Source organism: Schistosoma haematobium, chromosome 1 (genome assembly GCF_000699445.3).
Source record: "Schistosoma haematobium chromosome 1, whole genome shotgun sequence".
In the NCBI taxonomy this organism is placed as follows: domain Eukaryota; kingdom Metazoa; phylum Platyhelminthes; class Trematoda; order Strigeidida; family Schistosomatidae; genus Schistosoma; species Schistosoma haematobium.
The window spans coordinates 82,151,763-82,204,270 of NC_067196.1; the positions used below are offsets into that span (position 1 = coordinate 82,151,763).

Below are 52,508 nucleotides of genomic sequence, written 5' to 3' on the forward strand. Positions count from 1 at the left end.
CACACCATGACAAAGACATACGGTAGATATATTATTGATGTTAATGTCTCCACAAACACCCTTCCCGTCAATTATTCCTTTTTATCGTTATACCACATAGGGCGTTTAATTTTAGTCTTTCCTGTTGATATTTAGTCATTTGTGAACATAGACATTACCAATAAAATCCATATTACGGGAGGAAGTCGTTGTTACCACTTCCCACCACTAACTGTGCTGACATTTTCATTACTGCACATTGTCTTCATCCGCAAGTATCCTGAACGACTGTGCGTGTCTTGATTCTTTCCATCTAGTTGATGGTTTGTTTGTGGGATATATTAAAATTAATATTATGTACGCCAATACAAAACAAAATTCCTGATCACCAAATATCTGCCTTCAGTACTTGTGAAATATATAATCTCAGTCTACCACTATTTAGCTAAACGAATACTTGTAGTTAAGCATTATCAAACTGCGTCCTAAATTAAGGATGTAAGATGAAACCAACAGCAGTATCATGCCATAGAGTTGATAGCTAATGTCACTTCTTGAGAGCAGGCAATAAGTCATCATCCATTGGACAGACAAGCATAAGGAAATACCATAATAACCTGAGAAGTCGTTGAACCTGCGTGGCAGTATGTTTTGCTCACTTATGTAGTGGGAATGATGTTATACACATACAGTACCGAACGGATCACTACCCATGTATATTTGTATATCGATAGGTGTGTAATGAAAGTGCCGCATAAAGTACAAGGTGAATAGGTCACTAGTGTTCACTATATTCAAACGAGCTAGTTCCCGGTAGACAAATCATTCATTGCTCTGAAGTCTTTTAGAACAGTAAAATCATGTCTGGGATTTCAGGTTCCTGATTTTCAGCGATGTCGGAACAAAATAAATACTACTAAAAACTAGCTGGACTGCTAGCAACCACTTCTCATTGTTCCTATATCCAGATAATTGGTCGGAGTACAAATTTAAAAGTTCTCAGAGATTTACTCCCTTACAGTTCAGTCGTAACGTTTTCCAGTCAGATATTACTTTCCATGACCAATTGAACAATCAAAGATCATTTATGAAATAGATAAAAAAATAGGTACTGTTAAAACATTTGATAAGATTCCATTCAAGCTCAGTTCTTTTTACATAAGCTAACATATGAAAAAAATGTGTGAGAGCCATTAAGATATCATGTTTCAGTCTTAGATAGGATCAGCAACTTCCCCCACTAACGAATAGTGATCACGCTGTATTTTAAGTTTCGGGCACACGGTAAAAAAAATATATATTCAACCATGTCCCAATACCTGGAGAGCTAATATTCTGGCAACCAGACATTTTGATATCTCGAGTGACTGGTCAGTCAATGAGGAAGGATCGATGGGAGACAAATGGAACCAGTTAAAGGCTACATTCGAGTCCGTGACATCACCGTTTATCCCATGGTCAACACACAGTCTCTCACATTGCCCTCCATGGATTAATGAGGGGATCCGAAAGTTGTTGAAACGTAGGAAACAGTTCTGGGAATTATACATGTCAACTGGACACGAACAATTTAAGTGTGAATACCGAAAAATCCGGAATATATGTAGAAAGACCATAACCACATGCCGTATTATTTACGAAAGACAATCGGCATATGATAGCCGTACATGTCCTAAACGACTGTTTTCATAAGATAAATTGAGAAAAAAAGCGTAGCGATGGTCTTCCCCCATTAAGATTACAAGAAAATTCAGATTTACTAAATTAACCAGATAAAAAGGTAAGACTTTATCAAACTATTTCAGTGAAATCTACTCTACATGTGTCGTAACAGATAATTGAACTAATCACACCAAGATACCAGCCGTAGGACCAGTATATGTGACTGATGAAACTGTTCATCCACTCATCACTAACCTCAAACCTTGTAAGATACCGGGCTGTGATGAGATACATCCACGACTGACATAATCTCTTGCAGACATTACGTCGAGACCACTCGTGATGCTCTTCAAAATGTCCCCACCACTCGTCAAACTCCCTAGAGATCGGAAAGATGCTATGGTCAATCTTATATTTAGAGATGTTCAGAGACAGATCGTATCTGATTACCGACCTGTCAGTCTAACTGGCATAGCCGTTAAGTTACTTGAAGAGATAATTCGGGTTAAGTTACGAAGTCACATAGGTTCGTGCAACCTGTTAACTCCCGAGCAACACGGGTTTCAGAACAACCATTCATACTTGACTAACGTACTTATTGCAAGAGAAAATTAACCAGAAGCCCCAGATAACGGTTTGTCTGTTAATGTGATATTCACAGACTTTAGCAAAGTGTTTAACAAGGTTTCACACTTAGATCTTATACCGAAGCTCGAGAGATTCGGAATAACAGGTGCTATGCAGGAATGGATAGGAAACTTCTCATGTGACCACAGACAGAGTTTGGGTCAATGGAGTGCTATCCGAATGGAAGACGGTCAAAAGTGGTGTACCTCAAAACACCATCCTGAGTCCCCGACTGTTCCTTCTCCATGTCAACGAATTACCACCACTGCATAAGTCGTCGAGATTATTGTTTGCAGATGATGTCAAAATCTGTACAACAATAAGCAGTGAGGCTTAAAATTTTGATATCCAAGCTGACTTAGACGAACTAGTTATATGGAATCGATATTAAGGCTTGGAATTGAATTGTGACAAGAGTATGCTCATGAAAATCGGACGTGGTCATAGTTACCATTATACTATTGATGGTACATCTCTTCCACACATTCAGGTGACCGCCAACTGTATTTATAAATTTACGTGTACCTGCCAAAGCAGCTACATCGGCCAAACTGAAAGGAGGGCATATCTTAGATTCTTTGAACATGTTCCAAAAAGTCTTAGAACAAGGGAAAGAAAGACTCTGAACTGTGCAATCACCAAACATCTCCTTGATACAGGACATCAGGTAGATACCTTACAATCCATTAGGGTGATTAGTAAGCAGCCAAACTCCAGTCTTCTGAAGTTTGCTGAAGCCATTGCCATCAGGCGTCAAAACTCTGACCTATGTATTCAAAAGGAGACAATGGTTAATCTTTCCTTGCCCTGGTGACAAATATTCCTTCACTGCACCATAAATTTTTTTCCTTTTTCTTTTTTCTTTTGCATTTATTACATCATTGACTCTATTTTATTTCTTCAACTGTCTTTCAACTTAATAATCTTTCAACTGAACTCTACTCACTACATTCCTTCAATGTTATTCATTATGTAATCGATTGTTTCTAACCCACTTTTGAACTGTTGTCACAAATAATGTTGTAGAATATTCCTTTACATTAGGTATATATTTACAATATTCAGTTAGCAATTTGAACCGATTATGTAATTATGATTTTTAAATATCACAGGTTGTAAGCAGCTGACGTGAACCTACGAAATAAAATGAATTCATGCTATTCTGCTAGAATCTTTGTTCTTGCTCTTTTCAAAAGGTAAAGACTAAAGAGTAAAAATAGGTCACGACCTGAAAACAACTGCACATCACAGCGCAGCAGTCACCAAAGATTTTCGTGCGTTACGACCACTTTGCCGAGTATTCAAATACTTTGACGAGGAAATGCTTCGACTTTTATATCCGACCTATGTAAGATCACACTTAGAGTACTGTATCCAAGCATCTGACCCATGTCTGACTAAGCATACTAACTCACTTGAGCGTGTTTAGAGTGTAGGAAAAAATCGGTGGGAGGTCTTTCCAAACTCCTTCACGATGAGCGCTTTAAACGCTTAAATCTTTTCCTCTTGTCTCATTGTTTTACACGAGGTGATCCTGTATTGGCATTTCGTATCTTCAATTACGATTTGGGTGTTAATATGTCTTATCTTTTTGTTCCTTCTAGCATCAGTATTATCTGAGGTCATAACAGGAAGGCTCACAAAGCGCGATCTAATAAGCTTAAAGTGTGGTTCTCTTTTTCTCATCGAGTGGTCAATGACTGGAATCCCTTACCCGAACAAGTGGTATCAGCCTCATAAAGAAATATTTTCAAGGTGAAGCTGGAATTTCACTGGAGGGCAAATTGTCAGGATTAGCATAGGTCCACTAACCTTCTATCCCTATTACTGAAGACTGAAATATGGATGACTAATGGCAACGCCACAGTGACCTTGAGGAAACATTTAGGTCAAGTAAGGGGTGCGATTATAATTTATGGACGAACCAATCACGTATACGACAACAGGTTCCAGATTTTGGCGCGAAGTTTTACTCATTTGGCTAAATAGTCTTGGCATTATAGCTGATATCCGTTCGTGATAAAAACCCTAAATCTAATTCCTAATCCTAACCATCAACTTTATATCATAATCCTTATTCTTCAAATTGCTTTATAACCCTCATTTAACCATAGTAAGTAGGTGAATTAAACCCTCTTTGTAGTTTACAAAATTTGAAGTCCAGCGTCATCATCACAACGTTTGCTTGCAGGCTTCAGAACAGTATTTCCTACCGGGAATGTTTACCAACGAAAGTATCAGTAGAGCTATAGCTCCGACCCAATCTCCAAAGCTTGGGGAATTTCGGGTAAATGTTGGGAAATTTTTGGGAAATCCACAAAGTCAAATGACCTTCACCAAGGTTAAAAGAGGATTTTGGGGAAATATTGGTGAATTTCTCCAGATCTGGGGAAATTTTAGGGTTTTGGTTCCATTTCTTTAAAATTTCCCCAAAGTTTACTGTAGCGGCTTCCCCAAAATGGGTCAAATTTTCCCCAAAATTGGGATCTCGGGGATATATCGAACCTTCTAGACAATATCCTCTTATCGGAAGGTTATAACAAATTAAAGCAAGCGACTATTTAGCCCACCTTGGTGTCTGATCAGAAAGTGCTACAAAAACTACCAAACGAGTGCGAGCTAAAATATAGGCTGTTGAGCCAAATATTGCGAGAGATGGAACAGTTTATTCGATCTTACAAAGATGACGATGCTTCCCTAAAATCAATTTGAATGTAGCTCTCACCATTGTCAGTAAGACAAGTCCCTTGCGTTTCGAGCCAGCCTTTAGACTTAAAAAATCTGACTGAAATGACATAAAACTCAAGAGATAACCACCAGTAATACTCCATTCATACGACGTCTTTAATGTACAAAATGCTCCTACAAGTTGTAGTATTGTGTTGCCGGTGATAGAGCTAGCAGATCTTCGGAGCCAATATACAACAAATTACCTGACCTAACACCTAAGGTAGCTTCATTACAACTTTCTATATCTGCCTTATCTGGAGAAGGGCGCGGTGGCCCTCGGAACCGAAGCGACAGATGACCACATTAAGGAACACCAGTAGTCAAGGTGCATTTCTGTCTGTATCACAAAATATGGTAAGTAGGCTACGAAATGTGTTACCATCTGTAAATCCACTTTCTGCATGCGAAAACATGGCACCAGACAGTAATGATGACTGCCGTTATCGATCAAAAGTCTAGTCCTACGTGCTGGATGGAATTTCAGACTTTCTAGTTGACACCGGAGCTGTAGTCGGTGTAACCCCAGACACGCTAGCCAGACTACATATACATAGCAATAAATAGTCATTAAGTGCAGCGAGCAAAACGGAGGTTGAACATTCGGGGAGCAAGCACTCATTTTGGACCTCGGGGTTAGACATCAATTAAGTTGGGATATAAAATTCAAAACATTTCTTTTTAAAGGTGTTGCTTTCAAGTCATGGCTTACAATTGCACTTCTGTCTTTCTGTTATGGAACCTTCGGAAGTGTTTTTCCCTCCGTACTACGAAGATTGTTGTGTCTGGTCTAAGTTCATACTCCTTTTTCAAAGTTTATTCCTATGAATGAACTTTCAAACCACCTTACCAATTCGTCCAAATCAATTTAAAACTCTAACCTTTCGGAATCACTACATATTACTCTTTAAATGTTTATATCATTAGCAAGTAGAAGTAATGATTTAAAGTTTCTGAAATTCGTTGACGTAAAGTAGCCTTACCAGAGGACCAAAAATAATACTTCGAGGCACTACATTGTATAGGCTTCCATCTGGAAATCACCCATTCAGTCACTTTGCCTTCTCACATATAAGGAGCTTCTCATCCAGTCCTGCGTTTTCCTCCTTTTTCTTAAGTTGGAAAGCCTCTACATAAGTCCTAAGCTAGGCACCTGATCAAATTCCTTGCTGTGGTTCTTGAATACTACATCGTCAGGCAGACTGGAGAATTCTTACTAAATGTAAATCTATTCTTATTATTCGTATTATGTAATCTAGTATTATAATCTTTCTATTACATCATCTTAGTTATTTGTGTTCTCATTTCCTCACGGAATTAGTACTTCAACAAAAAGATTCTCATATATATACGATTGTACAGTTTGATAATAAATTCGTCGAAAAGAGATCCTTTCGCTGAACTTCATGTTTTTAATTTTTAATGTTTAAATGGGAATTATGTCAATTTTGAATTCTATCTGTTCACCGGCAGTAGCCATCCAAATATCACTATATCTGACACTATTCCCGTCGGTGTTTCGGGACCATTTTAACGATGCAATGGCTTACTTGCTGCACTGCTTTTCACTGAATATTTATATGTATCATTAATAACATCATTACATTAAGTGTAAAATAGGCAGCCTTCCATGGTTATTATTTATTTATTTGAGCACATAAATATTGGTACAAGAGGGCACCAAATATATTTGCGCCACACAAAACCTTCCATGGTTGCTTTTGCTCGTACCTAACGGTATTGTTTTTTCTCTTTAGTGCTCTGTTACTGTGTTACGGCGAACGACTGGATATCTAACTACATAGCAGCTGTGTAAAAATCCAAAACAGTTTGGATGTCGTTTGATTCGGAGACCTTTATCAATATATCTCCAGTTTTTATTCTTAATAAACAAGCTCATCTGCTTAAAACAGATTTATCCTGGACTTGTGAAGATAGTGGTCCATTCCATAACAAAGTGTTTCGCGTTAGTGTCATTGTAAATCACCATAATCTAAAAAGTTCTGAGATATATTATGGTGTTGGAAGCAGTGTCAAGGAAGCTAGACGGATGGCTGCTGAAAGTGCTTTGCAAACTTGTATCTTATTTAAGTACAATGCTAGTTCAAGTATTGGGGCTCTACGCACTGGAGGACCGTTTACAACACCGCGAAATGTAAGTCTTGCAAGGATTACATTTTCTAATTACTTCCTTAAGTCAGGTGTTTAGCAATCGCTTAGTAATTAAAGTTCTGTACTTTTAACTATTATTTCATATGCTTGAACTTGACTACTCTTTCTGGTTTGGCCAGAAGCTCAGTGTTACTGACTCATAAATAATAATGGTCCATAAAATCGAGTACGTGAACCCATATCAGATGAATTAAGTTACTTTAATCTTAAATCAATGACATTAGAATTCATGTATTCGACATTTGAATGAATTATTAATAATTTGTTTGTTATAAATTTATCACAAGAATGTCTTTATGCTTTCTTCATACTTCATATGTAGGCCGATCCTTTCATTATTTTGATTAATTCTGATCCAACATCTTTAGCTCCAAAAGTACAGCTCAGGCAACTGCTTAATTTACTCGGATCAAAAGTGAGATTTGTTCATTCAATGGGTGATGCCAATAATAGTTTGGTAAGAAATATTTATATTTAGTGTCATTGTTTATATCTGTCAAATTATTGCAGTATATTTACCACTTTACTTGTTAATTTGTCTTAGAAAGCAACCATCTTGACGGACACAGTTCTGTCTAACGAAAATGTTCGTCAATACTGTTGTGACGTCTTACTTTTCTGAGGTCCACAATATATTCTGTTCATTCTGAGATTTTCAAAAAACCTATTCTCAATATTCATATGTATGGAGTATCCCTTATCTCAGAAAACTAATTTAATGGTTCACCCTCCTGCTTATAAAATGTGTTAGTTTTGGGAGATTTGTGACATTAACTCCATCAAATTTAAAATTTTAGAATATTACCTCGAAAAAGCACTAGTTGAGTATGCTTTACAGAAGATCAAAGTTTTGTTCACTCCTGCTTACTTGATTCATGAGCCTGTGCTACATAATTATTTTTAATAGGTTTTAAATTATCAGCGTCGTTTTTCGGTTGTCATCAAAATATACAACTCACTTTGGTTAAATTAACTTTGATATTCATATTTGTGTAAAATGATACAATTTGTCATCATAATATTATTTAGTATCTAAACGTCACAGAGATTATGAATCAATGTAATTGGTTAGATGTGCTTGTGGCGGAACGAGTTTTTGTTTTACAGTAAGTTCGGTGTCCTCAACTAATTTCAAGAATGTAGTAAGTTTGACTGAATTTGACAGAATGCTTCATTCAGTTGGTTTTAATTCTTTAATAATTAGTCTCCTGTCACTATGTCCTGAAAATTTCAAATGTAGTTTGGTGATAATTTTTAATTCTTAATGATTTCGTTGCATTATCGGGATATTTCAGTGTCATTTTAAAAGGTATGTTATGCCAAAAGTCATCAGACTCGTCTAGCTATACAACAAACTTATAATTGAATAAGTTGTCACACGGATTTTGACTTAAATATCATGATCGAATACGAATTTTGTGTTGATATTTAACCTTATTCATACTGCATACTTTCTAATGGATATAATTTTAAAGTAGAAATCAACCACAGACTTTCTAGGAATTTCTTTAATTCGATGTAAGTCCTCGATTTTTCCGAAATTTTATTATGGTTTACACTTGTTAAATGAAATTGTTTACACAAAATACTTATGAGTATAGTGTTTGATTTCTGGTTTGTAATTAAGTGAATTTTGTTTTTTGTGTTTCTGTTTATCTGATAGCGTCCTATCATGTATAGAGCGACAGCGGAGATCGTCGGTCGACAATATGTTGGAAATTCAACCACCAAATCAGGTGCTGAACAAGAATCATGTTTATCAGCTTTAATGGTACGTATATATATGGTTTGATCAATGCGAGGATAATTACCTTTGGATGTTTTGACGCTGCTACGTTGGTTAAAGGTTTTTATCACTTTATATTTATTGGTTTTGTTGTACCTGGTGTGTATTTATATAACCATGCTGGTATACTAATATTTTTAGTCACATTTTATCTAGCATTATTGTTAGTGCCTGACTGTTTGTCTTGTAGGAAGTGGGCAGTGTTAAAAATAGAGATGACAAAGAATAGGGAAGTTTATGATCTGCATTACCGTCCCTAAATTGTTTTACCACTCCAAATTTATCCTTTCTTTATAAAAATTCCATCAATTCCCATAAACTACTTAATAAGAGGATGGGTTAAATTATCCTATTTGTTTGTTGCTGAGTTATTTAGTGAAGTTAACGAGGGATTTTCATATCAGGATTTAATAATCTGTTGCGTTTTAACAGTAATTTGGTCGGGGGGGGGGCATTTAAAATAGAAACCGAATGTATTTCTTGTAATTGACTGAGAAGCTTAGTTTGTAAGGTAGGATAAAAAAATTGGGACCAAAGAACGTTTCCTATTTTCAGTTTATTGCACCAACGTCGTTAATCATCACTAGTTGATGTTTTAAGTTCAATCTGAACCTTCTGTTTGGACTTCTAGTCACTTAGCATGTGGTACATGGCTTTGAGCTACACTGCTTTTCTGGGAGTTAGGGATACTTTCTGACCTCGTAAACTGCAGTATAATGGAGTAGTAGGGTTTGAACATAGGTCCTGTTGGTTGAAATCCGAATGTCTTAACTACTAATCTGCCATGTACGCCCCCTTGGTCTATTTCTAGACTAATTAAATTAATGTTACATCTTGTAAACATAATTAATGGGGTTATCGGCTGTGGGTAAATATGTATCCTAAATATCTGAGGTGATATAGCTTTTGAATATTGTCGGATAAGTAGTCCCTGAATGTTTTATGTGTTGTGTTGTGATTGTTGCGTAGATACTATTAGAAATGACCGTCCAGTATAGCATTATTTCGTCTTGACAATCCTGAATAGAACGAGCTGTTATACTGTACATCGTCATAGAAGTTGCAAGTGATTTAATTTTTAGAACGCCCATATCTTTTATCGCCTACGCCATGTTTACCTTTATATAGCTAATCATGGCTTATTCGTCCAGTTGGAGGAAATCGTCCAAACTATTTAGGAAGTCCACTCTGAACAATCTATCAAATTTGGATCAATAATTTCAGTGAATTGTTTTCACCACTTATAGTTAAGAATCTATACTGACCGGTCAAAATTGTCGTTAGCAATATCTTCATGAATACTTTGTCTTAAATAAGAGTACGACTAGTAGGAATCAGTGCTCATTACCTTCTTGTGATCAGTTTAAGATACCACTTCGCCTATTTCGATTCATTCCGTCAATCCTAATTATCGACTCAACCGTACTAACATTTTGAATACCCCAGATCCGAGAAAGTAGATTGTTTCTGAGAACAGTTCTAACGAAGTATCTATTTGAAGTAAAACTATGACAAAGTAAAGAATGGAAGCTAAACTTATTTTTTCCTGTTTAAGAATCTACATTTTGAATGACTTGTATTATTTATTATTTATTTATTTTAACACATAGACATTGGTACAAGGAGGCACCAAATACATATGCGCCACACAAATCCCATTCGATATGTGTGAGGGCTGGAATACTGCCCGGGTGCCCAGACCGAAGCACGTGGTTTTCTTAGGGGGCCACTCCCCGAGCCTTCGACCTGGAGGTCTGATCCACAAGGCAGTGGAGCATCGTAAGGAGATGCAGTCCCATGGAAGCCAGTGACCAACGATTGGTTCATACGCCATTTGTTCCCGCAGGATACTGGAGCCCATGTGCACCATTGGTTTGGAATCTGGTTAAAGCGCCGGACATTCGCTTTTCGTCCTCTCATTTTCGTAAACAACACCCCGCCACGAGAAGGCAGTGAGTAGGACTTCCCTGACAGAGGCTATATACGCGTGGCCATGTGAGAGCATTTCGAGAGGGAGAGCGGACTCTCCCCACTCGGCCGTACCAGGGCATTTGGGCATTTGTATGAAATTCCTCATCCTATTGTTGCATAGTGTAAGAAATCAATTACATAAAACTATACTATGAATTGCTTTACAATTAACTCTAGAGGTAGATAACATCCTCAAATAGATTATTTTTCTTAGTTTTAGTTATGTAATTGCATTTATCCTTAAGGAATGAGGGTAATGCTAGAATAAAATGAGAAGTTTTGAACCTCTTTCATATTCCATGCTAATAATTTGTTGATCTGTCGGATCTTTGTCTCTTTCTATACATTAGTAAAACTTGTCATCTATATGATTTATTTTGTAATAATTATTGCAGTTAATAAAACTGGTTTTTATGATCATTAATGTAGGCTCTTCGTCGGTCATTGTTGTCTTACATCAAGACTCAGAAACTAAGGAAAAAAGAACAACACGATCAAGACAATATGTACATTAATCGGTGTATTCATCCAAAATCGTCAGTTTGGAGATTGCGCATTCTCGCTGGTCTACATTTCATTCAGCCACTTTTTAAGGTGAAAAGAGCACTTTTAATGCTTATTTCTTTTTAAATAAGTGTCCAATTTTCTTACATTTTGGTTTGTTTTGTCAATCAGTTTCATTTTTTCCCGAAAATTAAGCATAGGTTGTTTTTCATTCTGCGAAATTAACACAGTTTTACATACGGAAGGCGTGAGAAGCAGCTGTGTTCACAATTCATGTATGAGAGGATTATTTGAAGTATGACCACACTACATGACAAATTAACGTTCATTACACCACACGTTCAGAAATTATTAGAAATGGAACTGGTTACTGAATATTAACAAGTAGTATAAAGCAATATACGAATGAGTCGGATGAGGAATGAAGCAAGAGAATGCAAATGAAAGTAACAAATATAACATGCTTAACTTTCATCTTTGTAGACTTGCAACTATTAAGAGATAATTACCTACTGCTCCCTATTTTCAAATTCTTCTTTACTCGATATGAATCTGCAGTTATAAAAACCGTCTTCAAATTGAACAAATATCCTACAAAACTGGATAACCCGTACTGTATTATTTTAAAGGAACGAGGTTTAAAGCTTGAGATATTTCGACAAACTTTATTAGAACGTTTTATTACTGTTTTAGTGCTAACAGTCAAACTGGCAAACACTACCACTGATACTTGGTTTTTCAGATTCTTCCGAGTCTCAATCCTTGGTTTAATACGGTTATCTTGGAATAGGTGCTTTATTTGTCTCAATTTATCTAAATATTTATGTTATAACATTAGGGTTGAATTATTTACTTGTTATTCTCAGATTCAATAATCCTACTGTTCTTTAAAGAACTAGGTTTAGATCAAATCAGTAGTTTATTATTGCAAAGCATACAAAACCAGAGGTGCATATATTAAATATAATTAGTTATTGATATAATTTATCATACATATATTTATCTCCACTTCCTAATCAATCACAGGTTACTTTGGTTAAATATATCAGGTTGAAAACTAATTAAGTTGATGCTCATGATAAATATAATAACTTACAAAGATTCATATGAAACTGACAAAAAGTATAACAACTCACTAATGAGCAGCAATTTCTAAACAAATATCAAGTTATTTTAGATTCCAATTTTTGCATGTCAAATACGAAGTTAAAACTTCATTGAACCCTTTCTATATATCAATGGTAAATTTAGTTCTGAATGTGTTCTAACATATTTATAATTCGTAATGGACACCACGTCATGAACTTCGATTACCTAATTCTTAAGAATTTTGACTCTGGAATACTTATTATTATTATGTTATCTTGTAATATTAGGGTTTACAGAATTCAATAGAGTGAAATATATTGTTTAGGACCCATAATAATACTTACATTCTCTCAGGTAAATCTGTTGGATCTTAACGTTAGATATCTTATCAGACGGTCGTTTATCGGCTAAAGTACTTGATTTAGAGCTATTCGGTTTCAGCGTGAACCTTGTAGGATTTAATTTGCCTACAAATAAATAGTCCAAACAAGTCTTAATACTGTTACATATAGAGTCTTAACAGGCTTATGATCAAACCAAGTAACTATGTATATTTACCAACAGTGGTGATCTATTTCTAGAACATAAATCAAAACAGTCAGTACAAAAATGTAGAATAGTATGTTCAGTTAAAGACAAATTAATAAACACACTCCTACTTAACGACAAGCAGGACAGGGTAAAAATAAATCAATAAAGGGACTAGTCATGTTCATAAAAAAGAAATAATTTCACGGTTGGTAGTTAAATAAAAAAAAAGATAATAATAGTAGTAACCAGTTTTAGATTAAATGAGTCTTAAGTGATGAGCATTTAACCTAAATATTATTGGATGATCCAGTTTAATCGATGCGAATCAACAATCTCCACCCTCCTTATTTCAATTTATATCACGAGATAGCTTCACTAATTGTTGCACATGGAAGTATTGGTCGATTCCTAACACATCAATCTTTGTTTAATGAACAAGTTAGTTGCATCAGATATGTGATTCGTTTTTTCTGGGTTCAACTTTACCGTTGACATTTCAAGAGAGCACCAAAGCAGATTACTTGATCGTTCTAAACTGTTTAGTTTAGTCATTAAATACAAAAAACAGTTTTGAAGTCTGAATATTTTTACCTACTATTGCAGGTTTAATTAATAGATATTTTAGAAACAGTTAATCAGGAGCATTTTATTTAGTTTCCATATCTAGTGGCATTTTACAGCTGACTACATCTGAAACTACGAGGCTACTGATCCTTTCGTCCAATACAAAAGGCTTTTCTACTATGATCTACTCTATATGCTAGAATTTGATCCAAACTATATATCAGTCAATGTAATACTTTATTTTCCAGTGAAGTTATGTAATATTATTTAATATCGTGATGCTTTATAAAATCTTTTAATATTGATTGTCTCATTCGTGTTCGTCAATGCTGTTTGCAATCATTTTTATCATTAATTAATTTCTAATATTATTTGTACTTCTGCATATGTTGATTAGATCCAAAAGTTAACCAATTGTGAACCAAATAAATTTACGTGTATATGTTTATTAGATGGTTGGAAGTATACTGAAAACCGATCTATCTCAGCTAAGAAAGCACAAAATACTGCTGCTCAATCAATGCTAAATAATATGAATAAAATTGAAAACAAATGCTCAACAGTTCCATTTTATGATAAACAATATGATGTTACATCAAAATATGTTCATAAACAAAATCATAAACCATGTAAAGTATGTTTGATTTTCTTAAAATAAATAATCAGCTATTCTCTTTTAAATAGATTGTGTTCCAGTTTTAAGTATTAGTACAGTTATATTTGTTTTACTAGATGCTTTGAGGTTGTCAGTCCAACTTCCACAATGCAACAACAGTTTTCTCAACAATGAAAAAATAATGTAGAGTTTTCTATCGACTAGTTTTAAATCTAAGTACTAATGTTGAGAAACTTTTAGTACTGCAGTTAGTGAGAGAGGTTTATAGTTTCAGAGTATTTAGACCTAAACATTTCAATATATTTGTAACGATCCTTATTACGTTAGGGATTTCCGTATTTAATTTTCAATAGTTGATGTTAGTTCCACCTTTGAAATTATTCATTTCATCATATATGATTATTTTCAAAGTCCTAACTAATGCTTAATGGAGTAGTTTTAATTAGTTCGAATAAAATCAAGTTATACTCACATAGATCCTGATATTCCTCACATAAAGAGATTTCTACATTTTGGATTAGAATCTGAAGTGAAATGTTGTAAGTTATTCATAAAATTATGAATAAGTTTCGACAGAACAATGAGAAGACGAAGACGATCTGAAAATTGTGATGTATTTGCGCCTTACATTTCAAACAATCTGGCCACACATATACTTATCAAGTCATTTTATTTAAAAATTAATAAAGGTCATTTAAATGAAGGTACAAGTAAGCAGAGTAATAATTGTAAATAAAGGAGAGAGATAAAACTAAAATAGTATAAAATGAATAGGAAATTTTTTACATTACCCTAGGTCATAAAATGACAAAGGCTACTAGGACAGATTCAAGGTTACGACAAATTGTTTTTGTACACATGAAGGGACTTTACATTTACGAATAGCCAAGGCTTCTATAAACCTGAGAATTCGTCCTTGACAATTTCTATACAACATTTTAAAAGTTGTATTGATATCAATTCTGTGCTCCGTTTCAATATTTTGCTTTGCGATCGATGAAAATGGTTTTCTACTTCCCACGTTTATCGGAACAGTTGACATTAACTGATTTTGAAGCTCCGTGACTAACATTCGATGTATAAGTCAAAACATTACTAATACGAATCAGAATGCAATATAATCTGGATTATTATTTCTTACAAATTCATCATTTGTGTTCTTTGGTGGATCATTATATTTTCAATAAGGGATTTTTTGTAAACAAAGAAAATGTAAAATCACTGATAATTAGAGGCATTTAGTTATACAAAAAAAGATTTGTTTCTATCTTACGCCAGTTTTACTCGTTCAAATGATCTAATTTTGAGTATATACATTATTACTTTCAGATCAAACTACAATTTAATCAGCATCGTGCTTCTGATGAATCAATACATCCTGTTTGTAGATTGGAATGTTACAGCATTGTTAATAACTTGGATAAAGTAAAATATACATTATTAAATGATCAATTACCAAGTGGAGAACATGCATCTTTAGCACCCGGTCGTCCTCCATTTATCTATCAGGTTAGTAGATAGTTGGAAAGTTCCCCAATATACAAGGCACCTATGATTATAGAAGCTGTAAAGTTAGCAATGTCGTTTAATTTCATGTTTTCTGTTTGTTGATTGGTGAATACCAATTTCGATGATAAATAGATATTACGGTGAGATTATAATCTATGGACGACCTTTGAGCAACATTAAAATGACCTTGAAAGTGCCCATCTACTTTCTAGTGTTAAATGAGGGTTATAAATTAGTGCAAGGAACTAGGATTGGGATTTACAGTTGAACGTTAGGGTTAGAAACTATATTCAATGTTTTCATCACGAACTGACATCAAATATAAAGCCGAAATGATACTTAGCCAAATGAGTGGATAAATCTCGCGCCAAAATCTAAGACCTGCTGTCTTATGTCTGATTGGCTCGTCCATATATTATAGTCTTGCCGATATTACCTATTTTTCATCACATAGCAGTTACATAATTATTTTTCCATGCTAATACATCTCGCTATATATTTTTCTGGCGTTTTTTAATGACTTGTTAAATCGAATTGTGACAGGTTTTATCTTCATAGAACATGCTTGATGTTTATTAAAATCACTCGATTTCAAACAGAACAATAATTTCATTCAACATTAACTAGCATTCATGCCTACGTGTTTACATTGTTCAAATTCTGCTTGTTTTTAAAAAATTCTTTACATTCCATTGGACTACTAGTGTAATTCTTACCATAAGATTACTAAAGATAGGAAATATCTTGTGAACTATTCCGGTACCTAAAGAACACTATTCAATAATCATGAGTACATTTGTTCACTAGGTTGTGAGCAAGATAGAATAATTTTAGCTTATTTTTTTTAACTGAATGACAAATGACCCGTGTATAGTCTGGTATGTAAACCATAAGTATGCTTAGTGAATTTCAAAAATATGTTATTTCAGTATCATCTAATCATATTTTAGTTAGAAAAACATCTTGGATTTCAGTAATATCAAAATAGTTGTTGAAATTTTTCTAATCATATAAGAATCAGCTACTTTTCTGCGTTTAAGTTGATCATACATCGGTAACTTTGTGGTCAGCTGTTATAATCTAATATTTCAAGTGTTCTGGCATATTTTCTAAATATACAATGCGTTTTAATCATGATCTGTTCTTCGTACATGAGTCTTTATATGTGCACTTGAGGTTTTTAGAATGATTATAAAAGTTTAGTTTTCCCAACAATGTTTACACTAGTTTGATGTATTCTTATGTTAAGTGTTTTTAGTTGATTCATTACGAGTGTAGTCAATATAAGAATCGATCATTCTGCGAATATTACCAGTATAACTTCCACTTTTATTTTAATTTAACCTTTTATTTGACGATAATATAATGAGACCAATTTCATTCCAATAATCCTTGTCATATTTTACATGATTAGATGCACACGTATGCTAGTTATGAGTGTTTGAATTTCAATCCATATTTATTTATTATTATTTATTTAAACACATAAACATTGGTACAAGAAGGCACCAAATATATATATGCGCCACATAAATCATTCGATTTGTGTGAGGGCCGTAATACTGGCTGGGTGTCCAAACCAAAGCAGGTTGTTTTCTTAGGTCACACCCAAAGCCTCCGACCTAAAACTCTAATTCACAAAGCAGTGGAGCAAAGTAAGGAGATGCATTCCCATGGTAAACGGTGACCAAAAATAAGTTCATACACCATTTGTTTCCTCAGGATCCTGGAGCCTATGTGCAGCATTAGCTTGGAATCAAGGTTTTCCAACTCCCCTGGGCGGATCCTCCGTACCCACCACCAACCCGGCTAGAGCTCCAGCCATTCGATCTTCGTCCTTTCAATTTTGTAAACAACACTCCAGTCGCGAGAAGGCAATGGGTAGGACTTCTCTGGCAGTGGTTGTATGCACGTGGCCATGTGAGAGCTTTCGGCCGTACCAGGGCAAGGATAAATTTTAGATTCACCTGAACCTCACTTTTTTCTAAATAAAAAATTACAATCGGAAAACATTGTATCAATGTTTCTCAGTGACCATAAATCGATGATGTTTTGGCGAAATCAGACATTAAAATTGATCGTACAATGGGGGAAGAAAATTAGTGAGTAATCAAAACTCGTACTTTTCAACTATTGGTCGCCAATTCAAACGCAGTCTTCACCGCTTCGTTCCTGGTGGCTGAATAGCACCCCTAAGTCACACACCTAAAGTTTAGCTCAATGTGAAGCACACGAACTTACACTTTGTTACATCAAACTTGAGTGTTTTGATGTCCTACTGTCTCGTTGTAACTAATTATTAACGAGTCTAAAATATAATGAAGTAGCTTTTGTTGTTTGATTTTCTGTATTTGACTGGTGCATAAGTTTTTAATGAAATTCATCATTTATACACATCACATCGTGTAAATCCTTTTATTTCTTTTCACTGTTAGATTGAGTTCTCAAACATGTGTATTCAAGGCCCTGAAGCGAATAATAAACGTTTAGCGAAACGACTTGCTGCTGAATTACTCCTTACTAAATTGGGATTGTCTAGTGAAAAATCATCTAATGTCAAGAGTGTTCTTCGAAGTAAAGTCATCGAATCACTGGACAGTAATATTCATGCTATTAAAAGTGTTTCAGAAAATCTGTCCTGTGGTAAGATAGTAACATTCTTGGTGTAAAATTGTATTTTTCAATGCATGAAAAAACAAAACATGATTGCTTTTTACTGATGTTTAGCTATTCAATGCTGGTAGCTTTCTCAAAGTAGTGGGTATTAGCATTAAACAGCTAGATATCAGTAAAGGCAATTTTGTTTTTTTTCTCATTAGAAAAATATAAATTCCTATTTATAATGAATATCATTTACCCAACTACCGAAATTTTTGCAAACTATTAAAAGTAGTAAGAATTGCTTTATTATATGATAATAATTGTTATCAGTTTATATATTTTTTTCTAAATTCATGATCTTACAATTGCCGATCATTATATTCTGTAAGTGTAGGTCTTTTATTCATTTTAATCCCTTATTCTTATTCCCATAATTTGAAAAATGTTATCAGTAGACTAGTGGCTAAGTGGTTGAAACATTTTACTTACAGCAACCAAATTTCCTGTTTGAATCCTATTGTAATTAATTTGATTTAAATAACAATTTGGCATCACCTAGACCTTACACATCGAGTGTAATCCGAATTCAGGTACATTAGTTTGTATCTGCCAATTAGGTTAATAGACAGATACTAAATGAACTGTAGAAATTAGTAATTTGATAAAACTGTTATGACTGCATCTAGTTTCAAAAATTGAACCTGACACAAAAATTAACGTAATATGTATATGTAGCACAGTACTCTTGGAATAATTTTTTACTATATCCACAAATGCTTCAGCTCCAGCCGTCAATTACTAAATAAGACAGGAGTTTAATTCCTATTCCAACCGACAGTAACTCATAGAGAACTATTTGTTTTTTTTATGCACTTTCTACACTTTTTCAAGTATTCCATGTTTAGAATGCAGGATTCAAAGGTAACGCGGTAGGTTTAAATTTCGAAATGTGAATTATAAAACATCTTTTTTGATGATTGAAGTAGAATTCTTGGCAAACAATCGATTTACCAACAAAAGCAAACGTATAAGCATTGAATTTACACATTATAAGGAATAGTAACAGATAGTGCATTTCATAATTCAATCAAAATGATTTAACAGTTTGTGGTTGTCAACTATGAAAGTGAATTAATCAATAAAGTGCTAACGGTGAGCACTATATATAAAATCTCATTTACCTACTTTGGCTTGGACAATCAGTATTATTAGCTCATACATATGGTACCCCCTTGTACCAATATTTGTGTTCAAATAAATAATCATTAGCTCGAAAATTAGTAGATTGATCGAGAATTGTTTCTTAATTTATAAATTTTGGTTGCCTAATCAGCACAGTAATTTTTACAAACAACCTAGTAATACATAGTCACTACATACCACAAGCTTGTACGGTATACAGCGATAGTAAGTGGACTCCAATTTGTATTTTGATTTAGTTAACTTTCTGACTCACTGGACGCCATTATGCATTATTCATGTACTTTACCAACAAAATCACCCTGTTTCCCAGTTGGCTAACTTTTTTAAATCTTCCCAGCAATACGCTAACTGGTTTATCCCTTTAGTGTTGTTGTATCTACTTCAGATTTTCCATAGGATAATGGTTCTTGCAACTAAATCTAGTATATTCAATACACAGTTGAGCACTCTTATCTTTCCCGTAACGGATTTAGACCTTTCTTCGTTTGTCATTGTTATTATTTTATGAGCACTAATGGATGTAAAAGGATCGTTCGGCTTCTAACAAAATGTGTTCAGTGGATGCGAGGTGTCTTTCTGTCGATTGGTCTTACCTTACCGATATGAAACGTGGAATGTGATGGAAGATAGCGCACGTAGGTTACTAGCGTTTGACCAAACTTGTTGGGGTGCCATCATTCGTGTATATTAGAACTACCAAGTAGGTAATTTTGATGTTAGGCGTACGGTAGTAGGTAATAGTGGCAAATCGGTCGATATTTCCTTTAGTTGTCATTCTTTGACGTAGTTGGGACATGTTTTACTCATTTCCAACAACTCCCCCACTTGAATGAGCATCGTTAACTGGCTCAGGAGTATTTTTAAAGTACGTTAGGAGCGGATAAACTATTAATCCAAGCCGTATGATGTAGTATATACTTCCTATATCCAGATAATATTTGTGATCGATGTTGAGAGCTAATATTATTTTATTCATAGATTTCATTCCTTTCCGAACCTTTTTTCAGACTTGTTGTCTTACTATCATGAACACTAAATTTACTTCTATTCCCTTATTCAACGATTTCCTGTATTTGTTTTTGTGTAGTATGAGAACTTTAGCCAATGCACATTTGAACCATGTCCTATATTGTTTATGACTGACCGAACAGAGCAAATAATCAGGAAAATATGATATTTCTATTTTTATTTTTAAATGGAAACTAGGTCTTGTTCCAGAAACTGTCAGTAATGTACACAAATCGTTATCTCCCGTAGAAAAATCAGACGATCAGTCACAGGATACTATTTCTAACGAGGTTAGTTGCGTGAAATTACACACACTAATCATGATTTACGAAGAATTAAAAAGTTATTTATTTATTAAGTTTGAACTTTGCCGAAAATCCGTGTATATGTTTCATTGGTTCCCAACAATATTTTGTCTACAGTTAATTTCACTCAATAAAAACCTACTGTGTTGTGAAAAGATTTAGCAATATTTTTTCTATAGATATTAATTTTATGTTTTCCAATAAAAAATAATCCAACTCTGTCCTGGGCAATCCTTTCCAGTTTCCATTCATCCCTTTGATGTCTGCTTCCAATTCTTGACGGAGTGCGTTCTTTGGTCCTGCTCTTTTCAGTTTCCCTTCAGGATTTCAAGTTAGCGCTTGCCTCATGATGTAGTTTGGTGGTTTCCGCAATGTATACCCTATCCACGTCCAGAGTCTTTTCCTAATTTCATCATCGGTTAGATGATAGTTTTTTCTCTCCCACAGTGTGCTGTTGCTGATGGTTTCCGGTCAACGGATATTGAGTATATTGGGTATCAGTCAGTCAGTCAGTAACAACATAGAATTTCGTACGTACGTACATCAGTTCGAGTTGCCACACCACATTAGCACCGAGATACAACCGTCGATTCAAATCCCATAGTGGTAGAGGTAGTAAAAATATGAGCAGTAATCGGAGAAATTAGGGTTTGAACATGTTATTCAAGGAGTATATTCCAGTGAAATAAATTTGGAAAGAGAAAAGGAAAAGGGACATAGAGTCCAGACGATTAGAGTTCGGGAGAACACAAATAGTGTATGCACCTGCGCCACTGCAAACGATTTTGAGCCATTTCATTCAGGGTCTCTAACCATCGGTTGCTATCATCTCGCAGTCCCCAACGAGGTAGTCTACACCTACCAACATGACTCAGTCCACTTGTCAGTGATTTCATGGACTTGTGCCATGTTTCCGTCTGGCCGCCCCTAGCTTTTTCTAACCTACTCCTATACCACTGAACATCTCACGTCGGGGCATACGTAACACATGTCCCAGCCATCTCAACTGGTGAAGTTTCACTACTTGATCAATTGATCTGCCATCCTTACCTATTACCCGTTTCCTAACAACTGAGTTACTTACTCGATCGTCCCAGGATTACGAGCAATGTTTCGAAGACACCTATGATCAAATACTAGTAACCTACGAATATCCCCTACTTTTACCGGCCATGTTTCACAGCCATAAAGTAGGACGGAACGAACTACTGTGCAGTAAACACGTCCTCTGGTTGATAAACGAATATCTCACCTACGCCATAATTGACGCAAGTTGGCAAAAGCTAGTCAAGCCTTCTGTATCCGTGCTGAGATTTCGTCATACACCAGACCACAAGGGCTGATGAGACTTCCAAGATAAGTGAAACGGTCGACACGCTCAACTACTTCACTCCCCATCATTAGTTCGGGTGTCGATGTAACCCAATCTTGAAGCAACATTTTGGTTGTGGTAGTTCTTGAAGTTTCAGCTCCATGCAGTAGAACTGTCTTGACGTTCGTATTGAAGATTTTGATTTCGGTTGACAGTTATTTTGAGTTCTATATGTTCAACTGTAGAAATGCGGTTCTTACTTTGCCAGTCCTTGCCTTTACGTCTGCATTGTATCTACCTCGTTTATTGATGACACTGCCCAGTTACATGAAAGTACCTGGGTATATTCTAAAAGACTCATCTAATGATCGTATAAATGATTCACATAATATCCAATTATTAATAATTTTTTTCAAAGTGTGAATTGTGGCTTATTTGAAAATACTGATGTTTTGAAAATATGAAATGATTCGTTTGCTTATACATTACTTTATCTAGTGAATAATTTAATGTTTCTAATAAATTCGACTATTCACATTTATCATATTTTACGAAATAATTAAACTTATGACTATTATTTTTATTTCATGATGATTATATAACCATAGTTTTAAGCAGACTTTATGTTAATGATGTTCATGTTTGTTATCGTTACCAATGTTAGTGTTGTTCTGTATTTTTATTTTTTTTATTATTATATACTTATTTATTCGAATCCCACCAGGCGGGGTCGTAGATGCGCACTGCTGAGGAGTCCCACAGTAGGACGAAACGGCCGTCCAGTGCTTCCAAGTTTTCCATGGTGGTCTAGCTTTAATTGACTCATGATCTCAACTACTGAAATATATTTATTAGTTTATTGGCATCTATATTGATACTTTAGAAAGTCATAAATCGAAGAGTTAATCATAATTCTGGATCTGTAATATGGGGAGTCTGTATTCAACAGCTATTTTTATATATAAAATATATTATAAAAATTAAATGAAATATTATATAGGCACTTTACCGTAACGTCTAATTCATTTCCGTGTATGGCCACACGAGATAAATGTTTGTCTAGTGTTGAATTTCATTCAGTTTCGATTCTATCAGCGTTATTTCACAGTCTATCGTTTATTGGATATTTAAAATTTATGTGAAGAACCTAAGTGTTGTATAAGATAGTACAATCTGAATGTAAACGATTAACACTATGTCATCGTTGAAATATTGTGTTTTTATTGAACATTATAGGAACATCATGTGAACTTCAGTTGTACTAGTGATATTCTTATCTTTGATGAAGAATTGGTGGACCCTGTTTTGTTGAGTAAAAGAACTTCTCGTCCCTTAAAAAGGTAAAGGAAGCTTTTTCATAACATATAATCTGGAACTGAATTCTAATCATTAAATCTACCACGATTTTTATGTTGGAAAGTTGTCAGGCAAGTGGACAAGGACAACTTAATGTTTTTTTTTAAAAAATTAAACCTATTGAGGTTACAATCTTTTGAAAAGATATGGTAAGAAGAAATCAAACAACTCGATAAAGAATGAAACGGAACTTAAATGATATGAACAAAAAAGTAATTGCCAAATAATTAATGAATTACTTGTGGTTTGGTAGAAGAAAGAACTGAAATGTATTTCCGCGGTTGTAAACTTCAATTTTTTAAAATCTAACATCGACCTATTGGAATGGAACACATTGAGATAGCAATTGTTTCCAATGAATGCACGAATAAATTAGCCACAATTGGAGAGACAGGTGGTCCCATAGCCACGCTTTCTGTTTGTCTGTACAGAACTTCTCGAAAAATGAAAACCGTCGAATGTAAGCAAAGCTCCAACGCTCTAATAATGTCTGAGGGGTCTAGAAGGCAACGCTGTTTAAGATCAGTGTCAGAATCTAACAGGTCTCTCTAATTGTGGCTAATTTATTCATGCATTCATTGGAAACAATTGCTATCTCAATGTGTTCCATTCCACCAGAGTCAAAAAACTTGTCACTGAACCGAATGATATAAAAATGGAAATGAATTTAGTTGTATCCACTCTATTAATGAATAGTTATCCGAAAGGTTTTATTAAAAGAATAATTAAGAATGAAGAACGGAATGATATTTTTAAAAAAAAGAGTTAAGCAAGATTGGATGAACACAGTAGTGATCCCATATCGTAAAGGTATCTCAGAAGACATCAGAAGGATTTTAACTCGTCAAAATATAAGAGTATTCTTTCGAACAAACAATACTCTAAGATCAAAACTAGTAAGAATCAAAGATCCAATACACAAGGATGATCAACAGAATTGTGTTTATGAAATCAAATGTAATGACTGTAATGCAACGTATGTAGGTGAAACATCTAGGCAACTGAATGTGAGGGTGAAGGAACACAAACTGTGCTTAAAGCATATTCCTAAATCCTCAATTGGTGTAAAAAAGCTTGAGAACAGATCAGCGATAGCATTACACGATTGAATCGGGTCATACAGTTGATTTCAATGGCACGAGAATCATTCAAAAAGGATTTAATTCTTACAAAGAACGATTAACAGCCGAAGCCCTACACATATGGGCTAATTCAAACAATATTAATAGGAGAGATGGAATACAACTAGCTGTCTCATGGCAACTAATAATTAATAAGTAAGCCCGATCTCCTTTTTGCAATTTGATATATCTATGCCATAGTAACTAATTGATGGATAATACGTTCAATGATTCAAATCCGTTATCTTATCTGAATATGTTAAACAATTGACTGGAACATTAAAAATAACACACACTTTCAATTACATATACATTCCTCTTTTATTTTGTTTACTTATTTATCTTCATCTAATGCATGCCGTGGCATTTTTGATTCATTTGATATATAAAAATGATCTGTTTTCTTAATATACACAGACCGAAGTCAATATTTAGTTGAATGAAATTTCTTCTCACATCACTTGCGTATAAACACATTCTGTTGTCTTAACACGTTTTTGGTTCCATAATCACATACCTTGTCCTTATGTGTACAATGACAAGTTTGTCTTAACCTTGAATTTACCTTGTAATCCTTAAGTCATTCTATGGCCTAGGATAACACGACAATTTTTCTTATTCGTTCTCTCCCCTTGGTTGTTTTCAGATGAACTTTTATTTGGTTGACCTTTATTATTTTCATATAAACATGTCTCTTACACATTAATGCAAATACATATTTATAAAAAATCCTTCACGTTGATTGGATGACTTATTCAGTATACAGTAAACTGAAGAACCATGTACCTATTTATATTCGATAATTTTGTTGTTTGATTATATTTTCCTTGAAAAAGCTTGGACCAGATTGCCAGGCGAAACGTTGGATTTACTTCAAATTCATTCGCTGAGACTTTACAAATATATTCTTCTTTTTAATGTCTCAAATTAACTCGGCGCCCAAATATTGTGAAACTATTCTTTCAAATTTAGACGAAAGTTCTTATTTATCGACCTATTTTAGTTAGTATCCTACTTCAATATATGTAACCTATGACTCAGTCAATCCTTTTTACTGACATACATTAATCTTATCCCCTTCTAAATACTCCTCATTTGTTTCAATGTACTTGTTCTATCTGCGTTTCTATATTTCTAAACATCTTTTAAGTTCTAAATTCCAGGCTTTTTCAGATGTTTAGTTGTTTTGTTCTCAAAATTGCGAGGACGAAAAGCGAATGTCCGTAGCTTTAACCGGGTTAGTGGACACCGAATGTCCACTTAGGGGAGTTGGTAAACCTTGGTCCCAAACCAAGGGTGCATATGCGCTCCAGGATCCTGAGGAAACAAATGGCGTATTAACCTATTGTTGGTTACTGGCTACCATGGGACTGCATCTCCTAAAGTTGCTTCACTGCTTTGTGGATTAGACCTTTAGGTCGAAGGCCTCGGGCGTGGCTCCCTAGGAAAACTACCTGCTTCTGTTTGAGCGCTCGGGCAGTATCACGGCCCTCACATAAATGATAGCCACTAATAGTGCAGCACATACGTATTTGGTGTCTCCTTGTACCAATGTTTATATGTTCAAATAAATAAATAATGCTGAAATGCTTGATTCTCTTACAAAGAACTGTTTAGTAATATTCATAACCTTAGTAGCACAGTTCCTGTGTATATCAGCTCAACCATACATAATATTGTATGCTGTCTTCACTATGAACCCATAGTTGTTCACTAGGTATTGTAATTCATAAAATGAACTTTCATTGTTTCAATCACTTCTTAGTATTTCTCTTCTAGATTCTTGTTTTTTAAACTATCTAAGTTAACTTCGTACTGTCTAGTGACATCTTAGAGTCTACATTTGTCTCAGGTATGATAATACATAAATCAAGGGCAAGAAGTAGTAGGTTTATTTTAAGCAAACTTGTTCTCAATCAAAGCAATAAGGTAGAGAATGTTAAAGTTAATGAGTAGATATGTGAGTATTTATACAACCAATAGCATTAAAAATTAACCTATTAAGGTTAGATAAGGTCACAATAGTTAGTATCAGTCTGTCATATTACTTTGCAACACGATTCAAGTGTAAATAGTTCACTACAAACTATTCTCTGGTTTACCACTACGTGCAAAATTTTAGGATTTCGTTGTTTGTTAACCTTACCTTACATCTTTCATGTGTGTTAATTTTCTATTTTTGTTTGTAGAAAAGATATTCAGTCTAGAACAATAAGTAGTGGCTCGATTCCGCGTTCTCACTCGAGTATAAATCTTTCAGTCAATGAAACTAATAACTTGCTTCAAAATTATTCTCCTACATCAACTGATATACCGTTGGTTAGTTAATTAGTATTTTACATTTTCAACAAATGATTGCATCAAATATTTCTGTTTTAGTGAATGTAAGCGTAATTACCGTATATAAATATGTGCTTATATGATTTTATATGCATGGTCTGTAGTGGCGACCCCATGCACCAAAGCAATGATGGACTCAAATAGATCATATTGCCATCGGTCATCGTTGGAGAGGGTCGATAGAAAATTGTCACCCGTTCTGGAATACCTGTTTGGACTCCGATCATGCTCTCATACGGAAATGTGTCTGCTTGCATCTCACTGGACGCAGGAAAGTCACACCAAGAAGACCCATTAAAATTGAATTAAGTGATGAGAAAGCCGAAAATAGATTCTAGGAACAACTGAGGTCACACTTAGTTCTGAAAACGAGGCTGACCCAAATGTTGCTTGGAAAGATATACAAACAGCTGTGACATCTATTAGTGATTTAAACCAATAGGTTACAAAAAAAGGATTTCTTCTAGGTCTATTGCACTGATGGATTCTCGTAAGCTCTCCCCATCAGGTTCTGAACACGATGATGAGCGAAAGTAAATCAGATCTAGGTTAACCAAAAGTATAAGGAACGACCGTGAGCAGTGGTGGATAACGACAGCAAAAGAGATGGAAAAGGCGGCGGCTGTAGGTAACTCAGGAGAGCCCTACAGACTAATAAAAGAAACGAATTAAGAAGCCAAGTGTGAGTGCGACAATCTCAGGAAAAGACGACGCTCTTATCTGCTCCCAGCCCAGACGTTTAGAACGATTAGCAGAACATTTTAAGGAGCAGTTCAGCTGGCCGTGAGCTACTCTACAACTACCCACCATTCCCAGACATTTGAGTAGGTCCCCCAGCTCTAGCTGAAGTTCCAAAGGCTATAGTTAATCTGAAAAGAGGAAAGACGACTGGTCCAAATGGACTGGCTCCAGAAGCCTTTAAGTACGGTGGTTCAATTTAACGATTAGGTTGACTAATTTTTTAGCTAAAATCTGGGAGTTGGACGTAATCCCATCTGACTGGCCACAATCACTGATCGTCCCAATATATAAGAGAGGGTCAAAATCATCCTGTGACAACCACAGAGGGATTAGTTTAACTAATATAGTATCTAAAATACTAGCCTCAATAATTGTCGGACGCCTAACTAAGACTCGTGAACTGCAAACACGAGAGAATCAAGCTGGCTTCAGACCTGGTCGCGGCTGCATCGACCACATATTCACCATTCGTCAGGTTCTAGAATACAGGCATACTTATCGGCGTCCGACAATGGTGATCTTTCTTGACCTAAAAGCAGCATTTGACTCTGTTGACCGATAGGTTCTGTGGCAGTGTCTGTCATTGAAAGGCGTACCTCTTAAGTACATAAATTTTGTGAAGGCTCTTTACTCGAACACTACTAGTCGAGTGAGAGCTTATGGCGAACTGTCATCTGTTTTTGCAACTTCAAGTGGTGTCTGTCAAGGCTGTCCACTTTCTCCATTTTTGTTTAACTTCATCATAGATTTATTGATGGAAATAACGTTCTCGTCGACTGAATTCTCGGGTATTGAGCTCCTTCCAGGAGGTCCACTTATCGAATTACAATACGCGGATGACATAGTCCTGTTTGGTGAACGTACTTTTACTCACTTTACTTACGCCTGTTACTCCTAATGAAGCATAGGCCCCCGACCAGCATTCTCCAACCCACTCTGTCCTGGACCTTCTTTTCTAGTCCCATCCAATTCTTGTTCATTTTTCTCGTGTCTATTTCCATTTCTCAAAGTAATGTGTTCTTTGGTCTTCCTCTTTTTCTTTGACCTTCAGGATTCCATGTGAGGGCTTGTCTTGTGACGCAGTTGGGTGCTTTCCTCAACATGTGTCCTATCCACTTCCAGCGCTTCTTCCTGATTTCTTCCTCCGCTGGGATCTGGTTTGTTCTCTTCCACAGTAGGTTGTTGCTAATAGTGTCCGGCCAACGGATCTGAAGTATTTTGCGTAGACAACTGTTAATAAACACCTGTATTTTCTGGATGATGACTTTCGTAGTTCTCCAGGTTTCTGCCCCATACAGTAGAACTGTTTCGACATTTGTATTGAAAATCCTGACCTTGCTGTTGGTTAACAGTTGCTTTGAGTTCCAGATGTTCCTCAGTTGTAAATATGCTGCTCTTGCTTTGCCGATCCGCGCCTTCACATCTGCATCAGACCCACCATGTTCATCAATGGTGCTGCCCAAATATGTAAAGGTTTTTACATCTTCCAAATCGTCTCCGTCAATTTTGATTGGATTGGTGCATGCTGTGTTGTATCGGAGAATCTTGCTTTTCCCTTTGTGTATATTGAGACTTACTGCTGCTGAGGCTGCTGCTACACTGTTCGTCTTCTCCTGCATTTGTTGTTGCGTTTGGGATAGAAGGGCCAGATCATCTGCGAAGTCTAGATCGTCCAACTGCATCCTAGATGTCCATTGTATCCCGTGTTTCCCTTCAGATGTTGACGTCTTCATGATCCAGTCGATCACCAGGAGAGAAGACGCTTATAAAATGCAGAGTCTTCTGGTAGCACTGAGCAACAATGCCAGGATGTTTGGGATGTGCTTCCCCCCCTAAATGCAAGTTGTTACTCCAGCACTGGCCTGGATCAACACCTGAACTAAGGATAGAGAGTGAAGTAGTCGAACGCGTTGACAACTTCACTTATCTTGGATGTATGGATGCGTTTAACATACTGTGAACTGTCAGTTGCTTGTTATTCTCTAGAAGAATAGTAAAATCTCTTAATAGTCATAGTTTTTTCTATTCATCTTATCTAGCTGTTATTAACTTGGTCGTTTCCATACCCTTTCTTAAATTATATTTACGTAACCAATGTTGATAAATTCAGAGTTAAATAGCAAGTCGATTATCTGAAATGAATTTTTCAAAGATTTTTTAAATCATCATTTTTAGTACCATGAGAATTATTCTGCTGTTTCCATAATGTATCAACATTAGAAGTGTAGCCTAACGCGTTTGAAATGAAAATCTCTGTCTGGGTTCTAGTCCTGGACTGAGCATCAATATGGGGATACAAGTATACCCAGCTGACAAGTGCCAAATAGAACTAAACTCACGTCCTAGATTTCACTGGCAGTCACCACTTAAAAGTACTTGTAACTTAATGTAAATATCGAGGCAATCCGCTCAGAATGCATATATGTCAAAAAGAGACTGATCAATGAGATTCCTTACCATCAACAACGAGAAGATTCAAACATCTAAAACTGAATCAAAATGAAATTGTTGTTCAGTGCGATGTAATTTTCGACAGTCTTCTCCCTTGATATCAGTTCGTGTTGAGAAATATCTATAAAATACTCAAATAAAAAATGTAAATCTTAGAAAATTTCCAAAAGGTTATACTTTTGTTTCGTCTGAAGTTAGTTATCATTTACTTACCCAATGTATATATTTTTTTCTCTATTTTTCTTTCAGATTAATTCAGTATCTGAAAGGAATAGGAATAATCTAGATGTCTTTAGTAAAACCATCGGTTATTGGATAGGTTTGTACTTTTTCTTATTTTACTTTAATAAATGAGAGATTTTCTTAAATAGGAAGAGAGAGAGGGAGTCTTTACGATTTATGGTGATTGATAGAATTCGATGAGCGTTAAGAATAGCTTGACAGCATTGACATAGGTTATGTAAGAGTCTTTATAATTTATTGGTAGATTACATTTAACTTGGTAAATGTACTTGTTTCCATAATAATTCATCAAATTACACCAATTTTAACGAAGCTATTATGACTAAATGGAAACTGTTTTTTTTCGAAAACCAGTGACTCTAAGATAGCACCGTATTGGTTCAGAATAAAAGAATCAAGATCATATGACAAAAAAAGTTAAACTAAAGCGTTTGTCATCATTCCCATTGCACATCACATAATTACTTACACCTGTTACTCTTCTTCGAAGTCCTCCATTTTAGTTTCCTCGTCTTTGTGTAGGCCTTGTAAGGCTCGGAACCTGTTGTTGATCTTTATCGTCGTCATTGATATCATTGGTGGGTATATAACACTGGGTAAAATTCATTGTGATTCCCTCCTCTGTTTTAAAGAGTGCTTTGATGATCCTGCATCTATGAGATTCCCATCCTATAAGTGCGTTTCGTACTTCTTTGAACAGCATCAGTGCAACTCTTTGTGTGTACGAGATCTTTTCTTCTTCTTCGTGACCCGAGTACAATAGCATCTCTCCAGAAAGTAATCCTTTCTGTCTAGTTTGGGTCTAATGGGTTTCGCTGATTTCAGGTACTGCCAAGTTGTATCTCCTCAATCTCGTAGCTATTTGATTGGTTCTCCCTGTCTCCTACATTGTCCTGACATTTCATGTACCTATATTGATTGTTGCTCTTATTGTTAGGAGTGGCATCGACCTCGTGACGTCCTAAGAATCTCGGTTTCCACCATGAGGCGTCATAGTTGTTCGGAAAGATCTCTCAACTTAGAGGAAAGAGTTTAATTTGTTTGATCTGGTTGGCTTTTTTAGCAAGATTTTTTCTACGGGATGGGGTCGCCAACCACATGCCCAACCCTCCTTTACCCAAGATTGAGACCGGCAGTAACCCTAGAAAAGTTACAGGCGAAGTTCATATCACCTAAGAAAGATGACATGAGTTTAAAAAAAAATATGAGAGTAGTACATATAGTAACCGTATGAGTTGTAGTAAAAAGCATCAAGCAGAGTCAATATTATTCGAGAATCAAGAATTAATTTGCAGAAAAAAAACGTATGAGACAATTTTAGAACCCAAGATCTAAGGAAAAACAAAGAGTACATTTGTATCACTATGGTTGATACCGAGAAATGTCACTCGTTGTCTTTATTTAAGGTTATTTGATGAACTCGAACGAGGTGAGCTGTACCTACCTACATGGCCCAACAGTCTTCATAGACTGACTCCACGTTTTTGTTCGACCACATATAGCTTTCTTCTTCTACTAGCAGACATCATCTGTCAAGGTGGATAGTGGTCGGGCTATTGTAATATAGTTTTATAAAGATAAGATTATCGTAATTTAAATGCATATAATTTTAGATTCCAAAAAGTCAAAACCCAATCAGAAGTCCTATGCACGAAGTCATTCGGAAGTCGATTTCACTGAAGGCAGTCACTGGTATCGAAAGTTCGATGGCATCTATGATAATACATCTCTTGATATTATTACTGATTGTACACTTTCTAAAACGAATATAAGACTACAACTTTTGGCCCGTGTCGCTGAGTATTGTTTACAAGAACACGGTCCCAACAATTCAATACACAAAATGAATGAATATCATACGAGTCAAGTTACCAGTTTAACTGATCAACTGGTGTTTCTGTGTAGGCGTCTGCTAGTTCCTTGTCATTTTATTGAATATCCACCCAAATTAAACATAGTGTGCAAGGTACCTTTTTAGTTTGATTATTGTACTGAATTTTGTACTTTATTAGGATTTGGTTTATAATACTTAAAATTAGTTAATAAGAGATACTGTAATGCGATTGTAACTTTTGGTGACTATCAAAATAATTTGTCTAAAGTAAAAATTGCTTCAAATTCTGGGAGTAGAAATGCAAAGTTTACTCATGACTTTTATAACCTGATAAAAATAGTGAATCATGACTGTTTAGAGCACCCTTGAAAGTTGTCAGATATAAAGCTCTTCAAGCGCTCCGCCGTTTCGAATTTTGCTAGGATCGTATACATATACGGTCTTCCCGAGTTTTGTATCCTGGCAATTGGAAAGCATATGGAACGACAATTGCTCTGACCTTACAGTTTTTAGAGCCCTCATCTAAACGTTTGATTGTTATGCTCTACAGTGGAAATACCAGCTTCCTAACTGTTGCCAAACTAGCCACAAAAAGTCCGAAACTTAGGAGACTCTACCTCAAAAGCTAAATGCTAATGCATGCATCTCATGCGTATGCTTAGAAATTGTAGAACTGATCCACACAGGAACGTGTAAATGGTGGCTTGGTCTTTGTGTGTAATTCGCTAACTCACAGTAGCCTATCCCCCACTTATATCCCGTCTTGGCTTGTGACAGCATGTTATCTATCTGGGATCCCCCAGGGTATCGTTGTTACAGTTAAGAAAACGTTTCCTCATTACATAGTCTCCATAAACAGCATTTAAAGATTCATACGTCTCCTGAAATTTTTTCGTATTTTCATCGTAAGACTTACTGTAAAATAATGAGTATAGAATCCGGAGCCTTCAACCTGAAGGTGTGATCTAAAAGGTAATGCAGCAGCGTCAGGAGATGCAGTCCTATAGTAGACGGTGACCAACAATAGGTTCATACGTCATTTGTTCACTCAGGATCCTGGAGCTCATGTGCACCATTGGTTTGGAATCAGGGTCTTCCGACTCCCCTAGGTGGATCCTCTGTACCCACCACCATTACGGTTAGAGCGTCAGATATTCGCTTTTCGTTCTCTCAATTTTGTAATCAACACTGCAGTCGCGAGAAGGCAGTGAGTAGGACTTCCCTAGCAGCCGTTTTATGCACGCAGCCATGTGAGAGCATTTTGAGAGGGATAGTTGATTCTCCCCAACCTCGGTCATACTAGGGCATTTGGGGACAAACAAAGAGTATACTATCAGTTACTTGTGTACAAATAAATGGTTTATTTCCTGTTATTTTGGTTATTTATTTATCTAAATTAGTCCATTGATTTATTTCAACTACTACTCATTACTTTAAATAGATGAATATTTAATAGAATTAGTATTTTTCCCCCCTTTATTTTAGTCTGAAAAAGAATTCAACACTAAATATTATTATGAATACACAGTTATCTTATTTGTTGGTATTAATCCTATGAAAGAGAATTCAATCATAAATAATTCAATTAATAGTAATGGTTATATAACAGTAAAAGCTACAGATTTAACAAGAAATTCAGCAAGACATAAAGCTGCCCAAAGTGTAATAAAACGTTTAACAAAATTAATTTGAATAATGATTATTGATTTCGATTATTTTCTCTTTTTTTGTCTTCATTTAATTAAGAAATGATAAACTTTGTCCGGTTTTTATTTATCTATTTCTTTTTTAGGAGGATACATGCTTTTGTAGTCATTTAATTCCTTTTTTTCGTTTACTCTTTACAAAATACTTTTTATCCGAAGGGGTTTTGTGGAGATTTTAGAAATTTCAATAGTTGAAATCATGAGTCAACTAAAGTTAGACCATCATGGAAAACCTGAAAGCACTGGACGGCCGTTTCGTCCTAGTATGGGACTCCTCAGCAGTGCGTATCCACGGTCCCGCTCCCCGCGGAGGAGTCCCCATACTAGGACGAAACGGCCGTTCAGTGCTCCCAGGTTTTCCATGGTGGTCTATCTTCAATTGACTCATGATTTCAATTATTAAAAATACTTTTTGTTTTTGCATTTTAACTTCTCAAATTTTATCAAAAGCATTTAAGACAAATTTTTGAATCATTAATACTTTTATTCTGTTCTATAGTTACATTCAGATTCTTTTTCTTTAAACCTAAATCTCTACGATACTTGATAATAGTTCATTTAAATGACAATGTGATTATTTTTAACTCTCTATACAGCACTACTTTTTATTAAGTCAAATTCTTTCTAGTAAACTTTTCACTCATATTTTCATCAGCAATCGTATTTATATGACTAATTGGATTAGTTTTATGATGACAAACAGATTGTTCTGTTAAAATATAAATAAATAATGCTTAACTTAGCAACAATACTTGTTCGTATAATCACAATTGATTGATCACTGGGTGGTGATCAATGTCATGTGTGTCAAGTCCTTCTTAGTGCAGATCGAATGCTATCGACCAAGTTGCACTGTGGCTACTAGTCTAGGTGACTCGACATTACGTGCACTATGTTGGGATTAGATGGTGGTTGGAGGTAGTCAACAGGAAACCTTGGACCCAGGTTTCGTGCTACTTGGCACTCGTCAGCAAGGTGTACCTGTAATCTTGAGGGAACTGATACTCCCTGGCGGATTCGATCTCGTGTCACCCAGCTTCACAGTCAGAGACGTTACCACTGAGCTATCCGAGCCGTGACTAACCTCCTGTAGGACTGAGATGTAATCACAATTGATTGATCACTGGGTGGTGGTCAATGTCGTATGTGTCAAGTCCTTCTTACTAGTTCATATATGCTAGTCAGTAACGTAGAACTTCGTACGTACGTACGTCATTTGCAGTTGCCATACCACATTGGCACATAGATACAATTGTCGATTCAAATCCCATAGTGGTAGAGGTAGTAAAAATATGAGCAGTAATCGGAGAAATTAAGGCTTGAACATGTTATTCAAGAAGTATATTCCAGTGAAATAAATTTGGAAAGAGAAAAGGAAAAGGGACATAGAGAATTCAGACGATTAGAGTTCGGGAGGACACAAATAGTGTATGCACCTGCGCCACTGCAAACAATTCTGAGCCATTTCATTCAGGGTCCCTAACCATCGGTTTCTATTATCTCGCGGTCTCCAACGAAGTAGTCTACACCTACCAACATGACTCAGTTCACTTGTCAGTGATTTCATGGACTTGTGCCATGTTTGGGTCTGGCCGCCTCTAGCTTTCTTCCAACATACTCTACACTATAAAACATCGCTTGTCGTGGCAGTCGGTGGTTGGGCATATGTAACACGTGTCCCAGCTATCTCAACTGATGAAATTTCACTACTTCATAAAACTTCATATGTTCACCCGTAGCCTATTCAAATTTGCAATGTGGAAATAGTTGGTTAGTCTGTATCGATTGCTTTGACAAGGAAATAAACTATACAGTAGAATTATTTAGACCGTATGATATTACAAATTAACCTTCCCTCTAATCGATCACCACTTTTAAATGTTGGTACTTAATTTAGCTAGCCCCAATCAGGTGTATATGTGCATAAGTTTTGATAGGCCTTTACAAGTAGTCTACATAGAATAGACTACTGGTAATCTCCGACTTAATAAATACGATTTAGGTAGCACGTATGTAATTGCATGGTTATGTATTTTTATTTATCTATTTGAAATTGAGAAACTGCTGAATAGCAATGCAGTGTATATAGTTTTCGGGTGGTAATCAATTCACTGGGTTTAGTCTGTTCTTACCATCTTTATTAAGCTATTGACTTAACATGAAATACATTTGGTTGATGGCATATTAACTCTTCCCTATTTGTTTGCACAGTAATTTTAGTTATAATACGATCGTACACTAAGCTAATAATCCCCCCCATATTAATAGCTATGAAAGAGACTATTTATGTCATTTTCTTCCCTACCTCTTCGTTATATTACAATGAGCATAAGTCAAGGGAACGAGAAATCGCTTCGCACTAATTATACTAAGAAAATATTTCATTGAATTTGACCATAAGTCAAATGAACGGAAATTACACTGAATCAGTACAAAATTCACAATTAAATCAGTATAAGATCCTTCATTTAATTTTTTATTACTAAATTGTCTTTGGGAACTTAACATCCTCCAAGATATTAGTAGTTCATAAACCTCAGAGAAAGCGATTGCATTTATCATTTTAAGAATTACAGCGAATATTTTATTGACTATATAGCTGACGTCTACCGTGCTAAGTTATGTGAGACCAATCAGGATTTGGGATCAGGACTTTGTTGTATATTCAACGTTATGGGTGATATTTACTTATCAGTGGGTATCACTTGCTGTATCGATAGAAGTAAGCAGACTAGTAGTGAATGGGTCTTTATTTACGTCGTGGAAAATAACAGTTGGAAAGCGAGGTTATCTTCTTCAAGCATACAATTTTTTTCAACATTCAACGTGAAATAATAAAGCGAGATAATACCTATGCAAAATAAGGAAGTGAATGAATCTTTGAGCCATGATTTTTTGACATTATTAAGATGCATGCAGACAAACATCAAACAACCAACCAACCCGAGTTGTTGCAGTATCACACTAGCCTCCACTAGGTGTCTGCAATAAACTGATTTACAATCTTGTCTGTGATTTAGATGAAACTAACTTCTACGCGACTTTGGTTGGCGCTAGAAGCCACCAGCGATCGATTATTGTGGCGTTTCTTAGAGCCGAATTAACCCAGCTTTGTGTACCTTTATGCTTTGGTGCCAAATCAGATTCTACACCAGAAAGTGTTAAGGCAGCTGGTGCCTTTTGTACGCCTCAATTTTATTTTAGATCTTTTTATAAATTGTTTTGTTGCCATGGTCGCGATAGCTGCACTGTTGGTATACTTAGCGTTTACTTAGATTTTGTAAGGTAGTTGCTTTGTACGATCTCTAGTGAAGTGACTGTTCGTGATTCAACGAGGTCCACAGACCAGAAGTCAAATTAACGGAAATTACACTGAATTATTACAAAACTCACAATTATATTCGTACAAGATCCTTCATTTAATTTTTTATTAGCAAATTGTCTTTGGGAAATTAACATCCTCCAAGACATTAGTAGTTCATAAACCTCAGAGAAAGCAATTGTACTTGTCATTTGAAAAATTTCAAACAACAAATATTTCATTGAATATATGTATGACTGTTACAAGAAGTGGCAGGAAACTAAACTTCTCATATAGAAAAAATTCATGCATAAAAACAGCAAACTTCTATGGAGCTAGTCGTTCGTATACCCAACCATTTTCTCCAACATGTACTAGGTCAGATCCATTTATTTCTGGAATTTGATCACAACGACGAAATCTAATACGATCATGCAGTCTGTTTGTTTGACCTTGCCAAAACTCAATTGATTTCGGAGACAGAATATATCCTCCCCTAGCAAAATATAAATAATAGATTTTTTCCAATGTTATCAACAATGTGTTATCTTGTACAAACGTGGATCGGTACAATTTGTCACATGAAAATAGGATGCACACAACTACCACTATGAAAGTCATACGGTTCGAAATAATAATAGTATTATCAGCGATAGTAAAAGCTAAACATATAGAATTTAGTCTTTAAAAATGAAATTGAAAGACAAATACCGTGAAATAATGTTAAAACGCAGGAACTGGAGAAAGATGAAGAATGAACGGAAACTTGCCAGTGCAAACGAATTCATCTAGTGTCAACCACGGTATGTAGTCATAGGTTGCGGTTCTGTAAAATAGTCAATGGTTAATTTGGTTTCATTTAGCCTGTCAAACTATAACTATTTTAGTCACTATTACGCGTCGTGGTAGCCAATGTTCTTCTACATTTCTGAAACCTCAGTGAATGAAAGTTCACAACACCGTCGAACGGTTTATAATCTTTACCTAGTAACTACATCTAACTTCAGTATTGCCAACTTGGTTTTATAGAAACGCCACATCCCATAATCAAAACAGGAACAATCCATTATAGCCAAACCAACGTTGTGACTGACTGACTGAGCCAAACTGACTAATAATTGCTGAAAATGTTAACATGCACGTTAATATACCATAAACTTAATGTCTTTAGTAGCGAAATTCACCCATATAAAAGATATAAATGCAGAAGTAGGTTTTATATTTTACGATGAATTGTTGTAATAACAAGTGGTCAACATACTTAGCCATCGTTTAACTCAGTAGCAGCTACAGGTCAGCATTTTAATCTTATTGGTGTTAAGTAATGAAAACTGCCTGCACTCATGAAGAAACTTAAGAATCGTAGGGTCCAAATCTACTGTGTTTTTCAGCATAGTCATTACTTGATTGATCAACAGACTCGACATAAAGTTTGTGAAACCACATAATTGGCTAATCATTACAACAAATTACCCAAGAATAGAAAATGAGTAAGTTTAAAATTTACCAACTGAATATGAATCTATCGTGTTACTTGTAAAATTAGTAACGAGCAAATAACTAAATCGGTTTTTATATATGCTTAATTCTGTTGTTTTTTATGTGATATAGGTCGTACAGCCGGATGAATTCATCATTGTATTTCTGATCACTCATTATGGTGGATCAAAGGATAATAGAAAACAATAAGAAGCCATAATCTACTGCGTTTCGCCGATACTAGCCGTCATGTCAGTATTTCAACTTTTAAAGTTATCAACAGAGTTCTACTGAACTCAAAACTAAGACTCCTACATACAACAGAAGCCATAGAAATACACATGAACAAACCTTATCTTCTGCATACAGGAGACGCTTTTATGGCTCCTTAATTTACCTTAGCCTTCTACTTAGTCACTTTTACATTTCTCAAGAAAGATTTTTAATCTTTTCAATGCCGATTCAATTTTATTTCCTGGTTTTATTCTTGTGTACCTTGCCTTTATAAGCTGATTATCTAATTTTTGGCACAATCTTTATTACTTATCCATTATCAGTTTTACAAGTAGCATTATTCATTCATATTGAGATGGTATGAATTCTCACCATTTATTTGATATGGATTTCATACTTAACCGTAAACCAATATATTTGTGAAGAGCTATGACCAGGAACTAACTAGAAAGAAAAACCTTTTTTTCCTTTGACTAATTTGTAAATAGGAGATATTTAGACGATTAGTGCCTGTTTGACATGTAAGACTAGAAATCTGAATGTTGGGTATCATGTACCATATCAGAAGTAACTAAGTTAATTAGTCTTCTGATATTGAAAATATAGGTAGATAATGATATGATTCCCACTAGACATAAATAGTTAATTCATAAAGGCATATATTAGGAACGTACCAATTTGAAGGCTTTGGAAGCTTTTCTCTCGCAGCATATTCATTTTCTAATTCTACGTACTTTTTGTCCAGAAACTATTTGAAGCGAGAAAAAAAACTATACTATTATCCTAAGACGTTGTGAACTAATTCGATATGGTGTAGTCAGATGAAAAAATGGTCGAAGAAATATAAATGACTACTTATATATTACACTCTAGAATCAAGAATCCTACCACATGAACAAATAACATTGAGGAAGTGGTGAAAAACGAATGAAGTGTAAGGTTTAAAGTTTCTGTAGTAAATAAACTGATTGAACACCTATAAAAAATGAGGTGGTTGAACAAGATGTCATATATGCCTACATACAGTTTATCTGTGTATGGTATGTTGGTTAAGAGATCGTAAAAAGATTCATAGTTAATATACAAAGATGCAGTACCGATTGCAGAAGTTGCAAATTGTTGTTTTGATATGTTTATTTGTAATGAATAAAATACATAGAATGGAGATTGAGTAGTTGAGAAGGTTAGCTGACATAACAAAAATTTACATAATGGGGATTTATTTACATGCTCCTTCAAGACAATTTAAAGATTAAACTGTCAGAATCATCTGAGCTTTAAGTAATTTATGAATCTTAACAAGTTCTAGACTACAGTTATTATCAGAAATATTTTAATGAAAGTTTCGGTCTCTTCCTTACATGAACATAAAAGTTGCGTTCGATTAAAAAGATATCGTAGGAATCCATATATATATATACTGAAGTGAGAAGAAAATTCGTTAATCCAAATAATGTCCTATTCATGGTGATTTTACTTAGATTAATCACACCCATCATCTATTTCACCACTTACTACATACAAAGTATAAGAAGTATGTGTATTATATTATATATCAACAGATTAGAAATGCTACTCTTACTGAGATAATCAGAATTCACAGTCAAAATATGAAGTTTACATCTATGAGGAAACATTCTTTAGTATGTTTAGATGAAGAGCGCTTTAGTACAATCAAACACAAACTTTCAGTAAGATACTGTATTCATTTCAGATATTGAACTTACTTCACGACAAGGAATTGGTTCACTTTGTGAACTAACTGTAGCAGAAATTTGACTAGCCTTCGGGCGGGACTGAAAATATTCTTCACTCTCTACCTCTGAAGCACGTGAAACAACGCCTTCCACACGTACCTACTCAGAAAATATAATTTGAATGAATGTATCTAGAAACATTTTTGATAGGAAGCACATCAAGTTACAATACATAAAACATCATTTTTAACACATCAGTGAACCGTAACTACCAATCTTGTGGTAATTTTGTACTTACTGTTAAGATGTTAGTAATTTTCCAAAATAATTCTTTTACAGTATACGCTACGGGCCTCAAGATGGTAGGGAATATTTTTATTTCAGGTAGATGATTTTGGTGAACTTTCATTGAGTCAAACTACCTAACTCAGAGAATGAAAGTTTACCGAAATCTTTGAACTTCACTCTAATATTGAAGACGGCAAATAATATACTTTAAACCACATTTTACTAAATCTACAATTAGTTTTTCCATAAGTTATTTTAAAGAATGAGTTGATAAATGTTATGTCTGATTCTGTTCTGACTGCGGGATGCTTAACTGATTTGGCCTCTAAAAGAAATCAAAACGATATAAAAATATACCAACTTTTATATGATTTAACCGTCAGAGTCGTATGAATTAAAATGAGTAACATTTAACACTAATGAATCAGTAACTTACTGTGTGAACATATTTACAATCTCACATAATGAAGAATCTATAGTTAACAGATATGACCAATTTAATACTTAGTTACTTACGCCTGTTACTCCCAATGGAGCATAGGCCGCCGACCAACATTCTTCAACCCACTCTATCCTGGTCCTTTTTTTCTAGTTCTATCTAATTGTTGTTCACTCTCCTGATATCTGTCTTCATTTTTCAGTGTAAAGTGTTCTTTGTTCTTCCTCTTTTCCTTTGGCCCTAAGGATTCCAAGCGGGGATGTTGGGTGGGTTCAGTGGGGCTGGTCGATTCAAGAGTTCCTTGGAGTGCTCTACTCACATGTTTCGCTGTTCTTAAACGTTGGTGATTACTTTGCCCTCCTTGCTTCTCACTGGTCGTTATGGTTTACGATAATTTCCAGCGAGCTTCTTTGTTGCATCATACTATTGTCTCATTTTTTGTTTTCTTGCAGCCTTTTCCGTCATCATTGCTAGATCTTCCACATATTTACGTTTGTTGGTTCTGATGCTCCTCTTCACTTGCTTGTTTACCTCTGTGTATTTAGCTTGTGTCTTGGCTTTCTCTGCTCTTGTTCGGTTGATATTGATTGCTGTCTTCTTGTTCCTCCTTTCTTGAATCTTATCTAGTGTGTCAACCGTGATGCATTCCTTGTGATGGTGCTTCATGTGACCCAAAACCTCATGACATGTTGAAGTGATTGCCTCCTTGATCCTCATTAGAATGAGTTTACATGTCACAGATGATTAAGTTCATGTCATTCGCACTCTAATCGATCAAGTCATTGGTCTCCATGTAAATAAAAATATGCATTCATTGTAATAATCATTCAATCTACTTGTTACAATAATATGATTAAATGAATTGAATATGCATCAAGGAATTAAAGCTATTGTTTATGCACCGAACATTCAAACATAATAGTATGACTATGAACTATTTGACAGATAAAAAGTGATCACTAACGGATAAAAACGAATATTACTAACGGTCTTTCATTTCTGCCTGTTGTAACACATGTCAATAACAAGTACGTTTAGTGACCCGTTGATCTGACTCCAATTTCAAAGAACGAATGGATATTTAATGAGTATAAGTCTTCTACTTAACTCCGTATACTACACCTAGGCTAACCCCGTTTGTGTGACTGTGGTAATAAAGAAGCCAAATACACGTTGGGTTGGATGGGTTTATTTCAAGCATTAGTTTATTCAGACAGATATTTAGAATGAAAAGTGAGAAAGTGAGACGGAGAAGGCGAGTAAACCAATTCGTTTTAACCAAGAGTGACTTAATATTTATGACCAAAAATAAACCAAAGACATGTGATGAATAGGGTAAACAATACGCACACAAACATACGCTTAAATGAAAAGTTAATGTTATAAGCAGATAATTGACAAGGTCAAAATGTGAATCAAGAAGAATGGAGAAATCAGTCTTTCCCGAAGCCATAATAACCCAGATGGGTTTGGCACAGTACTAGACACAACACAGGTAAAACAAAATGTCCAGCATAGTATATATGCCGGAATCTTCTGAAATCTCACCAAATGCTTTTTTGACACAATAACCTATCTCATAGGAAAGAATACAGCTGAAACAATGCATAGGATTCAGAAAGAAGAATATACATCATAGACATCTGAAACATTGTTCGTGTCAATCCAATTTCGATATTCCCATAATGATGCTAATATGTTGACAGTTTGTCAATTTATCAATCATAAATAACATAGGACATCGAACATATTTTAATTAGTTGAAGTTGCGAAATCATATCAGCACATCAGAAAGATTATTAAGATAAATACTTCAGTAGTAGAAGTAGAAGTATTAGTGACAGTTTAAAACATTAAGAAAGGACTGAACTATTCGGGAAGAAAGAACTAATTTGCGGAAAAAACAGTATAAACTAGATTTAAAACTCAGAATTTAAAAGAAGACAAAGCGTGAATGTATTTGCTCCCGAGGCATCTTGTTGACTCTAATATGACGATAGACGATAACGAAATATAAAGCCTTATTTACTTCATAGATGTTCTGTCAACTATACCTGTTAACAACAACGGAAATTGAGAAATTTCATAGGTTGAATTCATGAGTCGATTGAAGCTAGACCACCATGGAAAACCTGGAAGCACTGGACGGCCGTCTCGTTCTAGTATGGGACTCCTCAGCAGTGCGCATCCACGATCCCGCACCACGCGGGATTACTATATATATATAGTAATCCCGTCTATCGTCATATTAGAGTCAACAAGATGCCTCGGGAGCAAATACATTCACGCTTTGTCTTCTTTTAAATTCTGAGTTTTAAATCTAGTTTATACTGTTTTTTCCGCAAATTAGTTCTTTCTTCCCGAATAGTTCAGTCCTTTCTTAATGTTTTAAACTGTCACTAATACTTCTACTTCTACTACTGAAGTATTTATCTTAATAATCTTTCTGATGTGCTGATATGATTTCGCAGCTTCAACTAATTAAAATATGTTCGATGTCCTATGTTATTTATGATTGATAAATTGACAAACTTTAATTATCCTGTACAATTAGTGCGGCTTGTATGCATGGGTAGTGTCACAAAACTCAACAGCCAATAAAATTTTCAAATGAAAAAGACCCTAGTCAAGATCCACTGATCATGCTGACATCCAATCAATTAGCGATAGGCTATTCGGTGAGACTTAATATTCTGACTAATCAAATTGTGATAAAAACCAAAATTCAACATTTCTAACATATTTCATAGGTATGTCTAAAATATGACATGTAATAAATCAGTCTAAGGACGTCATATCTTCTTTTTGTTGTGCATATCAATTGAAGATTTATCACCTTGCACATTTGGTAGAAATTTTCATCTTCATATAGATTGCAATTGTGGTTTTAAAGAACATTAGAAATGTATTAGAACAGAACACTCATAATTACCATATTTTTGTTGTGACGGTAAGTGTCCGAAATCTGATACTGATACACGACGCACTACGAGCTAACCCCCCCGACTGACTACTCGAGCGAGAACACGAGATTGGACGATAAAGAACATTGTGCTACCAAAAAAAATGCACAGCCACTCATTTATATATATACAACTCTACCCCCCCCCCAGAAAATCAATCCATTTCTTAGTCAATGAAATGCACTAGTCTTTCAGGTCACTACTAATTGCCATTGGCTGACATAATTTGGCTACTTCTGATTGGATGATCATATCAATTTTCATTACCCCCAAATTTACCATTTAGTGTTTACAGACGACGTGAGTAATGATCAAATACCTATGAATTACGCATAACTTTCATCCTTAATGATTAAGTCTCAAGAGATGCAAACTAAAATAAAGAAATACCAATAGATAAATTCATCTTTCGGCATGTAGTCAGGGATCCAACCCGCCAACCATATATGTTGATGAGTGCTAAAAGAACCTTTTGTATTCATGTTGAGATTTTGTAGACTACCAGTCGTTTATCAGGGTCGATTTAACTCCTTAAATAAAGAATCGAGTGATTCAAATAAACGTGATTACTGACTGTTTTAAATATAATTAATCAATTGCATTTATTTTATAGTTTATCATTAATTGGTGATCAAAACTTCTTTGATATATATGTACATCTAAAAGAACAATAAAAGTCAATTCAATGAATAAAAACTAAATTTTTGCGAGCGATGTTCACCAGGTTTTGATCCTGTGATAGCATAAAAAATTACTTAAACTACAACGTAACGCTACACCTGAATCCAATTTGTAATCAATTTCAGTTACTATCTAACGAAAATTCAGACAAATTAAAAGCCTTATTCTTTTGCTGTTGCCTGGAGGACTTTCTAATCTTGAGTATGCGGATGATATTGTCCTACTGTGCTACCTGAACTCTCCGAGTTGAAGATGTTAGACAACTGTGTTTGATTACCGTCGTCTCCAAAGGATTGCAAACATCTAGTAGCAACACTATTTTAGTAATGCAAAGGTTCTTCATCGTGTGTTCGGACACAGCGATGATGATTCAATTGTTGTCATTTTCGTGAAACACCGAGTTCGGTGGCTTGAACATGTTTTACGAATGTCTGCGTAGAGACTTCCACATAGTACATTATTTGCCGACTCTGGGACCGGTTGGAAAAGGCGGAGAGATGGTCAGTGTATGACATGGTGTCGTGGTATGAAAGAAAGCTGCTGTTGGTCCCTCACGACACCCTGATTGGGGTCCTAGAGGTGATCCAATACAGTGGCTAGAGACGTTATCAGACATGACTCACAACAGAATCCAGGGGCGATCCTGCCGTGACGTTCTTTTACTTTCTTCATAAGAATGAACGTATCTTCTTTAATTGAAAGAACTTTTTCTGGTTGTACTTTTGCCAACTGAGCTGTCTCCAACCACTATTATCATTATTACTTCACTCGAGTGCACTAATTTCTATTCCGTTTTGCTCTATTTTATTATACTCATCTTCCTTTCTCTATCACCTTACAATCTCTTTGTTATTGTGTGGCGCATATGTATCTGGTGCCTCTTGCACCAATGTTTGTGTCCAAGTAAATAATACATTATGAGCTTGATGATCTAAAAGTTTTAGACCAGTTAAATGGACAAATCATTTGGTCATCATTACTTAAAAGGGAATTTAAGATTTGGCTTAAAGATTTCTAAATGATCAACTGTTCTTACCTGACGTTTAAGAGGTTCCCAATAAAAAACAAGACTTGCATGTGGATTACTATCAAGCTCTTGAGCTTTTCTGCTATTATAATTAGTGAAAAAATGAAATCCATTTTCATCCAATTCTTTCAAAAGAACAAACCGTACACTTGGAATACACTGTCTGACAAGAAAATTTTCGATATAAATTGATTAATAAGACAAGTATAAGGAAATAAAAGCATTAAATCAACTGTGAATGAAAAATAAACACTTTTATACAATACCTTATGATAGTTCTTTTAGCGTTAAAATCTTCACCAGTATTTGTGTAACAATGTTCTTGGTTTAATTAATGTGAAATGTCTCGACAATTCTGTTTATAAACAATAATTTTATGGGAACATTTTAGGTAAATCCCTATTAAAATTACGCAAAATTTAGTCTCATTTCACAGTGGAACCTGTATTTATGGTTTAATATAAAAATTATCCTGGTAATAAATGGAGCTTTATATAAGTATATATTTTTTATTTCATATTCATCTCCAAATAACTGGTCGGTGGCCAATGCTCCACGAAGAGTAACAGATGTAAGTCTACATAACAGCTTGATATAAGAAATTAATCGACATATCTTTTAAAAACACCATGGGTATATATTATGTGGTGAAATTGCGTTTACTTTCCCCACCAATCTTTGAATCTCTGAAGTTAGTGAACATAAGTCTAAGTAACAGGATAGACAAACGACTTTGAATGGCGAGAATTTCAGACCAAAATACTTGGAATACCAATCTGTATGAAAGATTTCAGAAAAAAATTTTCAAAAGTGAATAGACGTCATCGATAACACGTTTTTTTCTGAACACGCATTTACACAAACGAGGGGTTTAAACAATTTTTTACTGGATTTTCTAGGATATAGCTATCATTCAACTCTATAAAAAACTAATGGAGTAACCTGGAAGCACCATAAAAGAATGATATTGAATAATCGTAAAGTAATATAGCTTTATTTTTGAAATGTATCTATGGATTAGTGTATTTAGCTTTTTCATCTTCGAATAATGATCACTACAAAAGTTCTGACTGGCACCCCTAATCAACCGTTTGCTAATTCGAATTCTTCCTCTTTAATTTGATAAAAACATGTCAGAATAGTACGTTTAATTTAAGAGTTATTTTGAACAACAAGAGTCTACAAAAACAAACGTTTAGTACTTTTCATTGAAGTTAATCAATATATGGGAAAAAGATTGCTCTAAGATCAAAGAGAAATTTCAGCCAACATTGATTGTTGCTAGAAATGTTTTCTATAATTTCTATATCAGTAAACCAACGGCCTATAATCCAGTAATATACAGGCTGACGGTCCATAACTACGTTTAATGCTAGTTATTAACAACCAATGCTATAATTCCCTCTTAGATGCATTCGATATCTGGTGATGACCACTTTTTGAGGACTTACTATAATAGCCACTAACAGTTAGTTGACAGAGTTACAACATGAATGCCTAAACACTCACATCACCAAAGATAAACTGAACATCTTGAGTTTTCATAAATTCCATTAAGACTCACTGACATATGAATATTTCCTACGAATATATATAACCGTTTCAAACATCGAATATTTTTTAACGATTACAATATATTAGAACAAGGTCCAAGATAGTCCATCAAGCCAAGTATAATTCCATCAACTAGGGAAGAGCCATAAATTTATAACACGCCAAATAATAAAGATATACTTCTATGGTTACTGACCTCCAACTTAAAACTGTACATGATTGACCATATGCTACTGTTATATATTCAGCAAATAAATGACTATTTGTTGAATCTAACATTTCTGAACAATTGGCACATGATTTACTATTTCTTCATAACCGCGCTTAAAGTTAACATTGCTTTTGGGTACGGATGTGTACTCACTCATAATTTCATGCAATCAAATTAGAACAAAATAATTTTCAACTACTCTTTGACTACATTTCTTGTACAATGGAAGTGTAACTTATAGATATAATATGAGAAAAACAAATATCGCAGTAACTTACTTGCTACACGTTGCAAGAGCCATTGCATTAGGTTCAAAAACATTTTCACATTTGATAGCTTCTTCAAACCACGACTTAAACAAAAGTAAAGGATCTTTGTACTTTAAATTTATAATATCGAATATATCATTGGATTTTCTATATGGAACTCGTAAATCTAAAATTACAGACACAATTAGCAGAAGCATATGCTAACACTTACTGCTAATTTTCAGTTGGTTGTTCATGCTTGACAGGCTACAGTAGAACGTTCGTAGCATAAAAAATCTGGCAACAAACTAATTGCTTCCTATGGAAATATCTTCAAACCAATAAAAGAAGCTGAAGTGCTAAGATAAGAAAAGCAATGAACTTTTTAACACAAGACATAAAGATACACTTTTTGACAAAATATTGTTTTGAATTTTTCGGTGATTTGGTGTAATCTAATTTAGTAAATTTTGATCCCATCATTTTATTTGGTCCACACTGTTTAAGCAGCAAGAGAAAAGTTGAGAATACATAAGTAGCTATTCGGGTTATAAGATTTTAAGTCCGATTATGCTAACTTATTTTTTTGTATTTGTACGAATTCGCCATCAATTTACGGCTTTATTGCATACTGCTGAAAGGTTAGCCAACCTATAGTAATGAACATCAGTACATGGTTCGAAACTTACCTAAGTGCGATTCCCGAGGAGCAAATGACTTACTACAAAAAAATCGTTATAACTCATTACTTTCTCAATTTTGTGCCAGCGATGCTCATTTAATAATCTCATTACATGTAAACAGTCCTTCACAGGTGCTGATAATCAGACATGTGAAGCCTTCTTGTCCACAGTTAATTATTATACACAAACAAAGTAACAGGGGTTACAACTGTGTAGCAAAATCATGACTCTGGTGGAAAGTTAAAACTCTTGTCAGAAACCTAGGTGACAAGAGAAAGTTCTAGACGACTTCTATACTTAGAGCATGAGATTATAACTAATCTCCATAAAAAGACGAACGGAGCGGAGACATGCTAACCTTCAATTAGTGTGTTTTCAAGGCTTTCACCAATATATATATGATTTGGAACAATGAACTAGAATCAACCGAACTTTAACTTACCCCTCTTCTTATGATGTGTCTACATTCATTCTGCTTTTGTGTTTTCGCATAGTTTTAACATTCATTCCTTTACCCTATTGTTGAATCAACGTTTTGTCAAGACATTTTGTTAATCCTCTCATTAAATATGATTAAGGTTGGCATAGTTATTTTTAATTTACCTATCCTAGTTACTTTATCACACTTTTAATTGCTTAGAAAATCATTCGACATTACTTCTTTGATCACTCCTAAGAGTATAACACTACAAATCACTACTACATAATAATTATTATATTATTGTAAAACACGTCTTGGAGCGGAGGAATGATGAGAAAGTAATACCAAGATTGTCATACCAAGGACTTTCAGAGTTCATAGGCAGGCTTCAGGCTAGTCAACCAAAATGCAGCTTTCGTGTAAGACCTCTATAATATAGGAAGGTGATAGAAGTATGAAGGATGGGACGTTTGAAAACCATTTATGGGCTTCTTGATCCTAAATATAAAAACTTCAGGTTTGATATCACTTTTTGCGGTAAAAGACCGAAATGTTTAGCTGTACATCTTTGAAAACGTAGCTCCCAAACCAAAAACTCCTCGCACATAACTCAGACCCCTAAAACTTTATAATTCGGGATCCTGATCCTAAAACCACTCGACTCTACATTATAACTACAAAAAAAATTGACCCGTTTGGGGGAAGCCGATATGGTAAACTTTGGAAAAATGGCACCAAAACTTCCCCAGGTCTAGAGAAATTCCCCAAACTTCGGTGAAGGTCACTTGACTTTGTGGGTTTCCCTGAAATACCCCAAACTTGGGAGATTGGGTTGATCTGCTTGAAACTGTCTACCGAACGGACTATTTCTGATAATTTACTAAGACGTTGTTAAATTCAAGAAGTGTGTGGGAATAATGAAAACTTAGACGATGCACGTCTAATATAGAGAGTTGCGTGAGAAACCCAATCTCCTTATTTTGGGGATATCTCCAAAGTCCAATGATCTTCCCAAAGTTCGGGGATCTCCCCAGATCTGGGGAAATTTTGAGGGGTTTTATTTGATCTCCCCAAAATCTTTGGTGGCGGCTTCCCCAAAACGGATAAAAATTTCCCCCATAATAAGGAGATTAATCACCCGATTGGGAATGTACAGGAGGACATAATGTGAATCGACGACCCAGCAAGCGCACACAATGCGCTGACAGTTCACAACGAAATTATTCGGAAACAATCAGCAACAAAGCAAGCATCATATTAAAATAATCTTATGACCAAAAGCGTGATCCAACAGTCAACAAAATGAAATATCAAAAATGCCCCAAGGGCATCCTGAGCGTCGCTTATTTTTCACAGTCTAGTTAAACTTCAACTAACCGGTTATATTGTGGAGACAACTCTAACAAGCTTATTTTGTAAATAGTTTTTAATATTATTTGTATTTATCTTGTCAATTTTTCACTGTATGTACATTCATCATTAAATGACTGTACGTGTTGTTTTAGTCATTGACCTTGAAGACACTCCGTTGAGCTACTACATAGCGTGACATATTCGTGCTGGTTAACAAATACATTACTACTCACGCATTCCTCGTTCTATCTTCATTTGTGATTGAGTTAATGGAAGTTTAAATCAAATACTATCTACATTTATAGACTATAATCGGAATATATCACATCCTACGTTGGACTATATCGCTAGAGAGTTCACCAACCTGCTCAGAGTCATCAAGCATTTATAATTGTGGATTTACATTACTGGACTTAATCAGAACACGCAACGTTTGGGCAATTTAAGTAACGTCCTTAATTATTATTGTATTTGTAACATTTAACTTGTATATATTAATATTACTATTGATTGTTATTAACTTTGTTGATACCTTTTGCGTTTATATATTGTCTGGTCCACCACAATATTGAATTGTGGTGCTTCACACTTAGTTTACAGTAACGATAATTTTTAAAGAGCTGTGAAGAGGAAAAAAGGAACGGAGAAAATGTGAGCCAAGTTCGGAAGGCGCAAATGTGTAATACCAAGTGATCAACACTTGAAACCTACTATCAGAAATGGTTGCCACGAAACTAGAGAGCAACGAGAAGTCAAGTAATAATCATACATGCTCAAAAAGTTCAGAGAGGGGATTTTAAAGCCTACATGCCTTGTTCATCTTGCGGACAATTAAAAGAATACGCAAAACATACGACAGAAAAGTACCCAATCTATTCGTATTACTAACAGCGACAGCTTTTTTCTTTCTGCAAAAATGTGTATATAGTTAGGTTAATTTTGCACGTTTACCTGTCTGATCATATTTCTTCTTTTCTCATAATTATGAATTAATGAATTTTTGATTGCTTTCATTCGTTATTTTAAGAGCTTTTCCTCTTGCGAAAATAACAAGAAACTCGCAGTTTTTCTTCATTTTAATCGCAAGACGTTATTGTTATATCCTGACGAGAATAACGGACGCTAACAGTTGGGATCTATTTATGAACGAATTTATTATATTCAGAATTTAATATCGGGCACACATCAAATACAAAAGAATCATCAGATCATGCGAACACCACAGATGAACAAGAAGACAGCAGTTAACAACAGTCGAACAAGATCAGAGAAATTCAAAGCACAAACTGAATACATAAGCGTAGACAAGAAAAACAAGAAGAGCATTAGGGCAGACAAGCAGAAATACGTCGAACATCTACTAGTGACAGAGGAAAAGGCTGCAAGAGAACGAAATATCAAACAAACACATGACACAGCGACGAAACTGGCAAGGAAATATAGTGAACAAGAAAGACCAGTCAACGACAAAGAAGACAATCCATTCACTAATATTAAAGGACAGAGTAACATCTGGGCTACCTGTTACTGCCATCCAGACATTTCAACAGGTCATCTATTCTGTTTGTTTTAGTAAATCATGTTGACCATTAATCGCACAACCTATTCAGGCGCGTTTCTGAAATGTGTACAACCTGACGTTTTTTGCCGTGCCAATATGTAGCGAAAAGTATGTACATTATTTCGATGTTGAGTTACAGGACTGCTAACATCTACCGTCAGTATCGACCAAGAAGGAAGAAACGGAAACTTGTTGAAACACTTTGTGCTGAGAATTCTCGATTGTACCAAAAACAAAATATCGGACAAGCCTTGTAATAAAAAATAGGAGAGAAATCAATGGTAGTGTGTAGGGAAAATTTGGAAGAAAGAACATGTACCGACAGACTGAGAAGAAGGATACCTCGTCAAAATACCAGAAAAAGGAAATTTCAGCGAATGTGAGAACTACAGAGGCATCAAACCATTGTC

At 35.1% G+C, this 52,508-nt stretch overlaps 2 protein-coding genes across 3 annotated transcripts; one reads left to right on the plus strand and one right to left on the minus strand.

Moving 5' to 3' along the window:
* Positions 1–4,132: 4,132 nt before the first annotated feature.
* Positions 4,133–34,242, plus strand: MS3_00002266 (uncharacterized protein). Of its 2 annotated transcripts, XM_012936730.3 has the most exons (14): positions 4,133–4,381; positions 6,753–7,150; positions 7,490–7,624; positions 8,831–8,938; positions 11,354–11,518; positions 14,010–14,246; positions 15,558–15,737; positions 18,173–18,380; positions 20,748–20,839; positions 23,403–23,506; positions 26,833–26,962; positions 30,425–30,494; positions 32,032–32,384; positions 33,738–34,242. In XM_012936730.3, exons 2-14 carry the CDS (start codon positions 6,830–6,832, stop codon positions 33,942–33,944), a joined length of 2,310 nt encoding a protein of 769 aa, XP_012792184.1. In that variant the 5' UTR covers positions 4,133–4,381; positions 6,753–6,829; the 3' UTR covers positions 33,945–34,242. The 2 variants fall into 2 exon arrangements, with proteins under 2 accessions (XP_012792184.1, XP_051075308.1); XM_051209838.1 differs by having other exon boundaries at positions 4,133–7,150; positions 14,065–14,246.
* On the minus strand, positions 31,509–50,538 carry MS3_00002267 (uncharacterized protein). Its single transcript, XM_051209839.1, has 9 exons — positions 48,770–50,538; positions 48,659–48,731; positions 48,313–48,619; positions 48,111–48,267; positions 46,077–46,230; positions 40,700–40,828; positions 39,647–39,720; positions 37,352–37,755; positions 31,509–31,590 (listed from the first exon to the last, which is right to left on the minus strand). Exons 3-8 carry the CDS (start codon positions 48,368–48,370, stop codon positions 37,587–37,589), a joined length of 741 nt encoding a protein of 246 aa, XP_051075309.1. The 5' UTR covers positions 48,371–48,619; positions 48,659–48,731; positions 48,770–50,538; the 3' UTR covers positions 31,509–31,590; positions 37,352–37,586.
* Positions 50,539–52,508: the final 1,970 nt, after the last annotated feature.

Excerpts from the sequence above, each read along its gene's own strand:
- MS3_00002266 (XM_012936730.3), top strand. The coding sequence starts at position 6,830 with ATGTCGTTTGATTCGGAGACCTTTATCAATATATCTCCAGTTTTTATT. Across the intron at positions 8,939-11,353 it reads CATGTTTATCAGCTTTAATG|GCTCTTCGTCGGTCATTGTT; the intron begins GTACGTATATAT and ends TCATTAATGTAG. Across the intron at positions 26,963-30,424 it reads CATCAACTGATATACCGTTG|ATTAATTCAGTATCTGAAAG; the intron begins GTTAGTTAATTA and ends TTTTTCTTTCAG.
- MS3_00002267 (XM_051209839.1), bottom strand. The coding sequence starts at position 48,370 with ATGCTACGAACGTTCTACTGTAGCCTGTCAAGCATGAACAACCAACTG. Across the intron at positions 48,268-48,312 it reads CAACCAACTGAAAATTAGCA|ATTTACGAGTTCCATATAGA; the intron begins GTAAGTGTTAGC and ends CTGTAATTTTAG. Across the intron at positions 46,231-48,110 it reads GCTCTTGCAACGTGTAGCAA|ACAGTGTATTCCAAGTGTAC; the intron begins GTAAGTTACTGC and ends TTTTCTTGTCAG.